General features: G+C 40.0%; 5 protein-coding genes across 10 annotated transcripts in view; 1 reads left to right on the top strand and 4 right to left on the bottom strand.

Annotated features, from left to right (window-relative positions):
- Positions 1-8,649, bottom strand: part of mfsd8 (major facilitator superfamily domain containing 8) — an 11,756-nt gene extending 3,107 nt beyond the window's left edge. The window contains exons 1-8 of one of the 2 annotated variants that reach the window (XM_036146462.1): positions 8,164-8,649; positions 7,973-8,055; positions 4,930-4,973; positions 4,368-4,608; positions 4,172-4,285; positions 3,133-3,277; positions 1,512-1,570; positions 57-165 (exon numbers count right to left, since the gene is read on the bottom strand). In XM_036146462.1, the coding sequence (XP_036002355.1) occupies positions 57-165; positions 1,512-1,570; positions 3,133-3,277; positions 4,172-4,285; positions 4,368-4,608; positions 4,930-4,973; positions 7,973-8,055; positions 8,164-8,219 (851 nt within the window). In that variant the 5' untranslated portion in view covers positions 8,220-8,649. Of the gene's footprint in view, positions 1-56; positions 166-1,511; positions 1,571-3,132; positions 3,278-4,171; positions 4,286-4,367; positions 4,609-4,929; positions 4,974-7,972; positions 8,059-8,163 lie in introns of both variants that reach the window. The other variant, XM_036146461.1, reaches the window with a different exon arrangement.
- A 1,241-nt stretch (positions 8,650-9,890) lies between these two features.
- On the bottom strand, positions 9,891-24,980 carry LOC105924250 (butyrophilin subfamily 1 member A1). The gene is made up of 9 exons (XM_036146456.1): positions 24,809-24,980; positions 24,611-24,670; positions 19,932-20,303; positions 19,566-19,850; positions 19,382-19,483; positions 11,886-11,912; positions 11,539-11,562; positions 11,393-11,437; positions 9,891-11,307 (listed from the first exon to the last, which is right to left on the bottom strand). Exons 1-9 carry the CDS (start codon positions 24,810-24,812, stop codon positions 10,712-10,714), a joined length of 1,515 nt encoding a protein of 504 aa, XP_036002349.1. The 5' UTR covers positions 24,813-24,980; the 3' UTR covers positions 9,891-10,711.
- A 3,029-nt stretch (positions 24,981-28,009) lies between these two features.
- On the bottom strand, positions 28,010-35,015 carry cabz01076234.2 (butyrophilin subfamily 1 member A1). 3 transcript variants are annotated; one of them, XM_036146457.1, is made up of 9 exons: positions 34,972-35,015; positions 32,062-32,433; positions 31,696-31,980; positions 31,512-31,613; positions 31,382-31,411; positions 29,732-29,758; positions 29,385-29,408; positions 29,239-29,283; positions 28,010-29,152 (listed from the first exon to the last, which is right to left on the bottom strand). In XM_036146457.1, exons 2-9 carry the CDS (start codon positions 32,327-32,329, stop codon positions 28,521-28,523), a joined length of 1,413 nt encoding a protein of 470 aa, XP_036002350.1. In that variant the 5' UTR covers positions 32,330-32,433; positions 34,972-35,015; the 3' UTR covers positions 28,010-28,520. The 3 variants fall into 3 exon arrangements, with proteins under 3 accessions (XP_036002350.1, XP_036002352.1, XP_036002351.1); XM_036146459.1 differs by having other exon boundaries at positions 32,062-32,427; positions 34,972-34,996; XM_036146458.1 differs by lacking the exon at positions 31,382-31,411.
- Positions 35,016-39,692: 4,677 nt separating this feature from the next.
- LOC118565706 (butyrophilin subfamily 1 member A1-like) lies at positions 39,693-48,793 on the top strand. Of its 3 annotated transcripts, none has more exons than XM_036146455.1 (10): positions 39,693-39,952; positions 40,100-40,159; positions 44,246-44,629; positions 44,711-45,001; positions 45,084-45,185; positions 45,286-45,315; positions 47,584-47,610; positions 47,864-47,887; positions 48,007-48,033; positions 48,123-48,793. In XM_036146455.1, exons 1-10 carry the CDS (start codon positions 39,949-39,951, stop codon positions 48,749-48,751), a joined length of 1,578 nt encoding a protein of 525 aa, XP_036002348.1. In that variant the 5' UTR covers positions 39,693-39,948; the 3' UTR covers positions 48,752-48,793. The 3 variants fall into 3 exon arrangements, with proteins under 3 accessions (XP_036002348.1, XP_036002347.1, XP_036002346.1); XM_036146454.1 differs by having other exon boundaries at positions 48,004-48,033; XM_036146453.1 differs by having other exon boundaries at positions 47,989-48,033.
- A 5,960-nt stretch (positions 48,794-54,753) lies between these two features.
- On the bottom strand, positions 54,754-66,498 carry LOC105922257. The gene is made up of 9 exons (XM_021313924.2): positions 66,435-66,498; positions 65,986-66,150; positions 63,114-63,223; positions 62,917-63,001; positions 62,620-62,815; positions 59,704-60,776; positions 58,806-59,605; positions 56,107-56,313; positions 54,754-56,025 (listed from the first exon to the last, which is right to left on the bottom strand). Exons 1-9 carry the CDS (start codon positions 66,464-66,466, stop codon positions 55,781-55,783), a joined length of 2,913 nt encoding a protein of 970 aa, XP_021169599.2. The 5' UTR covers positions 66,467-66,498; the 3' UTR covers positions 54,754-55,780.
- Positions 66,499-70,777: the final 4,279 nt, after the last annotated feature.

The raw sequence follows: 70,777 nt of genomic DNA, 5'->3' as shown, positions 1-70,777 counted from the left end.
GAAAGTCTTAGCACGAATTATTACATCGTCTGGAGGACATCCACGACAATACCCACGTCTCAAACACAGCGAAGATGAACATGACGACGAAGAACAAAATGTTGGAGGTCAAGACGGCACACTGGTCGACCGTTTCCACCTCTTCATCCTGGATATCAACTCTCTCTGGACAAAGGAGAAGGGAATATTGAATTATTAACAACAAAAGGAAGCTGCAGTCCAGAAACATTTCATCCGGATTGTTGTTTTTGTCTTAGCTTTATTACTTTGTGTCCAGACCTTTAAGTAAGTGTTTAGCTTAAATGACCCTTCTAAACCCTTACAACTAGGGCTGGGTGATACGGACCAAAACTAATACCTTGATATTTTTAGGCTGAAGGCCGATATACGATATTTATTTCAATATGTTTTTCTTTTAAAAAAATTATAAAAAAGGACAAGCCAAATTTCTATAGCACATTTCAGAACAAAGACAATCAAAAGTGTTTTACATGATTAAAATATAGGAAAATAAAAACAGAATAAAAGCAAGTTGAAATAAAATGTAGCAAAAATAAAAAAGATAATACATGGGAAAATGGAAACTAAAAGCAAATATTAATGAGCTGGACTACAAACTTAAACTAATGACGTTTCAGTAAAACAGTTTAACTAGGACAGTCAAAGGCAAGCCTAGACAAATATGTTTTTAATCTTGATTTAAAGGAATTCAGGCTATCAGCACTTTTTCTGGAAGTTTGTTCCAGATAACTGGAGCATCGCTTTATCTCACAGGCCCATTTTTTAACAAACAGCTGTAGATAAATACGAGAAACGGCTGAAAAATAACCTGCTGCAATACAGAAAAGTATAATTCACTTTTTAAAAATCACGATATTTTTAAAACCTCGATATATTGCCCAGTCCTGCTTACAACACAATGTTTTAATATGATGGCATTTTTGGTAGCAACTGAGGACAAAGGTGACAATAAAAACTAATTTTAGGCACTTTGTTTAAATGTGCTTAAAACATAAATGCATCGCAAGACAAAAGTTTGATCTAAAAGTAAACAAACATCTGATTCAAACTCAATAAAATAACCAAATAAATCCCAGAATATTTTAAAGTTCATTAAATAATGATGCAGCATTAAGAAAACTGCTTCTGTTAGAAATATCATGTTTAAACATTTATCAACTTTTTGATAAACATATTTTTAGAAAGTCAGCTTTTTCTGTTCAACAAAGTTACTTTTTCCCCCCAAACACCTATTTTTTTTTTTTACCATAGTTGGGAAAAGGCTAAAAATAAAGTCGACATGTTTTCCTCCTTTTAAAGAGCTGCCAGTTTTGAAAATATTCATAATTTTATTTCTCCAATGCTCAAGGCAACAATCCAATTCCTGAATATCTACTTGTTTTATTCTGTCAAACCACTTTTTTTCCCGTAGATCCCTTTCCACCCATCCACCCAAATGCTAAAAGCCAAAAACAACGAGATAAACAACAGAAACCACAGACGATCCATACCCTCGGAGGTGTAGTTGATAGATCTGACGTGGTTTCCGTCTTCATCCACGTGATGTTCTCTGATGGCGACAAATATGAGAAATACAAATGTGAGATTATAGATGATGAACAACAAGCCTACACCTTGTATAAATGAAGAGGGGCGAACACTAAAACGGGTTTGCTTCAAACTCATAATTGTGTCACGAGGTTAATATACACCTATGACCACAAATGTCAATACTACTTCCCCACTGATGTTTAGCTAAAGGTCCCTTAGCCAGCTGGACCTCCTCCACTCTCTGCAGATAACCAGGTTCTCATTCTGCTGCAGAACTGGTAGAAGTTTGTTTAAACTGGTTGGATGGTCTCCTGTCACAGATCCGATCTGATCTTTGAACAAAGTTTCAGCATAGCTCAGGTTACAGCTCTCCAAAAGCGTAATGCTATCCTGCTTTATCCATTTCAAGACCGGTTCTGATGGGCGTCAACTGGTACAATGTTTTTGGAAAGTCCACATCGACTCCCTCTAAACATCATCTCTGAGGCCAAACAGCCTATGAGCAGCTGTAAATTTCCGGGATATATCCTCCCAGTCTTGGCTTCTTCTTTAAACTTGCTTCACTGTGGACAGTTGTGCTCCTGCTGCTTCCAGTTGTGCTCCCTCCGAGGGAAGCAAGGATCTGATGGTTGAAACTTGGACTCGGCTGAGCGTTCAAATAGGATAATGATCCGAATTCAAACTGTGTAATAGATTAGATAAAGCAGTCCAACATTAGGCTTTAGGAGAGCCCAGACCTCAAATATCCAGAAGTTATGCACTATGCTTAAAAGAGCAGGGGCCTCGTTTAAAAAATGAGGCAGTTTCACGTGTCCAAAATGAGCGAACGTGAGCCAGAGTTGCCGTGAGGGACTACACATTTTAACGTTACAGGATCACTGCCTTTGCCTGGAAAGTAATGTACGCAATCTTTACAGATGAGATGACAGTTCACTGCCAGAAAACCATCTAATTTAAACTAACTAGGGATCATTAATGGCTGGGCCAAAGAGAGGGGTCAGACATGAGTGTATGTAAACTTCTGACTGGCAATATAATTGGCATTGAAGAAATAAAAGATTAGATATTTAAAGAGACACTTTGACAGACAGACTAGAGTAAAACACATTTTATGGATTTTTCCCTCAATGCAAACAGATAAGAGGGAAGATTTCTCACATCTTTGTCTATAGTTCTCACATTAATTGTTCTCCTGTTCCGTCGCTCCTGATGGAGCGCATAGCTAGTCTTTTCTTTCGTTCCCATCGTTTCTAATGATTGATGGATTACTTGATTTATTCCATTTGTTTACATGAATCTTATTTTGATCATATTTTGGTGTCACTGACTAAGTTTCAGCAATAACGTGACTACTAAAAATCAGACCAGGAAACCTTGTGTACCTCTCCATAAAAGCTGAACCGAAGGAACGCGACGCTCCACATAAGCTCACACAGGTGGAGCAAAGTCCATGGAGCTCTGAACGCTCCGCTGGAGCAAACGGTGATGTAATCTGAATTTTCTTGCGCTCAGATTGTGAAATAGCCACACACACACACACACACTGAATGAAGCGGGGCTGTTGTGTAATGGTGCGCTGACCTGAGCACCAGCAGAACCAGCAGGATGTTGACGATGCCACACGCTGCAGCCAGCAGCGCCGGCGTGGTGTACATGTTGAGCTGCAGCTCCAGGAATTTCACCGTGACGCCGGTTTCCCCGATGAAGGACAGGCCCGCCTGCAGAGCTGAGACACACAAATACAGACGTGAACCGTCGTTCTCCTCCAGAGTTATTCACCCCGCCGGTGTTCTGTCAGATCAGCATACCCCGTCAGACCAACATACCCATAGTCAATACGCATGCGCTACCTTTAGCAGAAATTAGACAAAGTTTACTAGATTACTTTATTTATGCGTGATATGATAAACAAACAGTTGTAGTTACTTGACACCCTGACGTAGCAGCTACCCTGTCAGACTGTCACACAACGGTTAACCTTATGTTGATCTGAAAACTGATGCATCTGTGCAACCAAAGTTTATTGCCATATGGTTTAAAATAAATACCCAAATGCCAATGGAACTTATCTGGTTTATTAGAGATAACTCACAGTACAAAACCAACTCTACTGTATAACTATATAAAATTAATTCAGCTGACAATTTTTACATTTAAATATCTCAGAAAAGTGGGGTCAGCGAACTGACGGCTTCTCCAAGTGTTCGCAACTTTGTGCAGTCTTACGCATGTGCAACCATGTTCGTGCATGCAAAAGACTACGGGTAAGCTGGTCTGACGGGGTATGCTGACCTGACAGAACACCGGCACTGCAAAAACGGATCTAAAAATAAAAAAAAATGTTCTTAAAATTAGTGTTTTTGTCCTAGATTTGAGCAGGTAAATAAGATTATCTGCCAATGGAATTAGTGTTTTCACCCCTAAAATAAAAATATTAGATATGCTGCACTTGAAATAAGATGATGGAGATGAATTGCAAGTGCAAAAGTCTAATTCCATTGGCAGATTATCTTATTTACCTGCTCAAATCAAGAACAGATGCACTCATTTCAAGAAAATATTACTTATTTTTAGTTCCGTTTTTGCAGTGAGGCACCCCCCCACCTCCCCTGTGCAGCACCTGGTCCGAGGATAAAGCCCAGAGCCTGACTGGCGCTCATGTTCGCCATGGCTCCGGTCCTTTCCTTCAGAGATGTGGCTCCGGCGATATAGGACCGCGCCACTGCAACGTTACCTGCGGGGGAACAAAAACCCGGCGTTACGGCGGACGACGCGGAGCAGAGCCGGCTGTGGATTCAATCGCCACGACTCGTCACCTGCTCCGAAGCCGACCAACACTCTGGACATGAGCATGTGGTACTTGTTGTTGCTCCTCGGCAGGTACGCGTAGGCGTAGTAGATATTGGCCGCCAGGTTGATGGAGATGGAGCACACCAGCGGCTCCCTGTAGGGCCGGCGGTTAGACCACAGGCCGAACAGAGGCGACGCCACCATCTGGCCCAGACTGTAGGCGGCAACCATCCAGCCCAGGAAGCTGGCGTCCGCGCTGCTGTCCACCTGCAACACAAAAGGCCCCAGGTCCAGAGCAGAGACTCATTTATAAATGTCAGAGGAAAAACATTTTTCATCTTCAGATTTCCTTTAAATCTATACTGGAATGTGGTCTCCTCGCTGAAAGTAACCAATCTTGCTTTGCACACCTGTTTACTATTTGTAAAAAAAAGGCTTATCTGGCTAAACGATGAGGCTGAAGAACCGTTCGTCCAGAACTGATTCTCTCCTCACTTCCTGTCTTTGATTTATGAAAGCAGCCCAGATTGTTTTTTTCGCACCAAACATCTCTCCCAACTCTACCAAAAACTGAGAAGTGATGCGTACCTTTTCCAGGTAGGGCCATAGTGATGTGATGACGATGGTGAAACCTGGGAGGAGACATGAAACAGAGAAGGTTTTGCTTTGAAGAACCACTAGAGGCGAGTACAAAGCAGCAAAAGTTGATTCTCTCAGTGAAGAATGGAAATTTGGAGCACTTTGATGCACCTTTTTTGAGTTTAATTTAAAAAAAAAAAAAGGAACCAGATAATGTAATGTGCTTTGATTTTGTGTTATAAAATAATCACTTGCCTACTGCTGGATTTTCAGGTCTGGTCAGTCTAGGTTCCTTTATCCGCTATTTTTCCTCCAGCGAAAGCCTCGTGAAATTTGCATTCTGTAAATAAATGACTAAATGTTCCTTCTTAGCGCCCATTCTCTCCGGTCTTTGTTGCTCTCTGACGCTTCCTACTGCTTCCTTATGTTCGACTGACCCTATTTAAGTTTGGTGAAACTTTTAATGACAGGCATGATGAATTGATCTGATTGGACGAAGAATGACCGGCACTGATTGGCCACGGGTGTGGAGAGCTGTGGCCTGAGGATCCTCATTAATAACCGATTAGAAACCAGCAATGAAATCACAAGACATTCATGCGTCTGGGGCCTGACAGTGTTAAAAATATATATTAAAATAATATTAAACCATATTATTATTAAAATATGAACTTTAGACAAAAAATAACCTAAAAAAACCCAAAATGGAATAGAAATACACATTTCATGAGAGCAAATATAATAATGATTTTTTATACGCAATTTATGCTTACATTTTTTTTATGCCTACATTTTTTCCCACACAATTTTGATGGGGGCGGTTCTCTAGCGCCCCCTATTGACAAGAAACCAGAAAACCTTAAAAAACACATTTCCAAATTTTCAAGCCCGTGTCTGAACCCTGAAACTAAAAATACAAACATTCATTTTCTGAGTTCATTTTCAGGAAATATGGAAGCCTGGGGTTGCAAATGCTACATTTTCTGTTGTCATTAAAGGTTTAAAAGGTATACCAGCACATCTGTACAAGGATTGAACACCGGCAGCATGTCGTTTTCTTTAACTGGACCAACCTGAATGACACATGTGATAAACTGAGGCTCTGTTGTTTCTGGTTAAACTGGTTTTAATCGAAGGACTCAAGTGAGTCACTTTTGATTTAAACTGAGCCAGATCAAGATGTTGTGTACTTTCACATTTACATTCTTTTATTCATATTTATGGTATTTTTAATTGAATTCTCCCCCCCCCCCTCCCCCATTACATTTAATTCCCTTGTAGTTTGGAGATACATTAATTTGGTCAAACATCATTTTTTGTGGAAAAATAAATGAATGACATCCTAGATAATGAGTGTAAATAATCTTTTAAAAAGTAACACACCTGGATAAGATGCACTTTTTTGTTTCCACAATAAACATTCAGCATTTTGGCCACCTCACAGGTTTAAAACTCTAATTTCACTTTATATGGATCTCAGTTTTTTTATCTAATCAGAAACTTTGTTTCGACAATTCAATTCAAGAATTAAAACCCACACCGATTTATTTTACAACCACAGATACATTTCAAGTGTTTATCTCTGGCAGTTTGAATGAAAAGGACTTCCAGCTGCCGGAAACTCAACAACCAGTTTTTCAGGAATGTGGAAATATTACATAAAACCAATAAAAACACACAACTGTCTCGAGAAAAATATCTCCACGTACCAAAGCTGCACTATCAAGGAAGCAGCAATCCTCATCTCAGTATCAAAGAGTGCAACATCGCAGTGTACTGCTTGGACGCCGCCTTAGGAAGGATATTCTATGTCCAGAGCCACGCATGCAAAACCAGCATGTAAATAATGTATTGTGGCATTTAAATGAAGCAGGACAGAAGAGCCAGGAAAACGTGGGTTAAATGGAGCCGACAGTCATTGCAACATTAAGCTCTAGCATCACGATTACATGTTTTTTCCCCCCTGATATGCAGCTCCACCATGTTGTGGAGTGTATGCACTCAGCGTTTAGTCTGCCACCTTTTTGCAGGAATCGCTGCATTAACAGCGTTATGGCCTAAACGAGAAAGAGGAAGGCTGCTCAGCTGACATCCAGCAGACAATCACCCAGATACCCACAACAAGCAGGGCAAGCCACATGAGGACAGGATGCTGGCTGCTCACACGGTGACGTATCCAGGCGTATAATTCGGAAAGTTAGAGGAAGGGAAAAGTTTAATGAATAAATGTGCACAAGCATCATGGATAACTGCTCCCCTGTGCAGGAGTGTGAAGTAAAAGCCCTTTCAAGTAGTTTGGAGGGAGATGTGCAAGACGTCAACTGCAGCTGGAGTCTGAGTTTTAAGAGCCATCCCACAGAGATTCATCCACTACGTGGGCTACAGTTGTTGCTTTCTTTCTGTTAAGCTGCTCCTGAGCTGGAGACAAGGCCAGAAGAGGGCTGAGGAGAACAAGGACAGGACTGCTGCTCAGATGTCCAAAGTCCTCTTTTCGTTACAATTTGCATTAAATGTTGCACCTGCTCCACTGCCCAAGTATAAACACCAGCTTTAATAACTGTGGTAGCACTTTGCTTGACAGGATAGCAAACTGGGCTGGACTGAACCTCCGAGTTTTGTGAAGAGGAAGATGAGAGGGACCGTCGCAACAGTGCAGGTGAGCTGAGGGTCTCTGGTACGGAGCAGTCTGATTATCTCAATTTATGTTTTAATCAGCTATAAATCATAATCATCTAAAACAAGAAAGCTGAATACTTGAACTGTATTAGTGTATGGATGAGTTTCACTTTTTAAATCCTTTGAAATCCTTTTAATTATTTTATAACTCCTTTAGCTCCACCTGTACAGTACTGGGAAATATCCATTCCTACTTGTTTATGCTCATTTTTCCATCCCATAATCTCCAAAGCCCTTTCAGCCTGGCGACTTTCTTTACCACTTCCAGCAGATTTGTCACCTGTATTCACCTCAGTCATCTTGTTGAACTCAGCAGACCAAGTGTGTCTATTTATCAGGGGGGAAAGGGGCCAAAAGTGACGGGAGTCCTCCTCACCTACACTGCTGAGGAACATAGTGAAGTACATGACCCGGATGGACCTCCACCGGCTCCCGTAGTCCTCATCCTGGGAGTCTTCACTGCTAACAGACAACAACAACAGGGATTTATGGTTTAAAATCACGACTCTATTGAGTGTTTCGCAGCTTCCTGTCAGGGAAGAGATGCCCCCTGATCTCCGTGCTCACCTGCTTGCATCGTCCCGGAGCAGCGGAGCGGTCTCGTCCGAGTCAATATGTGACATTTTAGCCGATCAAGTGACCCGCAGAAAGTTATGACGGCGTCCAAGTCGCCATGTAGGCGAGGGTCAGTGAACTAGCCTGCCCGCAGAGGCTCTTCCGTAAAGCTCCTGGAAGCTAGCTCCACTTTGCAGATAACTTTAGCCCCTCAAAAATAACACTTCAGCAGGAGGCATTAATTAGCCCGGCTAATATTAGTCATAATATTTTTAAAAAAGAGGCATTTCTGACCGATGTTTGAGTCCATAAAAAGCAGTACGTAACAGAAAACCTGCCAGAATTGGACTATGACACCAGGAAAGTCATGTTAGCGTGTATTTAAGAAAACATAAACCAATTTCCGGTTACGTATTTCAAAATAATAAACGCTTCACAAACCAGGTTCAATTTGTTTCCGAATTGGCATCTATAACCTACATAAACCGTTACGTATGTAAGATAATAACTATAATAGCTTTCCTGATGTTTCTATTTTGTATTTTTGCCAGAATGAACAACTTCCTGTTTTTATTTTGAAGTCGACAGTGCTTCGCGTTAGGTCATTTCCGCCGAAAACCGGTGAACTTGACGCCGCGCTGTCACGTGAGCGCATGAACACAAACAGCGCTGCTTCTGAAAGGTGTGTCGGCGTCAAAAGTGAACATTTAACTGCAAACACATTGAAGGAGACATTGGTTATTTTACTGAGACTAGCGCGAAGCACAAATCAACACAACAGTTGTAAATATATGCATTTATTTAGATTGCAGTTGCTCAAAAAGTCACATTAAAGTGGCGGCTAGACGTGGTGGGAGATCAACCCCATCTCCTGGGTTAGGGTTACTTAACCTCTTTCTTTTTGAACCTTTACTGGCCATTACGGCTACATTGCTTCTCCTCATCGCCTGCATGCGCTGTAATTGCGCCGTGGTCTTGTTATGGTAAATACACACAAAAGTGCTTTGTATCAACTAGAGCAAAAGCAAAGTTTAAATTGCGCAAATAAAATTAAAAAAAGCCAACAGGGTTGGAAAATCTTTGTATGCAACCAGAGTGACCTACAGGATGAACTGTGGCTCAAGCAGAGAAATGAAAAACAATTAGCGATTAAGCAGTAAGGACTGAATGAGGTTTACCAAACATATGGTGTGTAAAGCTTTGGAAGAACTAACAAGACTACATAGACTCATATCAACCTGTACAGCATGTGTTTGTTGCTCACGTGCTCCAACATATGTGCATAAAAAAATTATTCAGTATCCTAGACTATGATGCATCTATTCTAATTGTTTCTTGCATACCCCTTAGAAATTATCTTGATCAGCACTTAGCCAGGCTTCCTCAAGCCAAATCAAACTTTTTTACTTTGTTCCTTTTCCTTTTTTTTTTCCCTGCTCTAAGCATTTACACATTTTCCCCTGGAGAACATTAATTTTCATTCTACAAACTACAAATTTAACATCAGCCATTCCTTGTGAATATCAATATTAAGAGGGAGTATGCTGCTTGATTTAGTCTTAGTATTAGGTCACTATAACATAACTAAGTAATTATATTTAATGTCAGATTACACAACTCAACATAAGATTATTTTATCCTTTAAGTAGTATAGTGACTGGTCCATGACAGACAATCAGCTCTTACAAACAAAAAATGTTGAACAAAGAGAGGCACAAAAAGAAGGAGCATGAGACCACTGACTTTTACCCTTTATTGTAACAATTTAATTTGAATCCTCTGTATTAGTATTAATCAAAACAATCAGCAGAATCTGGTAGCAGACAAGGGTACAAAGCTTGCACAGTATTTGCGCACAGTATCAGTGATTGCCTGCAGCATATTTTAAATGGATCATAAAATTGTAACAAACATTGTTCTAAAGTTTAATTCAAATTGGGATTGATGCCTCTATACAAACTAATGTCCACTAGTTTTATATGACAATATAAATTAAGTCTCACCCCTTTTAATCGACTCTTCGTGAGCCGTAACTGAGCTGTCGTTAATTCAATAATTCATGCTTGTGCGTAACAATCTTTCAGAGTTATCAAAGTTTTTGAATTTTCATGCAAAGGCCTTTAGAGCATAACAAACTAAGTAAAGAAAAGTATGGAGCTTTTTTCACTTTGATTCTACAATTGCAGCTGAGTAGGAGAAAGAGGGTTTGACATGCAGTAAATGCCAAAAGATTAGCATTAAAACCCAAAACAACTGAGTGAAAACTGAAGGGTTTTATAATGATATAATTAAAAACTCTAAATGCCTGTAATATGTTTTTCTGTAACAATGTCCTAACTCACTCATGCTTAGTGTTTTGTTTGTTTGTTTTTACCTAATAAAGCTCAGAAACATATGTTGAGTAGAAGTAAAATAGGTTAATTTATATGTAGATAATTTTTTTCCCAAATTGAGAATTTTTACTTTGGACTTATTGCATGCAGGACTACGTTAGGCTACACATCATTTTTGTTTTTTTTCTTGGTTTCCCTTTTAACTTTCTGCCTGTGATTTCTCAGTCTCACCTGATTGATACAGCGTTCAGTATTTGTCCCTCAGGAATAGCGTTGTTAGACTGAACCTCCTCAGGTCTCTGTAACACCACCATAGGCGATTGGTCACCTTTCCCGGGGTTAAATAGCGGGAACAGTTCTCCTGTGAACTTAGCTGCCAGAGATCCAATTAGAGATTTACCTTCAACATTATAAAAGGAGAGCTTTCCATTGTCGTAGTCCAAATACACCCCGACTGTTTTTGGTCTTGACTCTAGAGGAAAGTACACCTCTGGGTCAGTGTTAACCTGAACGGTACGCTCTTGGTTGGGGCAAGAAGACAGGAACCAGAATCCATTATTTATGGTTGGAGACAAACTTTTATCATCAGGGATTTGTTGTTTATCTGTAACTCCGATCCACCAGGACTTCTTGGGGTCTGAATATGAACGTGCTAAGGAAACCTCCCAGTAGTGTTGTCCAGAAGTGAAGCCAGGAGATCCTCTGACTGCTGTGAGGGAGGTAACTCTGTCTCCATCTGGAGGATTTGCATCACCACTATCTCTCAGTTTAGAACCCCTGATTTTTATCCACTGATTGCCGGTGTCCACGAGTTGAACATTCACTGTTAAAGAGGAAACATGTAATTATAACCAATACTCATAAAGTAAAAGGTGAAATATGAATAACACTCAATAAATGCTAATTACCATAATGCTCAGAAGCTTCTGACAGAGCTGCTGGTGACCATGTTGCTGGACAGAAAAACAAGAGGAGAAAACATTTAAATAAACAAATTATGAAAGCTGAGATTTTAATTTATCAACACTGGCAGCTTGAACTACGGTGTACCTACCTTTAGACAAAAGTGGTTCAATGTCTGAGGGAAAAATGCAAAAATAAATGTTATTTTAATTGTTTTATGTCATGAATACATTTAGAACTGTCTATAACTTCACAGACATTTGTAGTTTGAAGAAAATGGGATTGCTGTAGGACCGCCCTCCAGTAAGCTTTACTGTTATTTGGCAGAAAATCTGAACTAAGCAACACTATAAATATAAGATAATATGTTTATGTTTCTAATGTTGCTCTCTCAAGCTTTCATCTTGTGAAAATAAAACTAACTTGAGTGTCTTTTAAAACGCTAAACTGACCAAAGTAGAAAAATAATCCAAATATGAATTATGTCTTCTTTCTTACCATCAGGACTGTTCATGAGTTGTGCCCCTGAAAGATAAAAGTAACACTTCAAGATGTGATTTCAAACAGCACCTAAATTATAAATCCACTGTGACTTATTGACGTTCCTGATGTGTGTGAGGATGATAATCAGTGGCTTTTGGGATGGTTTGAGGGATAAAGTAGTTTAATTTTGACATCTTGGTGGAAAATATTAGATTTAATTTGTGTAAATGTATTTTTTTTTTCATTTTAACAATTGAAAAATAAATTGATAAGCAGTTTTATAGAGTATGCAGACCAGTTTCAACATTATATCATGAAAGATGACTGTAGAGAAAACATGTGTTGATTTTATGGTTGTCACTGGAATGCTTATTATGTGATCAAGACATGAATTGAAAGTAATGAAAGAGACTTATTATTATTCTTGTATTTATCCTAAACATGTTGAAACAGATTGAGGTGATTATGCAAACAGCTTCAAAGTGTGTTTGTCCCCCCACAAAAAAAACAAAATAAAAAATAACAAACTTAGACCGTATAACAATTGTGTCTCTGTGCAACCTTTTGTCAAGGCCCTAAACTGGAGTGCCTTGAAAATGTATTTTTATCCAATTAACTTTTTCCACATTTTTCCAAACAACCTTGAATCTAAATGTATTTTGGGGGAATCTTGTGTAAACAAACCAAAAATAATAGGAAGCTGAGTTGTGGAAAAGAAATAATATATGGTTTACAATGTTTCTACTCATACAAATCTGGGAAGTGTATCATATATCTATTTTTATACATTGAACAGAAATGCATGTAGGTGAGTTTTTATATAGGAGTTATAAAATGGACCCACCCAACACAAATACATATCAATCTTTTGAAATATTAGTTTTTTTCAAGGAAATTTGAAAACTATGTATTAGTTTTAATTCACTTTCCAATTATGTCATTTTTTGCACTACAAAAAGAAACTGAGTAGGTCCACTGGACAGGTTCGTCTTTGTTGAAACATTTCATCTCTTCTTGTCAGTCTAAAGAGTTAAAGGTAAAGTCAGCCTTAAGGCTGAGACACACTGAATTGTCCGATCTGACGTAAAATCACATCGTAAAATCACATCGTATGAATTTGCAGCAATTAAATCTGGTGGAACTGAATGACTCGCTTGAGGTTCTGCATAGTTATGACCAAGGTAGACTTCTGGTGCCACTCTCTCTGCATCAGAGGTTTGATCTCAGGTGGTTCCTGTAGTCCAGAGAACCTACTTTATTTCTGTATTTTTCAACCTGGATTGTTAAGATGCATTATGACAATCTTTGCATTGTTTCATCATGTAAATAAGTACAATTTAATCCTGTGATGTATTAAAATCTGAAAGAGGGGTGTACATACTTTTGCAATGGAGTGCCCATGTCTCTACCGCCTATTATTTCAACGTCTTTGATGTTTTTTTCAACTCTGCTAACAAACCTCATGACTTTTTTTCCCCCTTAAATATTAAATTCACAAAACTGCAGTAGTTCTATGTACTTAAATGTGTACTTAAGTCTGAAAAATGTCCAAAAGGATAAAACAAAATTACACCATTGTCCCTTTAGTACCATGACATTTTGCAGAAATTTTGCCAAAATGATGTGAACAAATCTGTTTGTTTTTGCGGTTTTTTTTCTTACCACCAGTTGTGTAATTTCTTGGTTTGTTAGCTGAAACAGAAACACATCACAAAGTATGAAACCAGGACTCATTTAAATCTCAGAAATGAAGCTGAAGGCGCAAGTTCAATCGAAGAAACTCATCGCCTGCCTCCATTCAATCAGAGTCCGATACGCCTCTGATGTGAGCCAATCAGCTACGAACCGCACCTCCATGAAGCCAATCAGCATCCCGCGCTCATCTTAAAAGCAACTTCAAATCCACGTCTCAGCCTGCTAACCAGCAAGCGCAAACGGATTGCATGTTGGATTTCCAATCAGATGTCCGATTCAAGACGATAACAACTCATCCTCAAATCCTGCTGCTCATAGGAACGCCATCTAGCCGCGCATCCATCCTCTGCAATCTCTGTATTCGCTCCAGCATATCTTAACCAGCACCATACCTCTCAACTTTTGATGACTGTTGAGAGTGAGATTGTTGTCGGGGGGGGGGGGGGGGGGGGCTGTTGTTCGATTCAACACTGTCCAAAGGGGGGGGGGGGTTGCTGTTGTTCGATTCAACACTGTCTAACGGGGGGGGGGGGGGGCTGTTGTTCGATTCAAGACGGTCACTAATTTAGACGGACTTTGCTTTCATGTTACAGTTTGTAATAAAACATGACGACTTACCATTTAATTCGCACACAACACGGACCGTACAACTTTTTCACTTTGGATGAGGGAAACTTGTTTGCGCGGCGGCGGTCCTTGCAGCTGTGTTACCTCTACTACTGGACGTGCGGAAACCATTGTACCGCAAATTGGTTCCGCCATGACGCGAAGCGTCCGTACACGTGCGTTTCAAGAGTGAGATTTTCATTGTAAGATTGAGATTTTCGAAGTAATGCGTGTGAGCGTGTGCAATTGATGAAATGCGTGTGTCACACGGTCAATGCGTGAGAGTTGAGAGCTATGACCAGCACTGACCTGGATTCGCTCTCTTAGCTGGCCTCCTTCCGCTGTGGCGTCTCATTCCGTCACCCAACCTCTGTTTTCATCAGCTCCGATTCCTGGCGCTATGAACTTGCAAATCCCCGCTTTTCACAAGCGACGTAGACGCCGTCACAACTCTGACTCAGCTTCGGTCCCGCTCTGCTTCGTAGCCGGGAGCGGCTATCGTCCTGCGCAACTTTCAGTCTGATCTCCTCTCATGCCCGCTCCTAGCAGCTCAAGGTAACATGTATCCACTCATGTTTTCATTCTTATTACATGCATTTCGCTCATCATGCTCCTGAACTGTCTGTCTGTTAGGCAGAAGTATCCCATCCATTCTGTTTGTTTTCGTTTTCTTCTTCTTCTGGTTTTGGCGGTTGGCTACAGGCTTGTAGTAGCATTACTGCCACCTACTGGTTGCAGTATGGTTCGTGATGGACTCCATTAATCTTCTCTTATTTCATAATTATGTCATTCTAATTCAACTCATTGTTCATATTTTCTAAAGTAATTTCTTGTCCATAGTATGCTTGATTTTAAGTGTTAATTAAGTTTGTAAGTTGAAATGTCAACCTTACCATTTTCCTCTTTGGTTTTTCCCATTCCTGTGTTCTCTTACTATCTTTGATATGGCAACGTTCTTCTCGTCTCCCCTTTATCATCAACCCTCAGGCTGTATTAGCAAATGTCTCAGCATTTTAAATCTCTGATTTCGTCATTCAAAGACTTACTATTGGCAATCCTTCCGCATTAAGTACCTTCAATGTCATTCACGTTCAGTTTAACCGGACAGTAGGGTTGAGTTGTTACTTAACCCATTTTATTTCAGAAGTGCATTTTAAATCCAGCGATTTATACCAATTGTTGTGCCCTTCACGAGCTCTGCTGCTCTAGCCAGGCGTTCATAAAGTATTCTGTCAAATTCTCTTCACCTACTTTCATCGTGCACTGCCACGTGCTACGTTGTGTGCCTTGTCTCGTGCCCTGTCTCGTACCCCGCTCATACCTGTCTCGTACCCCGCTCATACCTGTCTCATACCCCTGCCATGTGCCCCGCCATGTGCCTGCCATGTGCCCCGCCATGTGCCCGCCATGTGCCCGTCTCCTACTCCTCATGTACTCTGTATGTGCCTGTTTCGTGTCCTTCATGTCATGAGCATTCATTATTTCATGTCCCCATGCATCAGCCCCATGCATCAGCCCCATGCATCAGCCCCATGCATCAGCCCCGAGCACCGGCCGAGCACCTCACCATTCATCTCACCTCATCTCACCATCCATCTCACCGTTCCCCTCACCTCACCTCACCATTCACCTCACCTTCATCTCCCATTCCACATCACTGTTTTGTAGGCCTTCGCGGCAAACGGCCCTGTTTTGTAGGCCTTCGCGGCAAACGGCCCTGTTTTGTAGGCCTTCGCGGCAAACGGCCCTGTTTTGGTAGGCCTTCGCGGCAAACGGCCCTGTTTTGGTAGGCCTTCGCGGCAACGGCCCTGTTTTGGTAGGCCTTCACGGCAACGGCCCTGTTTTGGTAGGCCTTCGCGGCAACGGCCCTGTTTTGGTAGGCCTTCGCGGCAACGGCCCTGTTTTGGTAGGCCTTCGCGGCAACGGCCCTCTCATTAAGCTACGCTGCTTCTCCTTTTAATTCTTCTCTGCTGTCTGGAGCACGCTTTCTCTGTGGTGCCTGAATAAGCACAATGTTCAATTGGTGAATCCTCTTTGCTAGGTTGGTGAGACTTGATTGGGCTACTGGGCAAAATGAAGATAGAAAGAGGCTAAGGAACTATTTGCAAACAAAACAAAGAAAGGACAAACAAGGGTGGTTGATCAGGATAACTCTGTGAATCCTTGTTCACTGAGAGTCTGATTCCAAGAACATGGAATGGAGTTGAGACATTTGCCATGTATTTCAATCTATTCACAATGCGGGGCCCAAGTTAAACAGAACATTATTTGTTGAAATAATGGCTCGGACATGTTCCCCAGGCGTTGAGAGCCTCTCCAGATGCTGAAGCAGGCAGTCGAGTCTAGCAGACCATGGATCAAGCGTGGCTGGCCAGGCACCTTTCCCAGCTGCTGGCTTGTGCGTTGGTCAGGGCCGACCAGGCCTCATGGTTGGCCTTCTTTGTCTGCTCTGTGAGAGCTGCTAAAGAAGTCTGCAGGAGTGAGCTGAAGAAAGAGAGCTCTTTGTCTGTGGGAGGAAGGTTTTATTTGTAAAGAGGGTTTTCAGCAGGACCCCGGTGGGAAGAAAGGCCGTCCAAGCCTTGAGGGTCTCATGTTGCAGCAGGACAGAATTCCTGTTACCTTCCCCATACCACAGTTCAGAATTCAACCCGAGATCAATTATTTATCATGCCGTTATTGTATAACATTAGTTTAAATTACGGATCCTGTCTGCAGACTGGTGAGGCTAATTAAGCTAATAAGTAATGAAGATCATCAGTTTTATCAGAATGTAGTAAGAATCTAAAGTATTTTCATTTCAAACATCATGGAATGAGCTTAATAGCTTAATCCGTTCATGACAGCATTTATTATGCGCTCGGCAGTTTATGCATTCATGAGTTAAGCAAACATTATTTGATAAATTATGTCTTAAGTCATGTTACCATCTTCATCCTCTTCATTCATTCATCTTGTGGTCACTTCCTCTCCTAGATCTTCCTTTCACTATTCTTCAGTTTGTCCTTTTTAAATTAAACCTGTCGGCCTGCAAATCGAGTTCTAGGTATTGATCTCAACTTGGTTCCAGCATGGTTCCTGCCTGCAGTTCAGCTCTCGAATTCACAAGATATCAGTCTCATCCCATATCAGTTATTTTCAACCGTCAGCTGCCCTCCTTGCTCGGTCACCTCAATCTCACAAATGCATCACTGCCAGAGTCATGCTTTATTTCCAGACAGCTAGAGTTCGCTAAATTTGTTCTTTCCTTCTTGAACAGGATACTCTGGTTGAGAGCTGCCGTTCTGACCGTCTGGTCTGCTTCTCGCCTGGATCGAAATATATTTCTATAATGCCTTTCTGTTGTGGTTGTGTTTACAAATGTACGGATGCTGCCATCCGTAGGTTTGGGGGGGGTTCTTTATAATTGTTTCACAGATTCCTGATCAATCAAACAATGGGCCATGGTCATCATCATCATGCCTCACACATCGTTCTGAGCATCCATTCATTTTAGCTGCTCAATGCCCTCTCGGCTCTAAGGTAATCTAACTGCAAATACTGGTGGTGGATTGAACTTTTCACAGGTCTCGCCAGACCCTTCATGTTTCACTCTTTCGAATTGAGTTTATCATTCATAATCATCACAGTCCGTAACTCTCCTATCACATTGTTGATCTTTTATGCTTTTTTCATATCATCATTCATCACATGTATACTTTCGTTCATATCGTAACTCATATTGTCAGTTTATCCTGTCACTCATTCTGTTATGTATCCTTTCATGCATCTGTCATGCATTCGTTATGTATCCTGTTGCACTCTCTCGTACGTCTTGTCGCATCTGGTCCTGCGTCTTGTAATGTGTTCTCTCATGCATGCGTCAAGCATTCTGTTATGCATAAGCAAGACATCTTCTGCAAGAAAAGCATCTATGCTCACATCTTCCGCAAGAAAACTTAAGCAAGACATCTTCCGCAAGAAAAGCATCTCCGCTCACATCTTCCGCAAGAAAGCATAAGAAAGACATCTTCCAAAAGAAAAGCATCTATGCTCACATCTTCAGCAAGAAAGAATCTCTGCTCACATCTTCCGCAAGAAAGAATCTCTGCTCACATCTTCCGCAAGAAAGCATACGCAAGACATCTTCCGCAAGAAAGCATACGCAAGACATCTTCCGCAAGAAAGCATCTCTGCTCACTTCTCCTTGTTCATTTCTTTCATTTCATTCACCTAATCATCTCCCATTCAAATCACTATCCCGTCACACTGCCTTATGAGTCAGGCGCTCTGACCTCGGCATTTTTGGGGGGAACATCCCTGTTCTCATACATATACTTATGCATATTAAAGTATAATTCAGCATTAATGTTCCTGCCGAGGTCTGAGCGCCAAAGACTTAAAATATTGTATCAATAAAATCCTTCTAATTGCCATTTCTTTCTCTGTGAGTTTTTCAGATTGAAATGAAGCTGAAGGCGCAAGTTCAATCGAAGAAACTCATCGCCTGCCTCCATTCAATCAGAGTCCGATACGCCTCTGATGTGAGCCAATCAGCTACGAACCGCACCTCCATGAAGCCAATCAGCATCCCGCGCTCATCTTAAAAGCAACTTCAAATCCACGTCTCAGCCTGCTAACCAGCAAGCGCAAACGGATTGCATGTTGGATTTCGAATCAGATGTCCGATTCAACCCACCCCCAACCCCTTCTCCACCATCATAGCTGAGTTCATCTAGCTTCCAAGACGTTCCTCCATCCTCAACCCATCAGAGTGTTTTCTCCCTTCAGTCTTCATCACTCCCTATCGCCTGTTATTGGTCCGGCAGAAGACCACCATGTTGGGCCCGGTTCTTCCAGAGGTTTCTTCCCAAAGGGGAGTTTTTCCTCTCCACAGTCGCTTCAAGCTTGCTCATCATGGACAGTTCATGCAAACCTGTGTTTATCAAGTTGGACATCTATCTTAAACAGATCACCATATGGACTGAACAAACTTCTTCTATCTCCACTCCACCACCAGTTTCAGACCTGGGGGGAACATCCCTGTTCTCATACATCTACTTATGCATATTAAAGTATAATTCAGCATTAATGTTCCTGCCGAGGTCTGAGCGCCAAAGACTTAAAATATTGTATCAATAAAATCCTTCTAATTGCCATTTCTTTCTCTGTGAGTTTTTCAGATTGAAATAGTGTCATCTATGCAGACTATCCGACATAAATCAAACATTTACCTTTCCGTCTGAAGTACAGGAAGTACAGGGCTCCAGATGCAGCTAATACAGCTGCTAGAAGTATCCCAAAGGCCACCCATCCAGCCGAGGAGGATCCAGACTCTACAAGAAAAGCAAACGTGTTTTAGTAAATGTCTTTCTTACAGAAAACCAGTAAAGAAAACATCAAGGTGAAACTAGGTACCTTCTGGTAATGAATTTTTCAGCTGCATTTTGATCTCCTTTGGCACTTCACTTGCAAACCCAACAGCGCAGGAGACCTCAGACGAACTGGGGACCAGAAGCCAACTGCGGACTGTATAAAGACCATCCGAGGTTTTGCTGAACGACACATCGGCAGAAGTGAGAGCTTCTCTCCTGTCTGACCAGCGTAGCTCAGGCTTCGGATGCCAGCCTTCAGATTCACAGCTCACATTAACTTTGTCATCGTCTTTCATCGTGGCTGAAAGGAGAGGAGGACGCCCGGTTTCTGAAATAAAAGGAAGAGGATCAACTGATGTAGACTTCCCTCTGTGAGATTTTGTGCTGCTTTTGCCCTCATTGGTCTCACCTCTCACGATCAGACTAACAGATGCACTGTCATAATCTGCAAGGCTGCTGACAAAGCAGGTGTACTTTCCTGTGTCTTCATTTGTGACGTTTTGCAGCTTCAGGCTGATGTCACCTGTCTTTAATCCACCTGATGTTCCTTCCTTTAAGCCAAACGAGATTCTGCCAGCGTACGAAGCTTTCTGGGATGTATAGTCGACACCATTTCCCTTATAAAGCAGGATTGAAGTTTCCTTCTGAGCACCCCCTTGATACCAGCGCACTTCCATATCTTCTGCACTCTGAGAGGAAGTGAGCCAGCAGGGTAAGGTAGCGACATGGCCTCTCTGGACGGAGACAGGAGACCTAACTGAGACCGTGAAAGTCTCTGAAACTGAAAAGGAGATCTTAATCAGTGATCTTTTCATTATGCTGCGGTATTAAACCAAATATCAAAGTATCACATTTCAAAGTAGAGTGCTACGTGCACATTGGGGCTGTGCGATTTTGCCAAAAATCAAAATTACGATATATTTGAACCATAATTGTGATTGCAATTTAATTTAACTGCATTAACCACAAGCAACAAAAATGGCCTGTAGATAAAGATGTTTGTGAACAAGGACTATTTAAAACAAGAAATTTAACTTTTTATTAGTCCGAATATTATTGTTCAAGAGAAAAGTTTGTTGAGTCGGACATCAAACCTTGTTGAACATAAAGTGCAACCAACAAACACGTCTATGTATTAAACAGTTTGATCGGTACTTAATGCTGTGGTAAGATTCTTGAAAGTTTCTGGTAAAAAAAAAAAAAATGGATTATATAAACTCTAAAACAAATAATAAAATTTGATTATCCCATAGCCGCATCTCTCTTCCCTTCCATGTGGAGGCAAACCCACTTTAAAAATATTACTGACACCTAAAGGGCGCGTCTTATCTATTAATTTTTACATAGCCAAAAATTGTAGACCTCTGCAATATGATAATAGCATTTTTTTAAAATTGTGATTATTGTGCAAATGCAATTAATTGTCCAGGCCTGCTACATGTCACGTATCTCTTAAGTTTTTCAGTAGACTTTACTATATGCTGTATACTAAATCAAGTTTTTTAAATGGTAAACTGTGATACTTGTGGTGCCAGGAATGGCAAACATGTAAAATGCCTCAAAATGTTGTTCTTTATTTGGTGATTTTTGCAAACTCCTAAAATCAAAATTGATGGTTGTGATTGATTTGTTTGCTATTTATGGTAGCATTTGAATCCAAGTTTGTACCCACAAACATGGATTTCAGCTTTGTCAGGGTTTAGGTTTTGATTAAGCTTTGTTTACTCAGTTTTTCCTCCTTGTTTGGGTTTTAGTTATGAATTGACTTATTTTCTGTTAGTTTTCAGCTCCTCACTTAGCTTTCCCTTCACTCCCTCTGCAGTCAGCCACACCTGTTAGTCATCAATAAGCCAGACTCATTTCACCTGCCAGCCTCCCTATTTAAGCCTCCCTCTGCTTCCACTCGTCTGCCGGTTCGTCTTCATGCAACACATAGTCCTTGCCTGTTTACCTGTATGGTTCCTGCTTGCTTCTGGAACCCTGCCACCTCTGCATCTCTTACCTCAGCCTGCCATTGCTTATTCCATCCACGTCGGTGCACTTTCCTGTTAAGACTGTGATCTGCAAGTATTCACCCAGTTAAGCTATTTTTATCCTGTTGTGACTCTGTCCAGCAAGGTTCCCTCTCTGCCGTGCTGATGGTCCCATTTGCAAGTCCCATCTCCGTTCAGCTCCAGCCAGAACTCTGTCTCCGGGTCGTCAGCTCCTGTCCTCACTTGCGTCTCTGTTCCAGTCCAGGCGTGCCTTTCTGATTTCATCATCAAACTGCCACTTAATTCAATAAACTCACAAAAGATACCAAGCTCTGTGTGTGTAGTGTGTTCGGGTCATCAGAACAAATCATGACAAGCTTTGGTTATCCTTTGTTCTCACTGTACAAACATTTTTAGATATAAACATATATTTTTATATATAACATTTGCTGAGAAATAAAAACTTTTTTTCCTTATAAATACACATATATACAATGTTTCTTTTACAAAAAGGATGAATTAATTGAAGGTAAAAGTCAGAGGTCTGCAGAGATGTTAGCTGCTCTTTTTCTGACTCTAGACCTGTACAAGGTCTGGATGGAAGGAAAGTTACTAAAGTTTTAATACAATCATTGTGTGCTGTTCAGTAGTGATGGGTCGATGAGGCGTCATGAAGCGTTTTGACACATTGCAAAACTGTATTGATACTGTGCCATACTGTGTCAGTGAATACTGACACCTGCTGGACCTTAAAAATCCCTACAGGCAACCTGGTTGACAGAGTTAACTGACACTGATTTGATGACCAAGTATACACAATACAATTTAAATCATTGTATGCTGCATTGTATTATTTTATATTTTCATTTGAATTAAACATATATTTGATTTTTTTTTTAGATTGTCAATAAATAATGTGAATGAGGATGCTGGCTTTTTTATTTATTTATTTTACAAATTTTTTTGCTGCCATGTCCTTTCAATGCTGATCTATCCTACTAAGGGTAGATCAGCCGTTTTTTCTGAAACGACCCTCAGAACAAAGACACACAGCGCAACCCGCCCAACCATAAAGACGTCTGCCCAACCCATCAGTGGTGCGCTCCGATCAGCACCTGGCGCTCACAGAAAGAGACTGTGGTACACCATCACACCAGAGTTGCAGAATGGTTAAAAATTAACCATTATTAACAGTTATTTTGTTTACAGTTCAGCTTGGATTTTATTCACTGCGCAGCATAGCTTTGCTGTGGGCGAATGCACACGCGTGCAGCTTAGAGGGAACAGAAACAGTTTGGCGCGTCAGTCAGTTCGAAACAGTTCCTGTATCGGTCACGTGAGTTTTCCGTGTCGATACCACTGATCTCTATTATGCACTGGAGTGCTAATCGCCCGCTGTTTGAACGAGTCGCTTTGAAGCCACCAGCCGCCATATTGGTACTCCCTATTATCCTCCAGTAACTAGGGAATATGTGCGCTACAGCATCGAATAACGAGGATTTTCTCACGTTCAGGGGGGGCTTAAAACTTTTAAAATGTCAAATGCCATATACTTTTATGTTATGTTCTAAAACTATCAAGTACTGAGAAAGTCATGTGCTGAAATATTTAGTATTTTATTTATTTAAATATATATATATATATATATATATATATATATATATATATATATATATATATAAAATGTATAAATACATATATATACATATTTATATATTTAATATGAATAACATGTTAAACATTTCAGCACCTAATTTCCTACTAGTTGATAGTTTTAGTACATCCACTGACTGTAGAATTACCTGTGAAACGTTTTCACACAGCCAGAAAACTGCTTGTTGTTGCAACCAAATCCTATGGGATTCTGTAAGAGTAGGGAGTAGCAAGATGGCGGCCAGTGACTTCAGTTTTTCGGCAAAATCAGCACTACAGTATATATTATAGCTCAGTGGTCGATACGTGCATTGACACAGGTTTTATGGCAAGCCGATGAGGCCAATTATCGTCCGTACAATAATGCGCAGTTCCAACCCGTATTTTACGCCAGCGCGTTTTTTACGTCACTCGCGTAAAATACGTGCGGTGGCGTTAATAACATTTGGTGGCGTTTTTTGCATATTATATTATCAGGAGGTTGTCTTTTATGTGCTCTTTCTTTTATCCAATAAGAACACTGCAGCACCAGACACAACCAGGAGGTCCCTGATCGTTGGGGAAAGGCAAAAAGAAGATGCACTTTCCTTTCTGATCCTGTCTAAATCCTGCTTAGTTCAATAATAAAGTCTGATATTACACAAAATCACTCTGCTTGTTCTCCCTACTTATGCCCTTGGTGCAGAAGATAAATGTAATCTTTAACAGAAATGTTATTATTAATTCTGAAAATATTATCATGTGAATATAAATACAAAGCATACAGAAAATGCAGCTTTATTAAGTGACCTGGTTTATTTTATTTAGCTTTTAATTTCTTTTCAACATTTAGTTCTACTACTTGGCTTGTGTTTTGGTAGTTTCATGTTTAAAATGACAGACAAAATATTTGGTTCCCTTATCCTTCACACACCCCAGGTCATCAAGATCTCCCCTCCTGGGTTCCTCCAACCAGCTCTGCTGCTCCTCACCTATCGAACACTTCCTTGAGGCCATTTTCTGTATGCTTTGTATTTGTGAGTTTTGTGTAATATCAGACTTTATTATTGAACTAAGAAGGCTGCAAGGCTGACGCGGAGGGGTGGGGTGGGGGGACGACAAGTTTTGCTCGGACAGACTGGCGGAGGGGGAGGGGGGGGGGGGCGTATCCATGTGTTTTTGCCTGTTTTTTCCCTGCCATTCACTATATGCACGCGCGAAAGCAACAACAAAGAACCGCGTGATAACGTCAAATAAACATGCAAGCATATCAGTTACTTTTTTTTTTTTTTTTTTTTTGGAATGTTGGCAAGGCGGTAGCGTGAGTTTCCCGCAACCTGGCTTGTGGGAGAAACCAGGAGAACAGCTGAGCATCTTTATGACAGTGCACTTTTACTTTTGCCCTCTGTGGGAAGCCTCGCTGGAAAATCAACCCCAGTTGCATAGTATACCTTTAATAAGTAATGAGTCAGAGGGGACTTACCGGGAGCAGCGCAGCTTGGCCAAAAAAGCGGCAGAAACCAAACGGCAATCACAGCATTATCTGAGATAAAAAAGTTAATTGGTGATAGCAGCATAGGCAGACAAACAGAATTTACACCCCATAACGATTTAATTCCGCTTTGACCCAGCGGAATTAAAACTATGTATTATTTACCAGCTAAAACAACACTCAGCCTACCCATTGTGTCTCCTCCTCCCTGTAAAGATCAGGAATATATCCGCCAAAGTCCTTCCAGACGACGCGGGGAATTAGACACCCATTCAATCTAAGGACAGGAGGGTCGATCTGGTCTGGAATCAGTCTCTACCGACTTCACTGGCCAAAATGTTAAGAAACAACCAGAAGCGAGGGGGGCCATGTAAAAGAAGACTGCTGCTCTACTTTCACTTTCGAATTTGCAGCGAGCCAAAGCCTGTTCGACGGGCTGTCTGGTCCCCCAGCTGCTATTATAAAAATGTCTTAAAGGAAAATAAGCTTGAATAATTGAGATGGGAAACACATTTCACCTGGAGCAGATTTTATATACGTTTAATTTATTTAGCAAAGTTTATTATGTTCAAGTTATTTGGGGGAATCTATAAAAAAAAAATCTGAAATCTTAAATAATTTTATTGGGGAAAAGGACCGCTACTAGATGCAGTTTATGAGTCCTTCAGCTCAGATGTATTTTGTGCTGGATCCACCTGTGCTGGTTTCTGGATGTAGGTATTGTGACAAAACAAAACATGCCAAAACAATGTCAAATTACGAAATTTCTGCCCCCCAAAATTTTGAGAGTGCCACAGGGTAAAAGAGCTATGTATGATATTAATATTATGAATTTAGGCAGAAGAATTGCTCCTAATTAGTGTCTTTTTGTCTACTTTAGTGTGTTATGCACTCATCTCTGGTGTTATTTCATCATCAGTGTACTTTACTACATGGCCCATGGCACTATGAATATTTTTTTATCTCATTACTTGGGAGATTATATGCATTTAAGGACAAACATCAAGACATAAACAGCAGTAATTTACAAAACAGCAATTTTCAGTGGTTATTGTTGACCAGCACAAATGACTGAACAGCCTCAAAGTTGCTGAAGTTCACCTACAATCGGAATAATTACATATGAATGAAAATAATTACTGAATCAAAATTTATTCTAAGACAAGCTAGAAGTTCACTTATGACAACGTTATTTCTCTCTCATACCAGTGTAAGTGTTGTACATTAGAATTTCTTCATCGTTTTTCATGCTCCCAAACTGCCAGCAGTAAATGGGGTGAATCTGTGTTGTAGGTTACTTCTTACCCACTAGGAACGCAATCTTTGATGGTCAGGTGCAACACGCCCACTTTTTGCTCTCACAGTTTAATGCAATTTAGCAGTCATTGTTTGGTATATTAAGAAATCCATTAAAAACACATAATGTTGTGATATTTTCGCCACATATGCATTTACCTGGACTGTTGATTATTAATTCGGCTGTTCAACTATACTTATGTGATGGTTGATATACTACATTAAACTATACTGAGACTCAAATAATTAGTCTCAGTCAGTTTAAAGAAATAATAATTTTAAAAATGTGTCTGGAAGATCAATTATTTAACTCAGTTGATTGATTCCTATATACATTCAGAAAAGGAGAAAAACTGTATATTGCTGAGATTTAGGATGTATTTATCATCAGATCAATTATTTACATGCAATCAGGGGTTATGCTTATTGTTAATTTCTCGGCGGTCAATTTCTTAATTATTCTATCTAGTAAAAAGACAACCCACAATCAAGATAAAACAAGGAGATTGTCATGATATTTTTCCCGAAGACTGAAGAACCAAAGGCTAGCGAACACGGAGAACCAAGGGGTAAGAGAACACGGAGAACCAAAGGCCAGAGAACACAGAGAATCAAAGGCAAAAGAACACAGAGGACCAAAGGGACTAAAGTACACGTAGGAACCAAAGAGGCTAGAGAACACAGAGAGCGTAGGAAAACGCTGGGGAACCGAGATAGGCATACGCCGGAGCACAACCAATGTGCGGAACCCCAGGGAGAGGAACAGGCGCTCGACAGCGCCAGAGGGAAGAAAAGGGCGTACGAAAACGCCAGAGGGAAGGAACGGGCGTACGACAACGCCAGAGGGACAAGACAGGCATACGACAACGCCAGGGCTCAACAGACGTACGAATATGCTGGAGCACCACTAGCGTGCGGTTCGCCAGTGGAAGGAACAGGCGTACGGAAACGCCAGAGGGGAAGACAGACGTACGGGAACACTAGGGCTCAACAGACGTATGGAAACGCTGGCGCACAACTAGTGTACTGAAACGCCAGAGGGAAGACCGCCGGGGTGTGAGAGAAACGCCGGAGCATGAGGGAAGAGATCGCCGGGGCGTGGGGGAAACGCCGGGGCGCAAGGAAAGGGAACGCCGGGGCCTGAGGGAAACGGGAACATCTAAAACACCAGAAACAAGAACAGGGTTACTTAACCTCTTTCTTTTTGATCCTCTGCTGGGCATTACGGCTCCATTTCTTCTCCTTGTTTAACTCATCGCGTGCATGCGCAATATCGCACCGTGGTCTTGTTATGGTAAATACACACAAAAGTGCTTTGTTTACTAACAACTAGAGCAAAAACAAAGTTTAAATTGCACAAATAAAATATAAAAAGCCAACACGGTTGGACAATCTTTGTATGCAACCAGAACTGTGGCTAAAGCTGAGAGGAGCTGTACCTAAAGTAAAAAAAAATTGTGATTAAGTAAGGACTGAATGCTGTTGACCAAACATAAGGTGTGTAAAGCTTTGGGAGAACTAACAAGACTACATGGACTCATATCAACCTGTACAGCATGTGTTTGATGCTCCTGTGCTCTAACATATGTGCATAAAAAAATTATTCAGTGTCCCAAACCATGATGCATCTATTCTAATTGTTTCTTGCATACCCCTTAGAAATGGTCTTGATCAGCACTTAGCCAGGCTTCCTCAAGCCAAATCAAACTTTTTTACATTGTTCCTTTTCCTTTTTTTCCTGCTCTAAGCATTTATACATTTTTCAATGGAGAACATTAATTTTCATTCTACAAACTACAAGTTTAACACCAGCCATTCTCTTGTGAATATCAATATTAAGAGGGAGTATGTATTTTTTTATATGCACTGCTTGATTTAGCTTGATAACATAACTAAGTGATTTTATTTAATATCAGATTACGCAACTCAACAAGAGATTGTTTTATCCTTTAAGTAGTATAGTGACTGGTCCATGACAGACAACCAATAAGCTCCTACAAACAAAAAAATGTTGAACAAATAGAGGCAAAAAAGGAAGGAGCATGAGACCACTGAGCTTTACCCTTTATTGTAACAATTTAATTTTAATCCTCTCTATTAGTTTTAATTAAAACAATCAGAACTGCTTGTGCTTAACAATCTTTTGGTTATCAAAGTGTTTGAATGTTCATCAAAAGGCCTTTAGAGCATAACAAGTTAAGAAGGGAAAAGTATGGAGCCTTTTTCACTTTGATTCTACAATTGCAGCTGAGTAGGAAAACGAGGGTTTGAGATGCAGCAAATGCCAAAAGATTAGCCTTAAAACCTAAAACAACTGAGTGAAAACTGAAGGATTTTATAATAGTGATACAATTAAAAAACTCAAACTCAAAAGTTCAGCCTGTCATATGTTTTTCTATAACAATGTCCTAACTCACTCATGCTCAGTGTTTTGTTTGTTTGTTTTTACCTAATAAAGCTCAAAAACATATCTTGTACTTCCTGTGAGTAGAAGTAAAACAGGTTCATTTAGATGTAAATAATTTTTTTCCCAAATTGAAAATTATTACTCTGGACTTACTGCATGCAGGACAACGTTACACTACACAGCGTTCCTTTCATTGTTCTACTTTGAACTTTCTGCCTGTGATTTCTCAGGCTTAACTGATTGATCCTGCTCAGTGTTCAGTATTTGTACCTCAGTAATAATGTTGTTAGACTGAACCTCCTCAGCTCTCTGTAATACCTCCATAGGTGATCGGTCACCTTTCCCAGGGTTAAAAAGCGGGAACAGTTCTCCTGTGAACTTAGCTGCCAGAGATCCAATTAGACATTTACCTTCAACATTATAAAAGGAGAGCTTTCCATTGTCGTAGTCCAAATACACACCGACTGTTTTTGGTCTTGGCTCTAAAGGAAAGTACACCTCTGGGTCAGTGTTAACCTGAACGGTACGCTCTTGGTTGGGGCAAGAAGACAGGAACCAGAATCCATTATTTATGGTTGGAGACAAACTTTTATCATCAGGGATTTGTTGTTTATCTGTAACTCCGATCCACCAGGACTTCTTGGCGTCTGAATATGAATGTGCTAAGGAAACCTCCCAGTAGTGTTGTCCAGAAGTGAAGCCAGGAGATCCTCTGACTGCTGTGAGGGAGGTAACTCTGTCTCCATCTGGAGGATTTGCCTCACTATCTCTCAGTTTAGAACCCTTGATTTTTATCCACTGATTGCCTGTGTCCATGAGTTGAACATTCACTGTTAAAGAGGAAACATGTAATTATAACCAATACTCATAAAGTAAAAGATGAAATATGAATTACATTCAATAAATGTAAAATTACCATAATGCTTGGAAGCCTCTGATAGAGCTGCTGATGACCATGTTGCTGGACAGAAAAACAAGAGGTGAAAACATCTAAATAAACAAATTATGAAAGCTGAGGTTTTAATTTATCAACACTGGCAGCTTGAACTACTGTGTACCTACCTTTAGACAAAAGTGGTTCAATGTCTGAGGGAAAAATGCAAAAATAAATGTTATTTTAATTGTTTTATGTCATGAATACATTTAGAACTGTCTATAACTTCACAGACATTTCTAGTTTGAAGAAAATGGGATTGCTGTAGGACGGCCCTCCAGTAAGCTTTACTGTTATTTGGCAGAAAATCTGAACTAAACAACACTATAAATATAAGATAATATGTTTATGTTTCTAATGTTGCTCTCTCAAGCTTTCATCTTGTGCAAATAAAACTAACTTGAGTGTCTTTTAAAACGCTAAACTGACCAAAGTAGAAAAATAATCTAAATATGAATTATGTCTTCTTTCTTACCATCAGGACTGTTCATGAGTTGTGCCCCTGAAAGATAAAAGTAACACTTCAGGATGTGATTCCAAGCAGGACCTCCATTATAAATCCACTGGGACTCATTGACGTTCCTGATGTGTGTGAGGATTATAATCAGTGACTTTTAGGATGGTTTGAGGGATAAAGTAGTTTAATTTTGACATCTGGGTGGAAAATATTAGATTTAATTTGCTCAAAGTAAAAACATTTTTTTTTCATTTTAACACACGTTAAAATAAATTGAAAAATAAATTGATAAGCAGTTTTATAGAGTATACAGACCAATTTCAACATTATATCATGAAAGATGACGGTAGAGAAAACACGTGTTGATTTTATGGTTGTCACTGGAATGCTTATTATGTGATCAAGACAGGAATTAAAAGTAATGAAACAGACTTTTTATTATTCTTGTATTTATCCTAAACATGTTGAAACAGATTGAGGTGATTGTGCAAACAGCTTTAAAGTGTGTTTGTCCCCCTACAAAAAAAACAAAATTAAAAATAACAAACTTAGACCGTATAACAGTTGTGTCTCTGTGCAACCTATTGTCAAGGCCCTAGACTGCAGTGCCTTGAAAATGTATTTTTATCCAATTAAATTTTTCCTAATTTTTCCAAACAACCTTGAACCTTAATGTATTTTGGGGGAATCTTGTGTGAACAAACCAAAAATAACAGGAAGCTGAGTTGTGGAAGAGAAATAATACATGGTTTACAATGTTTCTACTCATACAAATCTGGGAAGTGTATCATATATTTATTTTTATACATTGAACAGTAATGCATGTAGGTTAGTTTTTATATAGGAGTTATAAAATTGACCCACCCAACATAAATACATATCAATCTTTTGAAATATTAGTTTTTTTCAAGGAAATTTGAAAACTATGTATTAGTTTTCATCCACTTTCCAATTATGTCATTTTTTGCACTACAAAAAGAAACTGAGTAGGTCCACTGGACAGGTTCTTCTTTGTTGAAAGATTTCATCTCTTCTCGTCAGTCTAAAGGGTTAAAGGTAAAGTCAGCCTTAAGGCTGACACACCGAACTGTCCGATCTCACGTAAAATCACATCGTATGAATTAGCAGCAATTAAATCTGGTGGAACTGAATGACTCGCTTGAGGTTCTGCATAGTTATGACCAAGGTGGACTTCTGGTGCCACTCTCTCTGCATCAGAGGTTTGATCTCAGGTGGTTCCTGTAGTCCAGAGAACCTACTTTATTTCTGTATTTTTCAACCTGGATTGTTAAGATGCATTAGGACAATATTTGTATTGTTTCATCATGTAAAAAAGTACGATTTAATCCTGTGACGTATGAAAATCTGAAAGGGGGTGTACATACTTTTGCAAAGGAGTGCATATGTCTCTACCGCATATTATTTCAACATCTTTGATGTTTTTTTTCAACTCTGCTAACAAACTTTATGAGTTTTTTTCCCCTTAAATATTAAATTCACAAAACTGCAGTAGTTCCATGTACTTAGATTTGTACTTAAGTCTGAAAAATGTCCAGAAGGATGAAACAAAATTACACCATTGTCCCTTTAGTATAAGTACCATGACATTTTGCAGAAATTTTGCCAAACTGATGTGAACAAATCTTTGTTTTTGCGTTTTTTTCTTACCATCAGTTGTGTCATTTCTTGATTTGTTAGCTGAAACAGAAACACATCACAAAGTATGAAACCAGAACTCATTTAAATCTCAGAAATAGTGTCATCTATGCAGGCTACCCGACATAAATCAAACATTTACCTTTCCGTCTGAAGTACAGGAAGTACAGGGCTCCAGATGCAGCTAATACAGCTGCTAGAAGTATCCCAAAGGCCACCCATCCAGCCGAGGAGGATCCAGACTCTACATGAAAAGCAAACGTGTTTTAGTAGATGTCTTTCTTACAGAAAACCAATAAAGAAAACATCAAGGTGAAACTAGGTACCTTCTGGTAATGAATTTGTCAGCTGCATTTTGATCTCCTTTGGCACTTCACTGGCAAACCCAACAGCGCAGGAGACCTCAGACGAACTGGGGACCAGAAGCCAACTGCGGACTGTATAAAGACCAGCCGAGGTTTTGCTGAACGACACATCGGCAGAAGTGAGAGCTTCTGTCCTGTCTGACCAGCGTAGCTCAGGCTTCGGATGCCAGCCTTCAGATTCACAGCTCACATTAACTTTGTCATCGTCTTTCATCGTGGCTGAAAGGAGAGGAGGACGCCCGGTTTCTGGAATAAAAGGAAGAGGATCAACTAATGCAGACTTCCCTCTGTTAGATTTTGTGCTGCTTTTGCCCTCATTGGTCTCACCTCTCACGATCAGACTGACAGATGCACTGTCATAATCCGCAAGGCTGCTGACAAAGCAGGTGTACTTTCCTGTGTCTTCAAGTGTGACGTTTTGCAGCTTCAGGCTGATGTCACCTGTCTTTAATCCACCTGATGTTCCGTCTTTTAAGCCAAATGAGACTCTGTCAGTGTATGAAGCTTTCTGGGATGTATAGTCTACACCTTTTGCCTTATAAAGCAGGATTGAAGTTTCCTTCTGAGCTCCCCCTTGATACCAGCGCACTTCCATATCTTCTGCACTCTGAGAGGAAGTGAGCCAGCAGGGTAAGGTAGCGACATGGCCTCTCTGGACGGAGACAGGAGACCTAACTGAGACCGTGAAAGTCTCTGAAACTGAAAAGGAGATCTTAATCAGAGTCATCTTTTCATTTTGTAGAGGTATTACACCAAATACAGTAAGTGTTACATAGCAGTGTCCCCTACACGTCACATCTGTCTCAACTTTTTCGGTAGATGCTGTATATTAAATTAAGTTCTAAAATGATAAACTGATAATTGCCGTGTAAGGCGTGGCAGATGTTTAAAGAGCCTTAAATGTTGTTCTTTAATTGATTACTTTTGCAAACTACTATAAATTTATATTATGGTCTGAACTGTTATGCGTACTGTTTATACTATGTTTTCCTTTGCTAGCTTCATTAATTACAATTTTTTTTTGTTTGTGACCAAAAAAAAAGAAAATTTACTTTGGTTCCACTTTGCCCTCAGTGTACAAATATCCATCCATCTTATTCTGCTTAAGTTATCTAAGATTGGGTGAGTTGTGGGGGAGTGCAACAGGTCCAAGAATGAAACGGAGACATTCCTCTCCCCAGCATCATCCTTGCCCTCTTTCTGGGGTATCTCAAGGCGTTCTGAGGCCAGACAGGATATATTGTCCCTCCAGCGAGTTCTGGGTCTTCTCTGGGGTTTCCGCCTAGTGGGACACGCCCTAGAAACCCCCAAAGGCAGCCGCACAAGGGGCATACTGATCAGATGGCCCCTCACCTCAACACAGACCAATATCTGCATTTTGACTGACATCACCCACTGGAGCACAAACTCTCTGTGTCAACTATCAAAACTCTGAATTACTGGACTGACAGCATTCCCTCTGCCACAGAGGAGAAACAAAAAGAACACAAGCACGTAGAAAATGCAAGCTTGTGGTTACCCAAAAAGGCCGTTTGTCAAATCAGCCTACAAAGCTGGCAGAAAGAACAACACAGCATTAACCACAGAGGAGAGAACAGAGAGACACAGGAACATTGTCATTGCATGTGTGTCAGGAGTTTCTGAGAAACTCAGGAGAATTTTCTCCAAACACAACATACCGGTAAATTTTAAACCTAATAGTACTCAGACAAAAACTGGTTCATCCCAAAGACAGAACACCCGAACCACAGCTGAGCGGCGTTTTGTATGCGGTCCAATGCAGTGAGGACTGCTTAGACTCCTACATTGGAGAAACTAAACAACAGCTACATAAACACATCACACAGTACAGGAGGGCCAGCAGCTCAGGGATGATGAGAATGATGTCCAGATACTGGACAAGAAGAACGGATGGTTTGAAAGAGCCATCTTGGTCAAAAGAGAAAAGCCATCACTTAAAAGAGGGGGTGCGTTTCCAACTCCCCAGTGTTTACAACCAACACATCCCAAAGAGATTACATCAGCAATCTCATCAGGATTCAGGCTACCAAGTACTCCACTCACACCTAGCAATAGCTTTTAACGACCCAGGATAGAGACGAGTGGATCATTGATCTGCATCTGACTGAGAATGCGCCTAGGAGGATGGGTCCCATGTCCTTAAAAAACAGCAGCGCACCAGCTGCAGGTTGCTCGGTGGGAACCACCAGAATTGACAAAGACTCCTTCATAGGCGTTGAAACACTTTCAGAAAGAACTGGACGAAAGTTTGGTTGCCTCCGTTTTAGGCCTCTTTGATTTTGCGACGGCCCGGATAACCGAGAATTTGTACAGTCATGATAGATGGAATGACTTTCCCTCCATCCTAGACAAGTTTTTGTTTATAAATGTATTTTGTTTTTCTTCTGAAGGTTCTTTATTTGTCCTTGTTTATGCATTATGTATGTATATACTTGGCTTACTCTCTGGGTGCAAAATTGACTTGTTTTATTTGAAAATGTGGTGGTTATCATTTTGTATTATTTTGAGGTGAATGGAGGGTGACTGTATGTTTTGGTTTTGAACAATGATGTCATAAAGTGAGTTGTGTGGTTTGTTTTTATGTACATGACTGTACAATCTCTGTTAAAAACCAAAAAGAAGAGTTTATTTCCTGCAGAAACTAATGAGGATCTCTTAATGAGTTTCTATGATAGGTTCAGTTTTGATTTCATGTATTTCAATGTTTTCTGACATTGATTTTTTTTTTGTTCTATTTTAATAGCGATGCTAGTTACTGTTATTTGCTGTTATTTAAGTTTTAAAAAAAATATGGAATTAACCTTTTTTATATATAGTCCCCAGACCTTTGGACTGTAAGGGGCCAGAACAATGTTAATTATCAGTAAGTGTACCATTAATGATGTACAAATAATTAGTTCCTTACATGAGATTTTGATCCCACCGAATAAACATACAGAATTCAAAGCTTTTCTGGTATTTTTCAGCTTTAGACTGTATTACAATAAAAGTATTTATTTTTAAGGCTTTTTATATGGTTTTACCAGGAGTTAAATAACTGTTGCAAACTCTGCATGAGTTTAAAAATTTGCTTACTAAACTAAGGGCTAGTAAGAAACATAAATTATTATGTCATGCAGAAATAGACCCTTAGGGTTTGAAATGTTGCACAATGAGTAATAAGCAATGACTCAGATGAGAGTGAGAGGAGGTGTGTAGTAAGATGAGGGGACTTACTGGGAGCAGCACAGCATGGCGAAGGAAGAAGGGCCAGAAACCAAAAGGGAATCACAAGATTATCTAAGAAAGCAAAAAACAAAAAAAGATAATTGATGACGGCAGCCATAATAGACAAACAGGATTTACACCTCATAACACAGAGAAGATTACAACTTTAACCCAGAGCAATGAAAACTAGGTATTATTTACCAGCTGAAGGTACGAATGTACTCGGCCTACCCATTGTGTCTCTGTAAAGGTCATGAATAGATCCACCAAACAAACAGCCAGAGGTAGGTCCTTCCAGACACTGGATTTAGACACCGTTTAAAACCCAGGACAGGATGGTCGATCTGGCCTGAAATCAGCCTCTACAGCCTACAGCAGCCAAATTATAACAAAGCAACCAGACGCGAAGTGGACATTCAGAAAGAAGACTGCAGCTACTTTCACTTTTGAATTTGCAAAGACAAAAAAATATGATCAGGAGTTTTGCACATTGCCCGGGTTTATACTGTTATAGCTGCTATTTACATAAAAACATGTCTTAAAGGAAAAGAGGCTTGGCTGCCTGAGGTGGAAAAGGCGCGTCATCTGGTGCAGTTTTTCTACTGTGATTTCAACACATTTAGCAAATGTTATCATTAAGATCTTTACTATTCACGCTGATATTCACAGTCAGACTATTTGGGTGTTTTAGAAAATAAATCTGAAATGTTATGAAATAATCCAGGTTTAGCTATGAGATATGTGAACAGCTTCAGGCCAGATATGGTATATTATTTACAAGTATATTTTATTTTCTCTCTTTCTCTCTCTGTCCTGATGTTCCTGAGATAGCAGTAGACTTTTGACAAAAGCAAAATTGTATCTGCTTTTATTTATAACATTGATTTAGTAGATTTTTTAAATGGTGTTAATCTCTTTATCTCCTTGTTTTATCTTGATTGTTGGTTGTCTTTTTACCAGATTGAATAATTAAGAAATTGACCGCAAGAAATTAACAATAAGCATAACCCCTGATTGCATGATGATAAATACATCCTAAATCTCAGCAATATACAGTTTTTCTCCTTTTCTGAATGTATATTGGAATCAATCAATTGAGTTAAAGAATTGATCTTCCAGACACATTTTTAAAATTATAATTTTCTAATTATTTGAGTCTACCAGTATAGTTTAACGTAGTATATCAACCATCACATACGTATAGTTGAACAGCCGAATTAAAAATCAACAGTCCAGGTAAATTGCATATGCATCGAGAAATATCACAACATTATGGATTTTTAATGGATTTATTAATATACCAAACAATGACCGCTAAATTGCATTAAACTGTGAGAGCAAAAAGTGGGCGTGTTGCACCTGACCATCAAAGATTGCGTTCCTAGGGGATAAGAAGTAACCTACAACACAGATTCACCCCATTTACTGCTGGCAGTTTGGGAGCATGAAAAACAAAGAAATTCTAATGTACAACACTTACACTGGTATGAGAGAGAGAAATAACGTCGTCATAAGTGAACTTCTGGTTTGTCTTAAAATTTTTATTTTGATTCCGTAATTATTTTCATTCATATGTAATTTTTCCAATTGTAGGTGAACTTCAGCAACTTTGAGGCTGTTCAGTCATTTGTGCTGGTCAACAACAACCACTGGAAATTGCTGTTTTGTAAATTGTTGGCATGATTATTGTCCTTAAATGCATATCATCTCCCAAGTAATGAGATAAAAAAATATTCATAGTGCCATGGACCATGTAGTAAGGTACACTGATGATGAAATAACACCAGAGATGAGTGCATAACACACTAAAAAACACAATAATTATGAGCAATGCTTCCGTCTAAAATTCATAATATTAATATCATACATAGCTCTTTTACCCTTTGGCACTCTCAAAATTTTGTGGGGCAGAAATTTCGTAATTTAACATTGTTTTGGCATGTTTTGTTTTGTCACAATACCTACATCCAGAAACCAGCACAGGTGGATCCAGCACAAAATACATCTGAGCTGAAGGACTCAAAAACTGCATCTAGTAGCGGTCCTTTCCCCCAATAAAATTTCTCTACTGTTGTTATTCTGACAGCTCAAGTATGTCTACTTGCAGAGAGACTCTCTGTCCTCCTGTCATTACACCAGTGCCCCCTTTTTGGCTACAAGTACTTGCGAGTTTGCCCCTGACTCTCAGAAGTGCTAAATATAGAGGAGAAAACTATGGAGTTAGTTTCATGCCAAAACGTTGTACACAAAAAAATGTGTTGCACACAAATATAACTTGTTTTGCACACAAAAAGATATGTTTCACCCAAAAAACTTGTTTTGCACACTGTCCTCAAACGTTGCACTCAAAATATCAATTATAAGTTTTCCTCGAGTACAAAACGGTCTGTGCTCGCGGTGAATTTGTGCCAAAAGTTACGTGATGCATTAAGAGTTGTTGTTGTTCAGACTTCCCGACAGCAGGGGGCGCACACAAAACAAACTGAAACGCGACGGTTTGGCTGAGGAAGAAAGACGTGATAACACAGCTAACAGCATAAGCACCCCACAGGTAAGTTTCAAAACTTTCCCAGTGAGAAAGTAATAGCTCACTATGCAGATAGATAATGTAAGATTTAAGTTAAAGGCACTGTTTAGTTTTATCTCTGATTTAAAAATGCTGTGTAACGGACTTTTGAAAAAAAAAAATTATTTAAACCATGATTTGATCTTTCACTCTCCTTTCAGAATTGAACGTCTTTGGAGAGACGTGTGGTGCACAGGAACTAACACAAACTACAATGTGCTGCACTCACGAGACGACAACAGTTTGCTTGACCTGTCAAACATGTTAATTAACTTATGTTGTCACTATTTATTTGTCCCAAGAATACATGTAAGTTTTGACACCATCAGCAGTGGCTGGGATGACCATTCACTCACAACTGAAGGGAATCTAACACTCAGTCAGTTATGGAAGATGGGAAGCATCCGGCATGCTGTCGTAGAACCAGAAATCACAGAGGTAAGAAGGATTTTTTTGTGCTTGCTATTATAGTTTCTCACATTAATGCGTATATTTCAAACCAGAAAGTAATTTATCTGATCATTTATCTGATCACTCCAATACAGCAAAACATTGAGTACATTAGAGAGGTGGCATTGAAACTGGTTTCTTTGAAATGTTTATTATGGTCCTTCAAAATAATTAATGGATTTTGGAGTCCTGCTCAGGAGCAGGCTTAAGTTTGCGCACATGTTGCTATGACATCAAGTCCAGGATGAGTTTCGAAGAACCAAACGATCCAAGATCATGCCAAATTGTCAACAATTAAATCCAGCTAACTGAGTTAGCCACGTACGAAGAACGGGCCCCTGCTGCTATATGCTTTACTTGTAACATTCATGTTTGTGTTAGAAAACGCAATTTTTAATTAATTTCCCTACCAATTTTCATATAATCAATATCCACTCCTTGCAATTATTTTAAATTGCTTAAGAATCCGTTTTGCACGTGAGCATACATGCATTGGTTTGACAGTTTTAGGATAAATGGTTAACACCAATAAGAACAATAGACAGTCATTTGAAAACAACATAAAAACCACATTATAATCTGTTAATGCATTTATCTGGGTTTCCACTCAGGTACAATTTATTTGACATGGCACAGTAAAGGGAGAAGCCAACCACAGGGGTTACATTACAAAGCAAAAGTTGTTTTAGCATGGCGTTTAACATAAGGCTAGCTTTCATGTTATTTGCTCTAAAAAGTAACATGGTCCCTTACTGTAACATAGCAGTGCCACTAACTCAAAACTTACATGTTCTATCTGCATATTAAGACATAGATAGCTATTACTTTTTCACTGGAAAACTTTTAAAACTTACTTTTGGTGTGCGGATGCCGTTAGCTGTGATCACGTCTTTCTTCCTCAGCCAAAACGGCGCGTTTCAGTTTTTTCGGGTGCGCCCCCTGCTGTCGGAAAGTCTGAACAACAACTCTTAATGCATCACGTGACTTTTAGCACATATTTACCGCAGAGGGTGTGGAATTGTTTCGTACGCGAGCAGAGAGTGTTTTGTGCAAGCAGAGACCATTTTGTGCAAGCAGAGACCGTTTTGTACTCGAGAAAAACTTATAAATGATATTTTGAGTGCAACGTTTGGGGACAGTTTGCAAAACAAGTTTTTTGGGTGAAACATATCTTTTTGTGTGCAAAACAAGTTATATTTGTGTGCAACACATGTTTTTGTGTACAACGTTTTGGCATGAAACTAACTTCATAGAAAACTGCGCCAATTCTCAGTTTCAGCTTTGGAAAATCGCTTTGCAGGTATTCCTTACATTCACATATGCATATCCCTGCGGGAAATTGCTTTGCTCTCGCTTTAACAAGCTTTGTACAAATCAAACACTTTGTAATTGTTTTAATATTTAGAAACCTTGTGAAAATCAGACCCTAAGCCCATCTCTGAATGGTTTTGTATATAAATTATTTACAATAATATAAAATGCCCAGGTTGCAACCCTTCCACATTTCACACAACTAATCTAGGATAATTTAAAAGATTTCAGATTATTTGTAGATTCCCCCAAATAACCTAAACATAATAACCTTGGCTAAATGGATGAAACGTCTTGAAATTAAGATATGAAATCTGTTCCAGCTGAAATGTGTTTGCCATCTCAGGCTCTCTTTTCCTTTAAGACATTTTTTTATATAAATAGCAGCTGGGGGACCAGACAGCCCGTCGAACAGGCTTTGGCTCGCTGCAAAATCGAAAGTGAAAGTAGAGCAGCAGTCCTCTTTTGCATGCCCCCCTCGGTTCTGGTTGTTTCTTAACATTTTGGCCAGTGAAAGTCGGTAGAGACTGATTCCAGACCAGATCGACCCTCCTGTGCTGAGATTGAATGGGTGTCTAATTCCCCGCGTCGTCTGGAAGGACCTATCTCCGGCTGTTTGGCGGATATATTCCTGATCTTTACAGAGAGGAGGAGACACAATGGGTAGGCCGAGCGTTACATTCAAATGTTTTAGCTGGTAAATAATACATAGTTTTAATTCCGCTGGGTCAAAGCGGAATGAAATCGTTATGTGGTGTAAATCCTGTTTGTCTGCCTATGCTGCTATCACCAATTATCTTTTTATCTCAGATAATCCTGTGATTGCCGTTTGGTTTCTGGCGCTCTTTTGGCCAAGCTGTGCTGCTCCCGGTAAGTCCCCTCTGACTCATTGCTTATTAATCTTTGTGCAACATTTCAAACCCCGCGGGTCTGTTTTTGCATAACTTACTTGTTTATATGTCTCTGTGGTCTTTCTTATGAACCCTCAGTTTAGTCATCACATTTTTAAACTCCTGCGGTGTTTGATTGGGGAGGGGGAGGGGGGGTTGGGCACAGTAGTAGTAGTAGGCGTAGACGCATCACTCCGCCACTTTCACACACTGTGTAAATAAATACGCGTATTCATGCCCAAATACTTTTTGTTTTGGCTCTTAAACAAAGATAGACATGGTATTACGTATTAATTATTGTTCATTTTTTATTGTTCTCTTTTTCACTCTCTCCCACCCACACATCTAATCTATGAGCTGGAAAGGTTTTTAAAATCCCCAGGTCATTCGTTTTGTACAATTTGCTCTCAACTGGGGCAGCAGCTTAATATCCTTGAAAGAGAACCGTTTTGCACAGCTTCCTTCTTGCATGTGCTGACACTGTAACTCCAGGACACGTCTTTTGGGAATGTGATTAAGTTTGCCAACAACTAAGGCAGGCCAACAGATTAATAAGCATTAAAGTATGGTTTATGGTTTGGGTTTCTGCAATGATAACAGGGCGCGTGCTGGTGAAGATTCTCCAGGAAGCTTTCTCAATTCAAAAAGTCTGGAGTAATGTGGAGTAACAAGCTTTATACTACTGCCCAAAACAAAGGCCTTGTAATGGCTTAGATGACATGCAAATACAACCGAAACAGGTCCACCCCTTAGTAATGGGCGGTCGTTAAAGCCATTAAACCAGCAGATTGAACCGAAACTGGTCCACTCCTCTGTAACGAGGAGTCGTTAGGGTTGTTATTGGCCTGGCTTAAAGGAACGATTCACCTCAATTCTCACCCTCATATGGGTGATCAAAACATTGTTCCACTTGACCTAGTATATCAACGAGGTCAAGTGAAACGAACTGTTTATCCCAGGACTGTCTGCTACACTTGGATAACACCGGACAACGAGGAAATGACTCATCTGTCTGATAGCGTCCCAGAGTTGACATCGTTTATCTACTGATGACGCAGTTTGGATATGTACGGCCTTTTATGGGTGTTAACCTAAACTCCTTTATAATATTTGAATGATGAGCAATCGGGGCTTCTTGCCGATCAAGAGCCCATCAGCGCTGATGTGTTTGTAACCATTTCTCTGACTGTGGTAGATTAAATAATCTGAAATATACTTTATGCTTTCCAGATCACGCAATCAATTACTACATTTTTATTATCCAATGAGGTCTTTTTAACTCATAATACATTGCGTAAAAAGCAGTTTTCTTAATCAAGCAAAAATAAATTCAGGTATAGCTTCTTTAACTATATTTATTCAGTGGGTTCAAAGTCACATATTAAAAGGAGTAATATCGTAAATTCCAGAGTTGTTGCAAAAGTCTGCCCCCTCTGGTGACAAGTTGAAATGACACCAGTGTTGTGCATGTGCACAGGAGAAGAGAAAAAGCATCTGCGACTACATAGGTCCTTTGTTTAGAGGCGTAATGTTTTCTGAGGTAAGAAAACTATAAATATTGATTTTAGCTCACGTTCTCTAGCTAATGCATACGGCAGAGACTCAAAGTAGCCAGCAGGTGAACGAGAGGACGCAGCACATCACACACGCGCGTATGCCCAGAGGATTCAGCCTGAATCACTCGCTTATAAACTGAATATCCAGCCAATGGAGGCAACTAGATGAATGTGTAGGAAATAAAATAAATAATATTTAACTTCAAAACTTGTGCAGTGCTCCTTTAAAATACACATCACAATCACAAGAACTATATAAAAAAGGTTAATTCCATTGAAAAAAAACCTTAAATAAGAGTAATATCATCATAATTAAAAGTAATTTAAAAATCAATAGTATAATTAAAATTACAAACATAAAACCAACATATAACCAAGCCCAGAACTTCATTAAAAGGTAAATCCTCATTCATGCCTGCAGGAAATAAACTCTTTCGATTAAATATCCAGAATGCATCTTTGTTTTTCCAGATAAAAAAAATTTGGTACCACCTCTTAGGCTGGGATTATTGGCTTCCATGCCTTTAAAGAATGAAGAAGAGGTAAAATGTTTTTCATTAATAAATAAATAAAGGAAAGACAACCAGGCACACAGCATTGCAGGGGGATCACCTTATCTATTGGTTGTCCCACATGCCAATCATTGTAAAGAGCTCATCTCATGCCAATGTGCGTGCACATTTCTTGCTAGTTTCCTCTTGTTGTTCGTGTGCACTTCTAGTGTTTATGTGTCCAGTGAGCTTTGGTGTCAGCCGTTCATTGTTTCATATACTTTGAAAATGGCCGAGAGGTGCAAGAAGCAAACTGTCTTAGAAGTTTATGAGTAGAAGAGGAAGGCCTCATTAGAAAGAAATAAGACCAGAGTGGATTTGTGAGATTCTTTCACGTGATCCCAGAGGAGCGTAGCCTCGTGAGACCATCCTGATCTCGCGAGCTTTCAAGGTTTCACTCGCAGATCAGTCTGGCTACTCTCCGTTAAAGAAAATTTGGAGCCGTTCACCAAACGAACGTCCAATCAGCGTTGGCTTTGAGGCGGGTTGAGGTGTGACGCAACGGGAAGCGCGTCAGTTCAGTCTAAACAACATGGCGGTTTCAGCCGATGAAACTAGCGTTAGCGTGGCTATCGAGCAAGTTTAATCGGAATTACAGAGTATTTCTCCGCTGAGCTAACGAGCCTTTACCTGCAGCAGCAAGAGTAGCTTGGCTTGTGGTTGTGTTTTCGTCGTCGCTCTGTTACGAGTGACGACGAATCTGATTGGTTCATTTGGCCCGTCTATCACCAACATAGGCCAATCAGCTAACCAGTATTTTCGCCCCTTCCCAAAATTACTTCAACGGAAGGTTTCCAGATGGATATGCGGAGCAAATCTATCTGGCGGAGTCAGGTAAAGAGGAGCGGAAGAGCAGGTAGGATGTTCTTGTGCAGTTATTCAAAAAGTGACTTGGACGTTTCTGAACAACGTATCCGGAAAAATCGTTTCTTGTACCTCTGAACAGCACACAATGACTGCATTAAAACTTTAGTAACTTTCCCTCCATCCAGGCCTTGTACAGGTCTAGAGTCAGAAAAAGAGCAGCTAACATCTCTGCAGACCACACACATCCTGCACACAAACTGACTTTTACCTTCAACTAATTCATCCTTTTCTTTTGTAAAAAACATTGTATATATATGTCTATTTACAAGAAAAAAAAGTTTTTCTTCCTCAGCAAATGTTATACAACTATATCTAAAATGTTTGTACACTGAGAACAAAGGAGAACCAAAGCTGAAATCCATGTTTGTGGGTACAAACTTGGATTCAAATTAATGCTACCAGAAACAGCAAACAAATCAATCACAACCATCAATTTTGATTTTAGGAGTTTGCAAAAATCATCAAATAAAGAACAACATTTTGAGGCATTTTACATGTTTGCCATTTAAAAACTTGATTTAATATACAGCATATAGTAAAGTCTACTGAAAAACCTAAGAGAGAGGTGACGTGTAGCAGGGCTGGACAATTAATCGCATTTGCACTATAATCGCAATCTAAAAAAAATGCTATTTCCATATCGCAGAGGTCTACAATTTTTGGCTATGTAACAATTAATGGTGTCAGTAATATTTTTAAAGTGGGTTTGCCTCCACATGGAAAGGAAGAGAGATGCAGCTGTGAGATAATCTAATTTTATTATTTGTTTTAGAGTTTATATAATCAATATTTTTTCTCTTGAACAATAATATTCGGACTAATAAATAAAAAGTTAAATTTCTTGTTTTAAATAGTCCTTGTTCACAAACATATTTATCTACATGCCATTTTTGTTGCTTATGGTTAATGCAGAGAAAAGTCAAATTAAATTGCAATCACAATTATGGTTGAAATATATCGTAATTTTGATTTTTGGCAAAATCGCACCGCCCCAATGTGTACGTAGCACTCTACTTTGAAATGTGATACTTTGATATTTGGTTTAATACCATAGCACAATGAAAAGATGACTGATTAAGATCTCCTTTTCAGTTTCAGAGACTCTCACGGTCTCAGTTAGGTCTCCTGTCTCCGTCCAGAGAGGCCATGTCGCTACCTTACCCTGCTGGCTCACTTCCTCTCAGAGTGCAGAAGATATGGAAGTACGCTGGCATCAGAAGGAAACTCCACAAGGGAATGAGTTTGATACTCCGATCCTGCTTTATAAGGCAAAAGAGTTTGACTATACATCCCAGAAAGCTTCGTACGCTGGCAGAGTCTCGTTTGGCTTAAAGGAAGGAACATCAGGTGGATTAAAGACAGGTGACATCAGCCTGAAGCTGCAAAACGTCACACTTGAAGACACAGGAAATTACATTTGCTTTGTCACCAGCCTTGCAGATTATGACAGTGCATCTGTCAGTCTGATCGTGACAGGTGAGACCAATAAGGGCAAAAGCAGCACAAAATCTAACAAAGGGAAGTCTACATTAGTTGATCGTCTTCCTTTTATTCCAGAAACCGGGCGTCCTCCTCTCCTTTCAGCAGTGATGAAAGACGATGACAAAGTTAATGTGAGCTGTGAATCTGAAGGCTGGCATCCGAAGCCTGAGCTACGCTGGTCAGACAGGACAGAGGCTCTCACTTCTGCCGATGTGTCATTCAGCAAAACCTCGGCTGGTCTTTATACAGTCCGCAGTTGGCTTCTGGTCCCCAGTTCGTCTGAGGTCTCCTGCGCTGTTGGGCTCGCCAGTGAAGAGCCAAAAGAGGCTAGAATACACCTGAAATATTCTCCATCATTACCAGAAGGTACCTAGTTTCACCTTGATGTTTTCTTTACTGGTTTTCTGTAAGAAAGACGTTCACTAAAACTTGTTTGCTTTTCATGTAGAATCTGGATCCTCCTCGGCTGGATGGGTGGCCTTTGGGATACTTCTAGCAGCTGTATTAGCTGCATCTGGAGCCCTGTACTTCCTGTACTTCAGACGGAAAGGTAAATGTTTGATTTATGTCGGATAGTCTGCATAGATGACACTATTAGTGAGACTTAAATGAGTCCTGGTTTCATACTTTGTGATGCATTTCTGTTTCAGCTAACAAACCAAGAAATGACACAACTGATGGTAAGAAAAAAATGCAAAAACAATAAGATTTGTCCACATCAGTTTGGCAAAGTTTCTGCGAAATGTCATGGTATTTATATTAATGAGACAATTTTAAACATAGTTTTGTTTTACCCTTTTGCACATTTTTTAGACTTAAGTTCAAATGTAACAAAGGACCCAGAACTAATGCAGTTTTGTGAATTTAATGCTGAGCAAAATCCTCATGAGGTTTAGTCGCTCAGTTGGAAAAAAAAAGCATCAACGATGTTGAATCGATGGATTTTATGTGATGAAACAGCGCAAAGAGGTGAATCATTAGAAAAAGAAACATGGTTTTGAAATATCTTTGAAAAATATAAAAAAAAAAAATTATATGCATTTGTATTGGCCCCTCCTGACTCTACTACTCCTAAATAAAAACCAATGCAGCCAAACACATTTGGAAGTCAGGTAATTAACAAGGAAAGTCCACCTATTTGTAACTTAATCTGGTTATAAATACAGCCGTTCTGTGGAGGCCTCATAGCTTTGCTAGAGAACGAGTATCATGAAAACCAAGGAACAAAGCAGAAGGTCAGGGATAAAGTGATGAGGAAGTTTAACACATACTTGGGTTATAATAACAATATTAGTACAATGACAATGTTATTAAGCTGCAGAGATCCATAACTGAGGTGGAGAATCTGCCACCAAGGCAGCTGGTAGTCAGGCTCCACAGATATGGCATTTGTGAGAAGAAAGCCAACATAATGCGTTCAGACAAACGCATTTTGAGCATCAAAAAAGACTCCAGCGCCTCAATTTGGACACTTGTGCACATAAACGTCCGACGCGCTGTCTAGAGCCTCAAAGTCTGGCAAAGTGGCACCTGTTGGAGGCAGCTACCATGTTCTTTTCCTCTGCCAGATGCTTAGTAAAACTGTGGATGAAATCAAGAGAGTGGCTTGGCTTTATTTACTAAATATAGCTAGAGAATTTAGACTATTATTTGACTCACCCAAGCCCAGTTTGACAACCTGCTGACCGGCATCGGTGCCTGTATCTCCAGCCAGGACAACTACAGGCGCTGCTTTTCAGCTGAAGAGCGTCTGTCCATTGGTCTCAGGTTAGAAGGCCTCATTCAGGTGGCTTGATGTCAACATTTATCAGAGATAAGAAGTAAAAATAAAAATCTGCCACTACCTCACATAGCTGGGTCTCTTTGATTGGTTGATGCTCTGCGTCCAACTGCAAAAGTTCAGATTTTCCAACTCTTTGTCGGCCGCTCTAGAGGTGCTTAACGCACCAAATTTGCGGCATGAAACACGCGGAAATCTTCAAAACGTCCAGTGCAAGATGCGTGTGACGCGCTGAGAGACGTCTTGAAACCCCTTGAGGCACATCCCGTATATACTTTGTATGTAAATCAGATGCGCTTGATGCTCAAAAGGCGTTTTGGTCTGAATGCACCAATAAGAGGTTCTGTTTTTAGGTTTTTTTTAGCCACTTAGGGACACAGCAAACGTGGAAGTAGATGCTCTGATCAGTCGAGTCTAAAACTGAAATTTTACACCTTCATGCATTTGAGTTAATCATATAAAAATAAATATACGCTACTCTTTCCAGATTTATATTAGGAAAATTGTTGTAAACCATGTATTATTTCACCTTACCTTGCCAATTTCCTATTATTGTTTCCACAAAGTTCCCCCAAAAACACATTGAGGTTTAAGGTGGTTTGGAAAAATGACAAGAACGTTAAATAATTAAAATACTTTTTCAAGGTATTGCAGTCTATGACCTTAACATCAGGTTGCACAAATACATGACTGGTATGCGATTTAAGCGTGGATTTTCATGGTTAATAATTTTTTTTTTGGGACAAGATTACACTTTGTAGCTGTTTGCACAATCCCGCCAATCTATTTCAAGATGCTTATATGTTTAAGGATAATGCAATAATAAGAAAAAAAATGTCTGCTTTATTACTTTAAATACCTGTCTTAAACAGATAATAAGCATTTAAGTAAGTACTTGTTTTCTCTACTGTCATTTACAGACTGGTAATTACACGCTATGAAACGTATTATCAATGGATTATTCAAGTTCTTTTTTATGGATAAAAATTAATTAATAAATACATTTAGCTTTAGCAAATGAATTCATAATTGTTAACCTAGACGTCAAAATCCTAAAAGTCACTGATTATCATCCTCACACACATCAGGAATGTCAATAAGTCACAGTGGATTTATAATGGAGGTACTTCTTGGAATCACATCCTGAAGTGTTACTTTTATCTTTCAGGGGCACAACACATGAACAGTCCTGATGGTAAGAAAGAAGACATAATTAATATTTAGATTATTTCTCTACTTTAGTCAGTTTAGCCTTTATGAAAACTAGTTATTTTCATTCGCACAAGCAGGGTATAACAGTAAAGCTTATTGGTGGATGTACCATCCTACAGCAATCTCATCTTCAAAATAGAAAGGTCTATGTGAAGCTGTAGATGTTTTTACAATTGTTGTTGTATTCGTGACATAAAACAGCTGAAATAACATTTATTTTTGCATTTTTCCCTCAGAGATTGAACCACTTTTGTCTAAAGGTAGGTACACCGTAGTTCAAGCTGCCAGTGTTGATAAATTAAAACCTCAGCTTTCATAATTTGTTTATTTAGATGTTTTCTCCTCTTGTTTTTCTGTCCGGCAACATGGTCATCAGCAGCTCTATCAGAGGCTTCCAAGCATTATGGTATTTTTTACATTTATTGAGTGTTATTCATATCTCGCCTTTTATTTTATGATTATATTGATAATAATTACATGTTTCCTCTTTAACAGTGAATGTTCAACTCGAGGACACAGGCAATCACTGGATAAAAATCAGGGGTTATTTTCTGAGAGATAGTGGTGATGCAAAGCCTCCAGATGGAGACAGAGTTACCTCCCTCACAGCAGTCAGAGGATCTCCTGGCTTCACTTCTGGGCAACACTACTGGGAGGTTTCCTTAGCATGTTCAGATTTAGACCCCAAGAAGTCCTGGTGGATCGGAGTTACAGATAAACAACAAATCCCTGATGATAAAAGTTTGTCTCCAACCACAAATAATGGATTTTGGTTCCTGTCTTCTTGCCCCAACCAAGAGCGTACCGTTCAGTTTAACACTGACCCAGAGGTATCTTTTCTTTTAGAGTCAAGACCTAAAACAGTCGGGGTGCATTTGGACTACGACAATGGAAAGCTCTCCTTTTATAACGTTGAAGGTAAATGTCTAATTGGATCTCTGGCTGCTAAATTCACAGGAGAACTGTTCCCGCTATTTAACCCCGGGAAAGGTGACATACCACCTATGGAGGTGTTACAGAGAGCTGAGGGGGTTCAGTCTAACAACATTATTACTGAGGGACAAATACTGAACGCTGAGCAGGATCAATCAGTTATGCCTGGAGAATCAGAGGCAGAAAGTTAAAAGTAGAACAATGAAAGGAACGCTGTGTAGGATAATGTTGTCCAGCATGGAGTAAGTCTAAATCTGGGAGATAAATGGATTTACATCTAAATGAACCCGTTTTACTTCTACTCCCAAGAAGTAGACTTAGACTTAGACTTTCTTTATTGTCATTTTGTATACACAGAGTGCATACAGAACGAAATTTCGTTTTCACACAGCTCAGAAAGATTGCAGTAACTCTACAGGATACCTTGCAGTGAATTACAGTACAGGATAAAGTGCAGTGATAAATCGCAGTCACTTACAGGATAAGTTCAACATATGTTTATGAGCTTTTTTAGGTAAAAACAAAACACTAAGCCAGAGTAAGAAAAAAACGTATAACAAGGTGAAAACTTACATATTCAGAACTTTAATTGAGGTCAACTTCAATGGTTTAACTGTTTCTCCAGAGACCTAACAGAGAAAACAAAACTTTCTGCTCCAAAGAAATTGAAACCGATTATTTGCGATTTCTCCAGACATGAATTCTCAGTTAGCACCAGTGCCGTCTTCTGATGCTGAATCTGCATTTCTTTAAAGCTCGGTTTCAGAACTGATAACACAGTGACCCAACCAGTCAGTCACCAATCATTGGACATTACGCTCATCTGGATCGGTAAAGTCGTCCTGTCTTGTATGTAGAGATTCATTTAAGGGGAGATTTACTGTAAAATGAACCTGATCATATATTGTGTTTTGTGTTTTGAGTATTTAGTTTATTTTTTATTTCACATAAACATGTTTGACTTGGATTCAATCCTAAACTCACTAAGCTGTTGTAAAACTGACTGAGACTTTTGTGCAGCTTACTCAAAGTACTAAAATCCTTTTTTATTTGAGTTGTTATAAATATGTTATTTTGAATGATAAGCTAAAAAAAGGCAGCCTAATCTAAATGAAGATAATAATGCACTTGTTTTCTGTTTGAGTCTTTGAAATAGTTACCATTGTGAATTTTTGGATGCTAATTTGACTTTAATATAACCTAACCTATATAGTACTTCTGTATATTGTGTTCAGTAGTAATATCAAGTGTTTCAGTTGCCCTTCAAAAGCTCATCTTTTATATCACTACTCTAAAAAACAACAGTCTTCACTTTTTTAAGGTTTTAAGGCTAATTCATGGACGTTTGTTGCATGTCCACCTCTCTTTCTGCTACTCATCTTTCATTCTAACATTATAACGTTAATAAAACCTTTTGTACAATTCCTTCAGAGCGTGTTTTGCTATAAATGCCTTTGGGAAAATGTTTAAACAATTTAATAACTGGAAGATTTTTAAATACTAGAAAGATAAAGCTTGGATAACTGATTTAATGGCAGCTCCATGATCATGGAGGGTCGGTAAAATAGCGAGACGTCGAAAAGATTTTTTACTCTCATGAAACAAATGAACATTCTGCTCTATGGAGCCGTCCATCCAAACTTCAATTAAACATTAGTATTAGTTATGGTTTAGTTCGTTTTTATCTTTCAAATAAAAATACCAACAATATTGCATCTGTGTGTGTCATCTGTCATTTTCTTTGTTTTACTTTACAATCTGGAGAAATTGACAGAATGTCAAATGTTTTTTTAGGAGCTATTTATAATGTGAATATCTTTAGATGTTTTAAAATTAAATCAGAGTAAGAATATAAAAAATGAGAATTAATTAAAAAAAGGTGAAACACAGTGAACAAAACAGACCAGGCGGCAGATGTTGAGCTACGACCATACAAACCATCTGCACCACAAGCGGTTCCACTTAATGCTTGGATTCTAAGCAAAAATACATTTTGTTTTAGGATCAAACCTAACTTGTATAAAAACTGATTAAATTAGGTTTTGATCAATGTTGTTTCCACATTCTGCTTATGAGCTCAGTTCAAAAGAGGGAGAATAGAGATAAAGACAGAACAGACGTGTGGGAGATCAGAAGACAGGTACAACACAAGAGCTTGCAAAAAATAAATTTTCCCATTGTTTAAGAAGACCTAGAATACAAAATGTAAACATATCAAAATGTATGATTCTTATTGTTTGAACATTGGATTCAATCTCAAGGTTCTAAGTTTTTTTTTACTGCTGATGATTAAAAACATTTATAACAATAATGTCATTGCAGCATACATTCCAAATAAATTTGTCCTCAGCCTTAAACCCGTCTCCGAGGGAGCAGTGGGCTGCCACTGTTCAGCACCCAGGGAGCATTCTGGGGTTAAGGGTCTTGCTCAGGGACTTAGTGGCAGTCAGTGGGAGTCAAACCAGGAACCTTATAGCCTCTCCAAGACACAAGCTACCTGCTCTCCAACCACTAGGCCATTGCTGCCCCCTATAGTTAGTTATCCTATGGTGAAAAAGTAAACAGCTTCTATATGCTAAGATAGTAGTTGAACTAATATGTCATTTATAAAAGCTAATTGCCAGAAGTGAAAAAGCACAGCTAAATAAAGAAATTTTAAAGTTTTGTTTTTAAAAGAGCACAAAAACTAGCAGAGCAGCTGTTTTGCACACGGTAAACATCCATGTCACTGGTGTCACTGAGGATTTTACAGTATGGCTGGACCATAAATCAGCGCGTGCCCAATTTGTTGCCACGTGGCTAAACATTGTGGAATAGAAATCACTTGAGGGCCACAAAACATGATTTTTAAATAAAAGTGCAGAAACCAATGTCATTGTGATTTTACTTTTTTACTTTTACATGCCCAACTATAAACTAAAGATGGAATATTTTTGTCTGAGTTTTGTAGAAAAATTAATCCGTAATTCATGGTATATCCAAAATATAAAATGCATCTGAAACTTTTGCCCTGAGAGGCATAATAATTTCTGAGATTTCTTTGGGTCAATGGTCATAAGCTATTTGCTGAAGGACTTTAGATGGACTCTGATTCTGAAGCATCTTCATCTGATCTGATGGAGCTTTTCCCTGAAAAATGCAAGTCTGATGGCACGTTACTGCAGGCAGCAAAAGGTTCATCGCTACATTTCTGAGCCAGAACATGTCTCTGATGATCAGCAAGCCATGACAGATGCTAACGTGGAAGCAGAGGCTGAAACTAGGGCTGGACAATTAATTGCATTTGCAATATAATCACAATTAAAACACAATTTCCAAATCACAGGGGTCTGCAATTATTGACTACATAACAATTAATGGATAAGACCCATCCTTTGGGTGTTGGTAAGATGTTTAAAGTGGGAAGAGAGTTGCAGCAGTGAGATTAACTAATTTTATTATTTTTTTTAGAGTTTATATAATCATACTTTTTACCAGAAACTTTCAGGAATCTTGCCATAGCATTAAGTAGCGGTCAAATTGTTTGATACATAGACTTGTTTGTTGGTTGCACTTTTTGTTCAACAAGAATTGATGTCCAACTCAACTAAATATTCTCTTCAGTAACAATATTCTGATTAATAAAAACAATTAAAATTTCTTGTTTTAAATAGTCCTTGTTTACAAACATCCTTATTTACAGGCAATTTTGTTGCTTGTGGTTAATGCAGAGAAAAGTCAAATTAAATCGCAATTATGGTTGAAATATATCGTAATTTAGATTTTTGTCAGCAGTGGGCAGAACAGTAAAACTAGAGATTGAAACATTTTGGCCAAGAAGGGAAATCTTTGTCTAAAATACAGACATATAGAGCTTTGCCAAATATAGAAAGCACTAATGAGGCCCCTGTTTGTTAAATTAATACAATGATAAATTCAGTGGCGGCTGGTGAAAAAAAATCTTGGTGGGGCTGGCCAATAGATTTCCCTGTGCCTATTTAAATTAAAAGTCGTAAAATTACTACGATTCCACAATAAGCATTTAATTAATAAAAAAAACATTGTTCACAAAGGATTATTTTGGTGTTTTTGTCTTATTAATCCTTTTCACAGACTCATGCCAGAGGGTTTGCATACATTGTACATGCACGTTTATTATTACGAAACGAACGTTTACGTCTTGACTTAAATATATATCCTAATTTTTTATTTATATAATTATTTAAGCAGAACAATGACTAGTGCAAAATTAAGTTGTATTTACCGGAGATGAAGTGTAGACTGCAAATTCTGTCGTGGTATGATGGCTCCCAGTCGATTGGGATTGTCTGTCTGCATCCTTTTCATTGAAATTATCAATTTCTTTCGTCTTTCTTCGTCCCTCGGTAAACGAAAGAAACGTACATCCGACGATTTGGAATGCCTCTATGTGCAACCGGGAGCACAACAAGTCGTAGGCATTGTTTAGATTCCAAAAATAAACTAAAAGCAAGCTCAAATTCACCAGTTTTGTCATGCTGGTAAGCGAAAACAGAACTGTTTTCGCTTACCAGCGTGACCCGGATGTAGCGCGGACGTAGCTCGTGACGTCACGCGTGAACTGGTCTATTCACCTATCACTGTGCAGCTAGGGCTATGACTCCAGGAGCCCCAAAGCCATTCATTTTGGCGATGCTGATTGGCCAAATATGTATACATTTTCCCTAGCAACAGTATACGATTGGTTATTTTGCTACACTTGTGATGCCGAATATTTGCTGTTGGCAGACTTTAACGTTATCGTAGGTAATTTGAGTTGACAACGTTATATTTACCTTAAGTTATCGCGTTAACTCTGGGTTTATTTTTGTGCCGTTTTATCGCATTACGGAGAATGCAACAAAACACCCTCTTCATGCCCTCTGCTGTTGTTGTATGAAGAGCGCCCCCTTCATACAACAGAGGCCAGTAAAGTAGCCACAACTCGTACTCAAGTAAAACATGTTTGGTAAAAGGAGTAAAGAGTTATTGAATAACCGATCATAACATTTGATTTATTCTTACCTGGTACCACTTTAATGTACAACGTCAATCCATATATAAGTCACCTTAAATGTACATAAGTCATCTTAAATCTCTGCTTTCTATGTTTTCGTTTTTTTCTCGGTCCACTGTATATATGTGGACGCACTGAATATACCTCATGCACCTTTTCCTCCTTATGGCACCTTCTTTTTGATTATTGAGCCGATGCGACACGTGAATTTCTCCACTGTGAGATCAATAAAGTCTATCTTATCTTATCTAAAAATCAATCAACCGGACAAACGTATTAAGTTATGTATAAATTCTGGTCAATCTCAAAAATACAAATATCATTAAGCTCAGAGACAGAATGACACAGTTATACCAAGATCATTAAAGCAGGTATTAGTACCTTCAACACTTGGCCAGGTGGCAAATTCTGCTGGAAGATCAGATCAGCGTCTCCATAAAGCTTGACAGCAGAGGAAAGCATAAATAAAGAACTGATAAAACAGGGGCCCCATCACTCTGCTCTCTGAGTAGTTTAACACAAGGAATGTGACAGTGGGAGCCCACGTCCTGGACAGGCCTGTGTGTGGCGTCCCTTAAAGCTCTGACATCAGTTTCACACCATGTGAAATCTCTCTTTACATGCTGTCCTCTCAAATCCATGGCTATCCCTATTTTTTTAGGAAGTTTTGCAATTTCTTTTGGACTGACCCTTGGTGGCATTACCCCCACATGGAGGTTGATGGTTAGTTTCTGCTGGACAACTGCATTTACGATTGTCTACTCATTAACCTTGCTTGACATTTTCAAAATGTTTTAAACTGTTTGACTTTTTTTTGTATATTTCAATATTGTGTTAATGTCTATCTTAGAATCTTTATTAGAAAGCTTTGTGTTTGAATGCATGGTCTGATTGGTTGCGTCTGGCCATTTGTATGTATATGTATTTTCTTGTGTATACTTCTCCATCTGTCTCGTCTGTTTTTTTTTTTTAAGAACCCCCGTGAAAATAAGAGTTTCATCTCAAGGGGCTCATCCTTTGCAATTTAAATAACACAGCCACATATTTTCACATTAATAAATATCTTATTGTTTCTAGATTGTCATTAGATGCCAACAGATTATAAAACTTTGAAACAGATTACTCTTGTCAACCTACCTTTCTTTAAAATAAATGAATTACTGAAATAAACTACTTTGCTGATGATATTCTGATTTATTTTTACGGGCCTGTAGAATAAGGAGTAAAATCTTGAAACAAAACATTTTCCATACTTATCCACACCTGAAAAATGTTAGAAAACAAATTCTCACTTTTTAATAAATAATAATAATAAAAAAAGAAAACATACCAAGTTTGTCATCTCTATGTTGTCTTGCCATTTTTCACAATGTAAAATTCACTTTACAACGCAGTTTAGGAAAACACAACAAAATGTCATACATTTTAATAAGTACAGGTAATATTTACAGTTTATGTACACAAAGAGACACTGCCAACTTTGCTATCACAACCCCATACTTTTATAGATTAGGAACTATTTACAGCGTGGAAAAGTTCATATGTTGATTCTGAAATACATAATATTTCTTTAAAATGATACTCAGTGGATTCAAGTAGACGTGCCTTGACACATACTAATCTATGACGATGGTATACGGGTATGCAGGAAACACTTAAAACGGGTGCATCATGGTCTGGGACACTGAAGAATACTTTTTTTTTTCCCGCCAACACACACACACAGAGCATCAAACACATACTGTACAGGTTGATGGTACGAGTCCATGTAGTCTTGTCTGCTCTCCCAAAGCTTTACACATTCATGTTTGGTCAACAGCATTGAGCGAGAGCAAAGCGATCGAGGGCCGTCTGCTGTGCGTCTACGTCACAGACTTGTTTCTCCCGTAGGTTCTCGACTTTTATCTCACCAACAGAAAGTAAAGAGGACACAGAAAATACAATGAAAAAGGCATTCTCTGTGCCCAATCTCACTTTGTCCAAAAGCGACTGAAACAGAAAGCAAGAGAGAGGACGTTTCATATTTCCATCCAATCTATCCTCATACTGTAGCTTAATCACTTTTATTACACTACTCCCTTATAACCAGAGCCATGAGACCTGGAAAAACCCACTAAAACTTCAGGCGCTGCTCCTCTGGGCTTGAGCCACAGTTCATCCCGACTGCTGGTGGTTTATACATTAATGGTATCTGCGTTCGTTCGCTCTAGCTGACCGCAGCGGCGCTCTCTCTCCTCCCCTGCTTCTTCAGCAGCTGGATCCGGTTGTGGACGTAAAACTTGATGGCCCTCCAGTCCCGCTGGTTGCTCACCAGCAGGGGGCAGAGTTCCAGGCAGCGCTCGCAGTCCGCCTTGGCGGGGACTCGCAGCTCCAGGAGGTTCTTGTTGAGGTGCGTCTCCACAGCTACGCGCTCCGCCTCGGACCAGGGCCGCTTCAGCACGCCGCGTTTTCCTACGGGAAGGCGTAAACCAGGGCCATCAACACAAGCTCACATTAACCTCTCGAGTCGTGGGTTGATATTGACAAACGTACCTGATTTAACTGGAGCAGGTCTCCTTTTTTGGGCGTTAGCTACAGGTGGGCTGACAGTGGGCGTGGGAACGGGTGCGGGTTTCTTCCTCGGCGGCCGGCCCGGGCCTTTCTTCTTTACCATCACCTCCGTCTTCACCTTGACATCTTCCTTCTTTTCATCTGCCTCCGAATCTTCTGAGAACGAGTCTCCCGAGTTGCCCGACATCACTGTTTAAAAAACAAACCTGAATGTGACTCTGCTGCGGCATAGACTACTAATGTCAGCCTAAACATTTGATGTTGTAAAATAGCTTAGGCTTGTATTAAATTCCTTATTGCACGCACGACACTGTTGCTGCACTCCTTACTGATGACCAAAAGTAAATATGTAGCAAATAATGCAAATGCATAATTTAATCATGGTCAATTCTGATCCTGTGAGGCCTTCAAACAAATAAAATCCTTGACAAATAAATAAGCATAGCTAAACGCAGTGCAGAGTTACAGGGTTTCAAGGTGAATGGAGCCGTATTTAAACTTGTTATCTTGTATATAAAAATTAAAAAAAAAAAAGTTAAGAGTTTTAAAAACTATTCATGGGGCAAGGATTCAATGAACAAAAGGCAGAGTTTTTATTTAGATTTTGTAGAATCAACTGGTCTGCAAGTCCAACTAAGAGCAGGATTACACCCCGGGAGCGAATCAAATGTCTTATTTATTCGCATTGTGTGCAAAAGTATTCAGAACTCTGTAAGTCATATTTTGCAGCAATGTTAAAACCATAAACATCCATGTGTCTTAGTGGGCTTTATGTGATAGACCAACACAAAGAAGAGCATAATTATGAAGTGGAAGGAAACAAATGTGTGTTTTTGCATCTTGTCGCAAACTTTCCATAGGATTTGGGTCGATACCTTGACTGAATTGCTGACATACGGGAAGGGGGACCTCTGCATCGGTCCTCAGCCTTCTGCAGACCCTAATGGCCATCTGAACAGTCCGACCCGTCGCTGGTGCCATGCACCTGAACCAAAGGTCTGGATCTCCTGTTCAGCATGAAGTCAGGTTCTTCTGAGCCCTGCTACTGACCCAGTTATGAGATTCAGGTTTTCTGGAGCAGATGCATTTCAACTAGTTGCAGGACACCGGCCTCAGTGTCTCCATACGTCCTTCCATAAACACCCAACGGCTTCCATGTCTTCGCTCACTGTCCTTCATGTTTTACTTACGTCTGTGTGCTCCGCCACATCTGTTTAAAATGATTGCCTTTTTTTCTACCCATCATGCCATTAAGCGCTGCTGTTTTTAATCACCCTTTCCTCCAAGCCAGCTGGTTGGCAGCAGGGACACACCTCTAACATGTAGGACAGCGAACCACAAGATGATGAATAACACTGTCCAACATGGCTGTTGGGAAAATACAAACATCTTTCGACAATGACGTTCTTCTTGCCTCTTACCGATGCTTGCTGCTCTGATTAATGCTTTCCTTGCTGCCCTTCATGTCTGACCCATAGATCTTCATGAAGCCGTTTGTTCTCCAACAAACGCCTCAGAGCAGCAGGATTTATAGAGATTAAATCACGCAGGTAGACTCTATAAGCAGGCCGCTTCTGAAGACAGCAGGCTGAAGTGGATATTATTTAGGCGTAAATGCGGCAGAAAACAAATGCACATCTCACTTTAGTAAAAAGCATTTAAATGTTCCTAGCACTTCATAACCATGGACTACTTTGTCTATTATAGGGGTGTCAATACTTTGTCATCTAATTTGCACATTTGTTCATACATTTGTGACTCAGGCTGTAGGATAACTTTTTCCAAGACAAAAAAAAAAAGAAATTATTAAAAATAGTTAAATGTGTTTGGAACTTAAAGTTACCTTTATAAAACGATTCATTAATTTTAATACAATGCCGGAATCCACACAAAACAAACTGTACCAAAACATGAACTAGGTGGAAAAGTGATTGAAGCTGTGTGTGAATCAAAAATCAGGGAATTATTTTAGAGCAACAGTTTCAGATACGAAAAAAAAAAAAAAAAAAAAAAAAAAAAAAAAAAAAAAAAAAAAAAAAACAACCAGTACTTTAAAAACTATATTTACGCGACAAGGCAGCTGCAGAGGTGGTGTGCCTGTAAGACAACGCTGAGGAAGAATGATAGCAGCTCCTGCTACTGCCTCAATACAGTGAATCCAGAACGACTGATGCTTTCAGTAAAGCCGGCATTAAGACGTCGGTAAAGTCACTAAGTATAGCAACAAAGACGGGCAACACTGGACTGTCGTCTCTAGTCGTCCTTCCCTCTTGAGAGCAGCACAGCAGCCGGACAGGATATAGAAGCCAGTGTTGGTTTTTCAAAATAAAGTACATTGAATGTTTCATGATATTTTAATTTATTTCAAACTCTGATTATGGTAAGTAAAAGTGGGCAAATATAGGCTATATATAAATAATATAGCCTATATTTCACAATTAGAACCCCTCATGTTAATTTAATTTGGTACATATGCTCTACACATGTAAATCTTTCTGATCATGATGTCTTACTATGCTTGTGTTTATTGAATTGCAAGAGTTATCTAGTTGGTTGAAAAGGTTTTTGTTTAAAAAAAAAAAAAAGAACCTTTACAGGCAGCGATGGGTTGGAAATAATTAAATAATGAAATTAGGCAGAAACGAATGTAGCGTAAAACAGAGACAGATGTACTTTCTTACCGTCCAACTCGAGGCAAATGTCCTGCAGGCTCATCCCCTTGAAAAGCACGCCCTCCCTCTCTCCGTAGAGAACGACGCGTCCGACTCGACTCATCAGCGCCGGGTCTCGTTTGATGGAGGAGCAGCTCTGCGTCACGTGGTACTCCTGCTCCAGGAAGTCCTCCAGCCGCTTGACGGCCGCTCCCTGCGCCTCTCCCTCGTCCAGCAGCAGCAGCTGGGTGAGGATGGCCACCTGCCGCCGCACGCGCGTCGCCGTCAGCGCCCCGGCGTTCTTGGCCCCGCTCGCCCGGGCCAAGTTCCTCAGGAGGTCCGTGCCGCGGAGCGGGGTGGCAGGCGAGTGGTACGGCCGGGAAAAGACGTAGGGGCTCTCGGGGTCCACGCCCACGTTGGGGCTGGTGCGGAGAAGCAGGTCCAGGCAGGACTCGCAGTGAGGCGGCAGAATGAGGGGCTGGACGCGGCCGCGCTTGCCCAGGACGCCCGCCCGCGGGAGGTGACACAGGACCTGCCGCTCGAAGGGGGACAGGAAAGACTCCATGGCGGAGGGGGCGCTGGCGCCGGAGGCGGCCTGCGGCGTGGTCCGGCCGCGGTAGTCCTGGATGGTGAGCTTGGCCACCTCGCATTCCCGGTGTCGGTTGTAGAGGATGAGCAGGGAGAGGCTGGAGTGGCAGAGGAGGCGCCAGGCCTCGGCAGAGTGAGGAGACCGAGTCAGAGAGAGGCAGGAGGAGTGCTGCTGGTGGCGGAGGTAGTTGATTAAACACGACAGGGAGGAGAGCAGGGGAGACATGTGCGGTCTGTGTGTGCTGGGGGTAAAAAGATGGGAGAAAAAGCTTTTATTAGAAACTTTAAAAGACAACAAACATGTTTCTGACCACAGAAAAAAAAAGAACTCCCACCACACCTTACAACTTCTCCGTTCTTCTGTGGCGCGTTGTCTTCCCCTCCGCTCAGCTCCAGCTCTTCATCCGGATCGATATCCGGCTCCGGGGTGGGAGGCGGCAGCAGCTCCTCCTGGGTCCTCTCCGCCTCCACCTTCTGCTGCTCCTCGTGCTTTTCCTTCTTCATCCTCCGTCCTCTTTTTGGGGCAGAGGTCGGAGGCGGAGACGGACTCTTCACCCGAGGGACCAGCGGCGGCGGCGGCGGAGGCGGAGACGACAGCTTCGCCGCCGGCAGCGGTAAGCCGGGGCCCTTCTTCGCAGCAGCGGCGGGCGGAGCCGACGGCGGCGGCGAAAGAGAGAGGGAGAACGAGACGTTGCCGGTGCTGGAGCGCGTCGCCGGCGACTCCCTCTCCCGGGAGAAGAGCGAGGGCGGAGCCGGGTTGGAGGCGGAGGACTGCGGGATGGCGAAGGAATGGCCGTGCGTGGCGGAGGTGGAGGACGAGGAGGAGGAGGGGTGTGGCGCGTTGCCGTTGGAGGAGCTGTGCGAGTGCAGATGGGCCAGCTCCATGGCGGTCCTGACCTCCGGCTGGTTGCCGTGGTACTTCTCCAGGTGGCGCGCCAGGGAGCGGAAGTGGCGGCCGCAGTACGGGCAGTGCTGCCGCCGGCTGACCGCGGCGCCGCCGGAGCTGCCGATGTTTATGTTGATGTTATTGTTTATGTTGGTGGTGGGGTGCGCCAGGGGGCTGATGGGGCCCTGCGACCGAGCTGGGGGCGCCACGGGCCCCGGGCGGGAGAAGGAGGAGCAGGGGCGCCCGGGTCCCCTGGAGGAGGCGGGCGCGCTCTTCTTCTTGGAGTCGACGGCCGCCGGCAGCTTGCGCTTCTTGCGGCGCCGGAGCATGCGGCCCCTTATCTCCTCGATCTCCTCCTCTTCGTCGTCGTCGTCGTCATCGTCGTCCTCCTCCTCTTCGTCTTCCTCCCGGTCGGAGTCGCTGGGCTCCGAGTGGGTGAGCGGGGAGGAGGAGGGGGACAGTGACCAGGAGGGGGTGAGGTAATCGGACACAGAGAGGGACAGCGGGTGAGGGCCAGCCTCTTCCTCCTGGTTACACAAAAAGACAGAAAAATAATAAGAAAAGAAAGAACCGGAGTCAGCTTAAAACTGTCCGCTGTGCACAACTAAACTACATCGGGATGAAGTTGGCAGCTTTTTTATTGTTGTTTGTGATTTTCTGAGAGCAATAATTAGATAATCATTTTGATAACAGTTAACGAGATTATGATAGTGTATTTAAAACATGCTGAAAATATGCAAAAAGTAATAAAATGTGAAATTAGGACTACAGCCAATAACATAATTCACTTCAAGCAGCATAATATATTATTTATGCGTTACTGTTTCTATAACATTGATATTACTATTAATGTTATGCTTATTGTTATTAGAGCCAGTCACGGTCACACCTTTTTTTCTTTTACATGCGCTGATCGACTACAGTTTCCAACTTTGGCTGCTGTCATTTACTAAATGATGTCACATATAAATAACAGTCTGCAGCCTGAGCACACGAAGCTTTTTAAAAATATTTTATCTGAAAACATTTAAGCATCAGAACACATTTAAAGAAAACAGCAAAAACAGGTAAATGTGCTGTTTATGTTAAATTGCAATTATGCAAACGTAACCAATTTTTAACAGCAAATCTGTGACCAGCAGCTTCTTCCTTTTTTCTTTTATTTGGTCATTTTTAATTGTTGCGTTATTTGTAAACATGGTCATTGTAAAGTTTCAGGAAATCAGAACAATTGCTGTCTTGTATAAAGATGTTTGGCATTAAAACATTTTTAAATTCTGGTATCAGGATTTATTCAAATTCTAAATTTAAAAATATCATACTTTTCAAGATTATAATTTTCAGGGTTTTTTGGTGCAATTTTATTACATTCTGTATATTTAAGTACATATGTAGAATATACACTTCATTTGACAGAAATGTATCTTTAACAAGGCTCTACATCACCTTTTACACACACACACACACACACACAAGACAAGAGACGAAAATACAGCAAAAGAAACCCAAAATACACATAATGAAAAAACAAAAATATAAATAAAAAACTCATTACCTGACTAATTAAATGTCTTTGCTGTTGAGGTCTGTAGTTGTAGTACGAATTAATTACTTTTTTCTGTATTAACCTTAAACTGCTTGAGCAGTTTAGTGTCTTTTTATCTGTATGTTCCAAAAATCATGAAACAAAACTATACATAAATAGCTTTTTGAAGTGAGGGAATAAAGGCCACTTTGCTGCTTTTCTTTTAGCTTTTTAAATATGAATTAAGTCTATTTTAATATCTGTCAGTCCTGGACTTTATAGAATTTGTAAAAACTGATTGGACTTTCCTATAAAAAACAAATTGCAGCTTCTAGGAACAAACTGAATGAACTAAATATTGACGCTTAGATTCTGTGTTATAAACAGACAAACAGCATTAACAAGACCAGGGGTCAAGTTCAACCAGAATATAGTGTGAATAGTCCAAAAGACGTAGTGAAATAGTGTTTCGGGTGTTCGAGTGAGAGATAATGTTAAGATAAAGTTGTGAAGAGTACCATTCAAATATAAATCGATGTAAAAATCCAGCGTATTCATAAAGCATTAAATGTTTTTTATTGAACAACTGATGCTATTCAGTGGTTAAAATGTTTTTGCTTTAGAGTCATTGGTTCCCGCCTGCACATAAAAACATTTTTGGTATGCACTTTCAGATTTGATGGTAATTTCATTTTAAAATGGTTATATAGTCGGTTTTTGAAATATATGATGTACGTTGAAACCATTTCCGCCCTAATATTGAACAGCATCTTTACTAAGCTAGTTCGCTCTTTTCATTTAACAGAAAATGCTGAATAATGCCGTCTGCGCCTCTCACAACTCACCAGTGCGTTCTCCCCCCAGTCCGTCAGGCTGTAGTCCACAGTTATCTCCTCCCCTTTCGCGATGTCGCGGATCGCTATGACGACCAGCCGCACCTGGGTGCCGCAGTGGACTTCCCGAATCCGGCAGTTGGGGGGCGGGTGGAAGAGCACGGGACCCCGGACGCCGCTCGCGCCCTCTTCACCCAGCTCAGGAACGCTGAAAAAACAAAACAAAAAAACAAAAAACAAACATGAAGTGGGTTTAGCCACAAGAGCTTCAGAACGCTTCAGACAAACGTGATGAGGGTGGATCTTTACCAGAGCTGAGTGGGGTCAGACAGGTAGTAGGGACTACCAGGGGGAGGGAGGCGGTCTTCGGCCCCTTCGGGGTACGGGCCATCACCTGCCATCAAATTGTTTCATTACTGCAACTATTTTTGAAAGACGGAGGGTAGAACGGTGCGCGATGGATAAACAGAGGAACAACAGATGGCAAGTTGGATGTGGATCTATACCCGGGCTGTAGCTGTGCTCTGACATGCTCTCCTCCTCCTCATCTTCTGTTACATACGCTCGATCGCACACCTTCACAGGTGTCCCCTTCCTTTTTCTCCCACACACGCGGCTGTAAAAAAAATTATAGAGAAAAGCCTTTGTTTAGTGTACGGTCAGATAAATACAAAGCAGTGATTAAAACGCTCACTGTAAATATTTGTGGAGCTAGCAGACAAAATAAGGTGCGCCAGAGGAAAGCAAAGCGAAACCCCAGATCTTTATCCTGATTTGGTTTGAATAAAAATGCACCAATCAGGCTTTTATTGTCTCAGATGATTTCTTTATTTGTCTGACCTACTTCCAATGTTGGCAAATCCCGCCTTTCTAGAGAACTATTAACCGATTTTTGTAAACGTTGATTTGATTCAACAATTGACCGCAACAAGCACTGATCAACCGTCACAGAAAGAAAATGTGCTTCATGTTCCAACAGGAAATTAACAGATAACAAGATTGTCCCAAATATTTGTAACAAAAGCATCCATCCCTAACCTACATCTAATTTTCATTAGACTTGAAACAGCGCATCGAGGGACATGGTGTTTGCTCATGTGTTTAAACTCAAATAGAGGGATTCAGGTTCATTGCATTTATTGATCACGACACAAAACATTCTGATTTTTGGGGATTTGACTTGACAGCTGGGCACATCAGAGCTGACCAAGGGAAAACTGCCAGATTTCAATAACTGGGCCATTCACTGATGCGTTAAGACTTTTCGTTAAAAGGCTGCAAAAAAATATATACAGAAGTTAAATTTGACGATTAGCAGGATTACTAGTAAACAGTTATCCAGTCACACCCCTACCCTTCTATTTTGTTCCTGTAAACAAACCATTTCGTCAAGCTTAGTTGTGCATCATTTCCTGAACATATTCCATCCATCCTCTTAATTGATTATGGTTCTGAGTTGTGTTTGGATCCATTTGCTCTTATGAAATATGGCATATTATGACAAATGGTAAAACAAAAGCAAAACACAAGAAAACAACTTTGCTTTTTCACTTAAATAAACAGAAGTGTGCCATAAACGGCAAATCCGGCACCTTGAATAGACGGGATATTTTTCCATGCCTATCAAATAATATACTATTTACATTTATTTTTCCATTATTCCATTTCCATAATTACATAATTAATTTTCCTTCAACTTAAAATAAAGCTATTTTATGTTAAACCTATTTTGGTCAATGAAGTGGTTATTTTGTAACGTTCCACCTCAAGTCTGGCAAAAACAATAAAAAGAAAAACAAAGTAAATAAACTAGCCTGTTTTCAGAATGACAAATCTGTTGATACTGAACTGAAGAAAAATAAAAACAGGCCTCAGTTCAGTTATAATTGCAACGCCAGTGGGTGAATAAAACATGTCTTTTTTTTAATACCTTTTACTTGAAGTATAATAAAACAACTGATGCATTTCCATGTGCAAAATGGCTTGACCTATTACCGGTATGCAAAAGGGAGGCTACATAGTACGAAATCGGGAGACTGTTTTATTATAGATGACTAATGCAATCACAACCCTGATTACAATAAATCCACCTTTCTACAATTTTTTAAATATTTTTCCACCGTTTTCCCAGAGCTTTCTGAACTTGGTCGGCAAATCTACATAATTTACTGGCCTGACGGAAAGCAAAAGTCCAACCAAGTGGCCAGAAGCATTTTTGGAAAACAATCTGCAAAGCCATTGAAATATTATAGGCGACCAAATATCGCATCCAAGCAATACTTTGTAATTGCGATATTTCACATAATATTGCGAGGAAGCTTGCCATCCCAGTTGTAGTGTGACTCTAGTTAACCATTTTAAATATATTAACTAAAACAGCCAACAAATATGAATGTATAAAGAGCTTTTTTTGCTTGAAATTAAATAAAAATGAAAACACCTGAGGGATTTCCAATGCAAATCTGATTTGTTTATTTAGCTGTTGGTTAAAAATTGCAATAATAAATGTTATTATTCAACAACTAGTCATTTTTGGTCAAGTAAACTTGCAATTAAGGATAGCTTGATCAACAGCATGGCCTTATTTAACAGAAGACTGATGCTATCGATCTGCTGTCAACAGGATGCGACGAGTAAACGCGCTGATTGCTGCTAATGGTCGTGATTTTTTTTTTTTTTTTTTCCAATCACAACACCAATAGTGGCCCCACCCCTTCATTCAATCACCCAGACCGTGAGGCTTGCCATTTGAAAACGTTGATTAGCGCAACAATGCGTCCCCCTAGCCACTGAGCCCGGTGAGAGTCAACTGTTGGGATGCATTTTCTTGTGGTCAGCAACTTTGTTTACTCAACGCAAAAAAAAAAAAAAAAAAAAAAAGGTCTGTCAGTCGTGGGGTGCTGGGGACCACATTGTTGAGGGGTATGCTCGTCAACGCGCAGTTCTCGGAATCTGATAGATGTGGGAGACAGCTGACTTCGGGGTTTAAAGAGACGACAGATTCCTGCGGGGATAGTGCTAACGCGAATGCTAAACCGCAGCTAGCCCGTTAGCTTCCAGCAGCAAGCTAGGACTTCTTCCGACGTCTAAACAGCAGAATTAAACGCGTTCTTCCCCCCAATGCAAAGACAGCCGACTGAGAGGGAGACGCGTCCCTCTGATGTTCGCCGTCTGCAGCCTGTGAACGGACAAAATGCACTTTCCCTCCTTCGTTTTATGCACCACAACACCGAAATCATGCACGCGAACGCTGGCTCCTAACGTTAACTACAAATACGCGCACGCTCCCAGCGCGTGCGCATGTGGCTCTGGTGTTTTGTGCGGCGAAAACAACGGGCGCGCGACGACCCGCCGGTTCTCGCCGCCGCACTCACTCACCCCCGTGGCGGTGGCGGCTTGCTCCCATCACCGTCGCTGTCGAGGGTCGGTGGCTCCCGGTAGTCAAAAGGCGACCGTACGCTCTCCGCCATTAGGACTGCCTTCACTACCTCTGGCGCTCCGGTGGATTCCACAGCGCGCATGTGCACAACATCCTTCGAGGCTCTGCTGGTAAAATGGGGTGCAGGCAGCCCACCCCCTTTAAAGATGTGGACATAACGACTAATAATAATAATTTTTTAATTAAAACACGAAATATATCCTCAATAAAATTTACCAGGTTACAAATAATAATAATAAAAAAAACCCATAATGGTCTGAATAAAAATAGCATCACATTGAAAGTAATAAAAATACAACTGCAAATAATAGATCAAGGTGGCATCTGTTTCTAGAATAAAATAAAAATCGAAATCAAAAGATGTGTTGCCCTGTGATGGGCTAGTGACCTGTCCAAGATGTACGCCTGCCTCTGGCTCATTGCCTGATGGAGATGATGACATATCCCTGGGACCCTCCAAATGAAGGGATAGAATGAAAGAGAAAAAAAAATGGCTATTGAAAATTTCCACCTAACTAAAAAAATTGACTTAAAAAGATCAGTTAAACATGTCTGCCAAATATTTAGTATATTTAAGTAAACTGCTCCCTAATGGTACACCAAATGAAAAGATCACTCACCATTTGGCCTTTTGTGAACCTTGTGGATATTCTGGCGATGCTGTACAGATCCTGGGAATAGAGAGCATCCGTAGTATAGGGGATCACCAGAGCTGAAAGACAAACTGGAGCAGGACCTTCTACTTTTTTTTAAATAAGCAACATCTTTGAAAATGCTCCACACTCTATTAGAAAGCCACCCAGCCAACATTTACGGAGCAAATTTCATACCAAGTCCACACAGTAATGTCGGCTGGGCAGTGTAGGGAGGAGAGCACCGGAGTGTTTTGTGAAGATTTTCTTGTACCTGTTAAAACTCAGCTGATACATTCTGTACCATCTGAAGACATTGCAATGCCTTCTTTGGTACAGGTAATATAAGAGCATTACAGTAACCAAACCCTGAAGAGACAGGGTGGTTGAAGAGGGTTTCAGCATCCTTAATTGACAGGACTGGTCTGATCTTTGTTAATTTCCTCAGATGTAAATAGGCTGACCTAGCTACACCCTTTAAGTGCCGGTGAAGGGACAGAGTTTGGGCTAAACCTACTCGCATTTCTTTAATCAAGTTTTGAGTCTGTTGTAGTATTGAATGATTCAGCCACAGAAAAACTGTGTTATCATGATGTTTTAGTTTAGCTGGTTCCATAAGCATCATTTCATTGGCTGTTCTGATTGTTTGGGAAGTTTTTAGACAGCCACCTGCTGACTGCAGTCACACAAGCTTAAAGTCTGGTTGAATCAGACACATTTGACATGTTACAGGCCTTTAAATCTGGGGCTCATCTGCATAGAAATGAAAAGATGAAAGTTTCCTCCATAAAAGTACATATGAAACTTTGACAGTCCCCAGTGGTGTACTAGTGAATGTGCTATTTAACACGCACTGAAGTCGTAAACCCACTTAAACACCTTTCTTGAGTCGCCTAAATGATTCGGAGGTCTATTCAGTTATACACTCATATTCAATTCAATTCAATTCAATTCAATTTTATTTATATAGCGCCAAATCATGAAACATGTCATCTCAAGGCACTTTACAAAGTCAAGTTCAATCATATTATACAGATTGGGTCAGATTATACAGATTGGTCAAAAATGTCCTATATAAGGAAACCAGTTGATTGCATCAAAGTCCCGACAAGCAGCATTCACTCCTGGGGAACCGTAGAGCCACAGGAAGAGTCATCTGCATTGTACATGGCTTTGCTGCAATCCCTCATACTGAGCAAGCATGAAGCGACAGTGGGAAGAAAAACCACCCATTAACGGGAAAAAAAACCTCCGGCAGAACCGGGCTCAGTATGAACGGTCATCTGCCTCGACCGACTGGGGTTACAGAAGACAGAGCAGAGACACAACAAGAGAAACAAAAAAGCACAGAAGCACACATTGATCTAGTAATCTGTTCTACATTAGATGGTAGTAGCGGGTGAGCCGTCTTCTCTGGATGATGTCACAGTTAACAGAACGCCAGACCAGGTGTACCTACTATGAAGAGAAAAGAGAGAGAACAGAAAGTTAAAGCAGAAATGACAACACATAATGTATAATTGAAGAACAGTAGAACTCAATATAGTGAGAAAATTAGATCCTGATATACTCCAGTAACCTAAGCCTATAGCAGTAAAACTATAAAGGTGGCTGAGAGTAACATGAGTCACTAGTTATAATTTTTGTCAAAAAGAAAAGTTTTAAGCCTAGTCTTAAAAGTAGACAGGGTGTCTGCCTCACGGACCAAAACTGGGAGTTGGTTCCACAGGAGAGGAGCCTGATAGCTAAAGGATCTGCCTCCCATTCTACTTTTAGAGACTCTAGGAACCACCAGCAGACCTGCAGTCTGAGAGCGAAGTGCTCTGTTAGGAACATACGGGGTAATCAGAGCTCTGATATATGATGGAGTTTGATTATGAAGGGCTTTATACGTTAGAAGAAGAATTTTAAATTCTATTCTTGATTTAACAGGAAGCCAATGAAGGGAAGCTAAAATTGGAGAAATATGATCCCTCTTGTTGATTTTCATCAGAACTCTTGCTGCAGCATTTTGGATCAGCTGAAGGCTTTGAACTGCATTTTGTGGAATTCCTGATAGTAAAGAATTACAATAGTCCAGCCTTGAAGTAACAAATGCATGGACCAGTTTTTCAGCATCACTCCTGGACAGAATGTTTCTAATTTTGGCGATATTCCGGAGGTGAAAAAAGGAAACTCTGGAAACCTGTTTAATATGGGATTTAAATGACATGTCTTGGTCAAAAATAACACCAAGATTTTTTACTTTATTACCAGAGGCCAGTTTAATGCCACCCAGATTAAGTGATTGGTTAAGAAGTTTATTTTTTGAGGACTCTGGCCCAAAGATTAAAACTTCGGTCTTGTCAGAATTTAGATGCAGGAAATTTAAAGTCATCCAGCTTTTGATGTCATCAAGACATGACTGCAGTCGAAGTAACTGATTGGATTCATCAGGATTTATGGATAAATATAGCTGAGTATCATCAGCATAACAGCATATTCAATTAACTAAAATGTGTTCTGATGAAGCTTGATTGTCAGATGAAAAGTACCTTATGAAAATAACAACCTTTAAGCAGGTATTAAACATACTTTTCAATAAACCCACATTACTGTATTAAAATTTTTTATAAAGGTCTGATCTAATATTGTAATCTTAAGTGTCATGTCTTCATTTGTTCTGAGCAGAAAAGCATCCTAATCACCAGAAATAAAGGCTGGAAAACACCAGTCAATGTGTAAATAGTGTACATAAAGACTTTTAACTTTGTGAATCGAGTTAATAAAATACGTGGAATTTTCAGTTATATTCAAATTTATGAAATGGACCTCTATATAGTAATATATTCTTTCAAAAGCACAAAATTGTAGCAATAAAGCAAACGCTGTTGTTGATTCTGCAACCAATGATAAAATTGCCACGCTTCAGAGGAGCTTACTTTGCTTTAGAAAATGAACTTTGGCTTTGTGGACTTTGATTTGTACCAGCTTGAGTCAAATATTCAAGCAAACAACAAGAATGTTTTTGAACAAAATGATGATCTTCTGTTGTTTTTTGAAATGTAAATACCAACTTCATTATTGTGATTTTTTTTTCATCATGCAACTGGTTTCCCGCCCATCAAATGAATAATGACAAACTATTGTTATTTTATTTTATTTACGTGTCCTGGCTGGCAGTGTAGCATTAAGAATTGCTGTCTTAATGCCAAAAAGAACCCAAAAGATTTTGCTTTCACAACTGGAGCATTACTGCTTTCGCCATAATGCTCCGCTTTATTTATATATGCAAAAAGCTGTATTATATTTTATTCTGGAACTATTTCATGTTTAATGGACAACGAAACAGGAACGAAGAAGAAAAAGGTGAGACAAAATGCTAATGGGGAAAAAAGGTGGAAAAAAAGAGGAGAGAAAAAGGAAAGAGCAATATAACCTCCTCGGAGTCTACTTCTACACCTCCCGAGAGAAATATAAAAAGAATAGCCAAAGCAGCCAATAAAGTATTACAGGTACAAACAACCGACACTTCATACCATCACTGAAGAATACACAGTATTATTTTAAACTAAATGTACAAAGTGACAGCTAAAGCTAACTACAGAGGTCTTCTGTATAAAAGTGAATCTGTGAGCACCGTAATCCAAGCACCTGCAGTGTTTGTGAGAGTGCACTTGTGTATGTGAGGTTTATCCATAAGAAAAATTATCAATAGTGGTTGTGAGGAGCCAAAGACCCGTTCCCCCCAGAGCGCCGAGGCAGACGCCGGGGAAACCAGAACCCGAGACGGCCGAAGGGACCCCCAGAGCAATAGTGCCCAAGAGAAACCAACACCTGGATATCTGCCTCCCCCATCCCAGGGAAGAGGAACAAATATGTTTTCACTGAATAGTTTTGTAGAGAGTGGTTCATTTTTCTATATCTATTCACACTAAAATCAGAACCAAAAATGTAATTTTTTTTAAAGGAAATCAAAGTATGCAACTTGTTGTATTGTAGAGACTTGTACTTGATGAATACTTCTAACAAAGCTCTCATACCTTAAAATCTAAAACATTTTGTTTTGTTATAAACATTGTACCATTTTATTTTCACACCATTGACCATTCAGAAAATT

Source organism: Fundulus heteroclitus, chromosome 14 (genome assembly GCF_011125445.2).
Source record: "Fundulus heteroclitus isolate FHET01 chromosome 14, MU-UCD_Fhet_4.1, whole genome shotgun sequence".
In the NCBI taxonomy this organism is placed as follows: Eukaryota; Metazoa; Chordata; class Actinopteri; order Cyprinodontiformes; family Fundulidae; genus Fundulus; species Fundulus heteroclitus.
This window is presented reverse-complemented; position numbering and strand designations above follow the sequence as displayed.

Excerpts from the sequence above, each read along its gene's own strand:
- LOC105924250 (XM_036146456.1), bottom strand. Across the intron at positions 11,913-19,381 it reads CCTGTACTTCAGACGGAAAG|GGGCACAACTCATGAACAGT; the intron begins GTAAATGTTTGA and ends TTTATCTTTCAG. Across the intron at positions 11,308-11,392 it reads AGAAGCTTCTGAGCATTATG|TGAATGTTCAACTCGTGGAC; the intron begins GTAATTAGCATT and ends CCTCTTTAACAG.
- cabz01076234.2 (XM_036146457.1), bottom strand. The coding sequence starts at position 32,329 with ATGGAAGTGCGCTGGTATCAAGGGGGAGCTCAGAAGGAAACTTCAATC. Across the intron at positions 31,614-31,695 it reads GACAAATTCATTACCAGAAG|AGTCTGGATCCTCCTCGGCT; the intron begins GTACCTAGTTTC and ends CTTTTCATGTAG. Across the intron at positions 29,153-29,238 it reads AGAGGCTTCCAAGCATTATG|TGAATGTTCAACTCATGGAC; the intron begins GTAATTTTACAT and ends CCTCTTTAACAG.
- LOC118565706 (XM_036146453.1), top strand. Across the intron at positions 47,888-47,988 it reads TGAACCACTTTTGTCTAAAG|CAACATGGTCATCAGCAGCT; the intron begins GTAGGTACACCG and ends TTTTCTGTCCGG. Across the intron at positions 48,034-48,122 it reads AGAGGCTTCCAAGCATTATG|TGAATGTTCAACTCGAGGAC; the intron begins GTATTTTTTACA and ends CCTCTTTAACAG.
- LOC105922257 (XM_021313924.2), bottom strand. The coding sequence starts at position 66,466 with ATGAGCCAGAGGCAGGCGTACATCTTGGACAG. Across the intron at positions 66,151-66,434 it reads CAGGCGTACATCTTGGACAG|AGCCTCGAAGGATGTTGTGC; the intron begins GTCACTAGCCCA and ends TTTTACCAGCAG. Across the intron at positions 63,002-63,113 it reads AGAGCACAGCTACAGCCCGG|GTGATGGCCCGTACCCCGAA; the intron begins GTATAGATCCAC and ends ATTTGATGGCAG.